This window comes from Haliotis rufescens, unplaced genomic scaffold, assembly GCF_023055435.1.
Source record: "Haliotis rufescens isolate VD_foot unplaced genomic scaffold, xgHalRufe1.0.p SCAF_2, whole genome shotgun sequence".
NCBI classification, from domain to species: domain Eukaryota; kingdom Metazoa; phylum Mollusca; class Gastropoda; order Lepetellida; family Haliotidae; genus Haliotis; species Haliotis rufescens.
This window is the reverse complement of record NW_025963890.1, coordinates 40,991,688-41,063,391: the sequence shown is the minus strand read 5'-3', so window position 1 is coordinate 41,063,391 and position 71,704 is coordinate 40,991,688. Positions and strand designations below refer to the sequence as shown.

The 71,704-nt window shown below is 40.1% G+C and overlaps 7 protein-coding genes across 7 annotated transcripts; 5 read left to right on the top strand and 2 right to left on the bottom strand.

Annotated features, from left to right (window-relative positions):
- The first annotated feature begins 8,265 nt into the window (after positions 1-8,265).
- LOC124114465 lies at positions 8,266-11,981 on the top strand. The gene is made up of 2 exons (XM_046475033.2): positions 8,266-10,672; positions 10,774-11,981. The coding sequence occupies exons 1-2, from the start codon at positions 8,266-8,268 to the stop codon at positions 11,979-11,981; spliced, it is 3,615 nt and encodes a 1,204-aa protein (XP_046330989.2).
- Positions 11,982-15,199: 3,218 nt separating this feature from the next.
- LOC124114464 (angiopoietin-2-like) lies at positions 15,200-23,710 on the top strand. The gene is made up of 4 exons (XM_046475032.2): positions 15,200-15,328; positions 16,774-16,902; positions 18,179-18,293; positions 22,672-23,710. Exons 1-4 carry the CDS (start codon positions 15,200-15,202, stop codon positions 23,304-23,306), a joined length of 1,008 nt encoding a protein of 335 aa, XP_046330988.2. The 3' UTR covers positions 23,307-23,710.
- Positions 23,711-34,672: 10,962 nt separating this feature from the next.
- Positions 34,673-42,699, top strand: LOC124114463 (tenascin-R-like). Its single transcript, XM_046475030.2, has 3 exons — positions 34,673-35,005; positions 39,761-39,875; positions 41,430-42,699. The coding sequence occupies exons 1-3, from the start codon at positions 34,673-34,675 to the stop codon at positions 42,065-42,067; spliced, it is 1,086 nt and encodes a 361-aa protein (XP_046330986.2). The 3' UTR covers positions 42,068-42,699.
- Positions 42,700-47,510: 4,811 nt separating this feature from the next.
- Positions 47,511-54,512, top strand: LOC125381937 (fibrinogen C domain-containing protein 1-A-like). Its single transcript, XM_048399307.1, has 4 exons — positions 47,511-47,579; positions 47,688-47,840; positions 52,679-52,793; positions 53,866-54,512. The coding sequence occupies exons 1-4, from the start codon at positions 47,511-47,513 to the stop codon at positions 54,510-54,512; spliced, it is 984 nt and encodes a 327-aa protein (XP_048255264.1).
- A 2,916-nt stretch (positions 54,513-57,428) lies between these two features.
- Positions 57,429-59,341, top strand: LOC125381936 (uncharacterized protein KIAA1958-like). Its single transcript, XM_048399306.1, has 2 exons — positions 57,429-58,558; positions 59,215-59,341. The coding sequence occupies exons 1-2, from the start codon at positions 57,429-57,431 to the stop codon at positions 59,339-59,341; spliced, it is 1,257 nt and encodes a 418-aa protein (XP_048255263.1).
- Positions 59,342-63,311: 3,970 nt separating this feature from the next.
- On the bottom strand, positions 63,312-65,363 carry LOC124114491. The gene is made up of 2 exons (XM_046475082.2): positions 65,233-65,363; positions 63,312-64,050 (listed from the first exon to the last, which is right to left on the bottom strand). The coding sequence occupies exons 1-2, from the start codon at positions 65,242-65,244 to the stop codon at positions 63,409-63,411; spliced, it is 654 nt and encodes a 217-aa protein (XP_046331038.2). The 5' UTR covers positions 65,245-65,363; the 3' UTR covers positions 63,312-63,408.
- Positions 65,364-69,209: 3,846 nt separating this feature from the next.
- LOC125382073 lies at positions 69,210-71,412 on the bottom strand. The gene is made up of 2 exons (XM_048399987.1): positions 71,336-71,412; positions 69,210-70,492 (listed from the first exon to the last, which is right to left on the bottom strand). Exon 2 carries the CDS (start codon positions 70,397-70,399, stop codon positions 69,845-69,847), a length of 555 nt encoding a protein of 184 aa, XP_048255944.1. The 5' UTR covers positions 70,400-70,492; positions 71,336-71,412; the 3' UTR covers positions 69,210-69,844.
- Between the last annotated feature and the right edge of the window lie 292 nt (positions 71,413-71,704).

Below are 71,704 nucleotides of genomic sequence, written 5' to 3'. Positions count from 1 at the left end.
GTGCTATCTCCGATATATCATATAAAACACTGCTAACTGTCACGGACTCAGTGTTCAAACAATTCCTCGTCTTAGATATACACCAACCCCAAATGGGTTAAACAGTTGTCAGCATATGAAATTAAATCACCCCAGGACAATCTTTAGTCGCAATGGCTAAAACCATGAAAATAATTTAGATGAACATTCTGGGGGTAAAAACGTCCGATATATGAAACCTCGCCATCAATCTGGCATTTGCATTCTTGACATGTTCTAACAAGACACTAAGTTCAACCTTTGCAACCAGAGAACAGAGTACAGTCAGCGCTGGTTGATACAGATCATAAGCCACGATCATGGCTGACGTACGTGATCTCGAGAAGATGAACCTACTGGTATTTTTTTTCCAATTTAGAGTGTCGAACGTAGATTCGATACCTGTTAAATTAATTCGAAAAAGAACTCGGAAGGATAGCCTGTAAATTGAACACTGGGATTATCAACATTCCATGATGACACAATGACAAAACATAGACGAACTCTTTGATTATGTCTGAAATGATCAGTGATTTGTCATCGGTTAAGCCTTTTTTCTGTAGGAGTAGGTTGAAAGGGCAAATTCAGTGAAAGTATTTGTTCGTCAAGTTGTCCGCATAAACAAATATTTCTACAGTATATGTAGGAACCGAAACACGTTATTAAGCAACGTTTAAAATACGTATGACCAGTATCTGAAATGGTCGAACGCGCGGGTTTGCGAAAGAAATGCTTCTGAATAAATTCTTTCGAGGTATCGAGTCATCAGCAAGACCATGGTCTAACGTTGATTGAGCAAGACCATGGTCTAACGTTGATTCAGCAAGACCATGGTCTAACGTTCATTCAATCAGTGACCAATCAGAAATCAGAATTCTAAAATGTCATGGCAGAATAATATATCTATAGTCAATAGTCATAATGATATACGTTGAAGTTAATAAAGGTTGATATTATTGAAAATGTTGATGTAAGAGAACTAATATATATAAGGAAGGGAATATATGGATGTCAACTTCTTTATTATGAGGACAGTATGGAAGCCAGTACTTAAGTATCATAGATAAGTAATAGATAATGGACACTTGGCAAACGGGAGGCCGGCGGTAATTAGCACTGATTGGTGAAAGAATGGACATAGCAAAGGGCAAATTGAAGCCAGCCAGTTTATTAGCACCGACAAAGATCAAAGCAGTAAGAGGGGCGGTCGGGTAGCCTAGTGGTTAAAGCGTTCGCTCGTCACGCCGAAGACCCGTGATCGATTCCCGCCATGGGTACAATGTGTGAAGCCCATTTCTGGTGTCCCCGGCCGTGATATTGCTGGAATATTGCTAAAAGCGGCGTAAAACCATACTCACTCACTCACTCAAAGCAGTAAGTCCCAACCACTAGGCAGATAGGTTCCCTGGTCACGTATATATATATATATATGTATATGTATATATATATATATGTATATATATATATATATATGTACGTTGATATAAAAGCGATATAATATAAAAAATGATATAATAGTGAAATTTGTAATGTGCTTCTAATATAGTGGCAGCAAGGATATAAGTAGGCGAAGGTGCATTGATTGTTGCTTTACATTTACCATAAGTTCTGCGTGACATGACCGTCGCGATAAGAGAACTTGCATTCAAGAGAGTATCTAAGACCGTGAAATAAAGGCGAAAAAACCCTTCCATAATAAGAAATCTCCGCTAACAGCAGAGTCCATTGTACCATTTAGACTATATCTTAAGTATGTGTTTATGAATCACTATCAAACAGTCGCTCCCATCACAAACATACAAAGGCAAGTCAAGTGTACACCTGAGGTGAGGTGGTATAGGGGTTTATGGTGGTATGGTGGGTCGCGCCCAAGATTATTGCACTTATATAGCGACGTGCATGCACGTGTGTATGTGTGTGTGTGTGTGTGTGTGTGTGTGTGTGTGTGTGTGTGTGTGGCTGCTTTTACTAGTCCGGACTGATGCCGATTCATAGTGCTAGCCCACTGAGATACCATGCCCCAGTTTAACATGAATACCCCACTCAGACACAGAGTCGACCAGTCCTTGTTTTAGCCCCTTAATGCCCCCCTAATGCCCAGCGCCACTTTGGTGTAACGCGGTGACGCGGCCGGGGATCGAACCACGGACTTTCCGCTTTCCTGCACTTATGATTTAGCGACGTGCATGCACATTTGTGTGTGTGTGTGTGTGTGTGTGTGTGTGTGTGTGTGTGTGTGTGTGTGTGTGTGTGTGTGTGTGTGTGTGTCCGGACTGATGCCGATTCATAGTGCTAGCCCACTGAGATACCATGCCGCAGTGAATACCCCACTCAGACACAGTATACTGACTCCGAGCCGACCAGTCCTTGTTTTAGACCCTGAATGTCCCCAGCGCCAGTTAGGGTAACAAGAAGTAACATTTTTTATAGTCTTTTGGTATGACGCGGTCGGGGATCGAACCCCGTACCGTCCGCTCTCCGGGTGGACGCTCTACCACTAGACGTGTACACCTAAACGAACATAGGACATTAAACGTACAAGTCAAACAAGCACGGAGTACACATCAATTTTGGAAATGTCCTTCATAGGTCTACCATGAAACGTTTTGAAATTCTGTAATTGAGTTTACTCAGTAAGGATCTGACGAGACACAATATCGCATCAATCCACCCTTGTCACAATCAAACTGAATCAACAACGCGGCATCACATAGACCTCAAGCTGCTTACAAAAACCAACCAGTTCAAATCAAATGATAAAGCACAAAGTTGATGAATAGTATCATAAAATCGTTACATTTTAAATCATTAAAAAGCTGATCAACTATCTGATTCATTTAAGTCGTTTTGATTAAGGTCATTAAGGCAAAGGTAGAATATACTGTGCAATGATGAATAGGAAATGCATCAATCTGTTTACTACTGTCCAGTTCAACAAAGTCAACATGAACATAAACGGATATATGTTTTGTGCACCTTGTTTATAATGATGAGGCAATTAACCATGTCACGGAGAAAACACTTTACTGGCACTAATTGAAATCTTATAAACTCAAATCGATTAGGAACACAAAATTATTTATAAAGTGTAAGATGAAAGTCTTAAAACACCACTCTACACTTTGTAATGAGGTGAGGTGACGTGAAATAAGGTTTAACGTCTCGTCCAAGATTATTGCACTTGTATAGCGACGTGCATGCACGTGTGTGGCTACTTGTGCTAGTCCGGACTGATGCCGATTTATAGTTCTAGCTCACTGAGATACCATGCCGCAGTTTAACATGAATACCCCACTCAGACACAGTATACTGACTCCGAGATCACAAGTCCTTGTTTTAGCCCCTTAATGCCAAGCGCCAGACAGGGTAACAACAGGTGCCATCTTTTAACGTCTTTTGGTATGACGCGGCCGGAGATCGAACCCCGGACCTTCCGCTCTCCGGGCGGACGCTCTACCACTAGACCACGGAGGCGGTCCGCTTTATAATGAACAAAAAGAGATCAAACAGTTAGTTCCTGTAGGACCTCTTTTAATGTCTTAAACGAGGTTATGAGGTGGAGGTGATCCCCATGAATTTATTACTCATTCTTGAAGACATCACCCGTTCTATAACAATATGCCTTTATTAAACAGTGTTAAATAACATACGACGCGGGCGGTACTATTTTTGACATCAGCTGGTCATTCGAACGATGGCGTCGGAAGCACTGTGCAACTTCCTCTGCAAGGTTTACTCTACACCGAAACGGATACTAGAGACTACCATTTTCCACACAACACCTGACTGTAGTATTGCCTATCACAAGACTGTCGAACAAATAGGTTTGAAATAGAGGTGAGGTGAAATTGGGTTAACGTCGCGTCCAAGATTATTGCGCTTATATAGCGACGTTCATGTAAGCGTGTGTGGTTGCTTGTGTGCGTGTGATGCCGATTTATAGTGCTAGCCCTCTGAGATACCATATCGCAGTTTAACATGAACACCCCACTAAGACACAGTATATACTCCGAGCCGACCAGTCCTTGTTCTGTGCTATGTGCGTCTCACCTCGAGACTTCCGGTGAGCATTGTTGACAGTGGTTTCTGCGAGATCCAACTGCTGGATCCAGGTCGATACTTTGCGTTTTAAGTGACAAGTAGCAAGTTGGTCAGCATGCAACAGGAGAACAGCCTACGACCTGGAATCTTCACGGGACTTTTAGACCAGAATACGGGAGAGTTGTGTGTGAAGTTGCTTATGAAGAGACTCATACGCCAACAAAACATGATATTAGTTATAATTAAGGATAAAATGAGAGACCCGTGAAGATCCGAGGTAGAATAGGTCTTCAGAAACCCATGCTTGCTGTAAAAAGCGACTATGCTTGTCGTAAAAGGCGACTAACGGCATCGGGTGGTTGATGCATGTCATCGATCCCAGTATATACGTTGAGGTTAAGAAGGTGGCGAGGTTGTAAGGTGAAATAGGGTTTAACGTCGCGTTCAAGATTATTACACGTATATAGCAACGTGCATGCACGTGTGTGTGTGTGTGTGTGTGTGTGTGTGTGTGTGTGTGTGTGTGTGTGTGTGTGTGTGTGTGTGTCTGCTTGACCTTGTCCGGACTAATGCTGATTACATAGGGCAGGGTAACACAAAGTATCATCTTTTAACGTCTTTTGGTATGACGCGGCCGGGAAACGAACCCCCGACCTTCCGCTCTCCGGGCAGACGTTCTACCACTAGACCACGGAAGCGGTTATCATACATTCGTTGAGGTTAACAAACGTTACTATAAATGTATACGTTGTCATTAACAAATATCGCTATTAATATATTAATTGAAGTAATAGCGTTATTAAAATATATCACTCACTCGCAATCAAGAGAGTATTTAATACAGTGAAAAAGTAGCGTCAAAACCCTCTGTAATAATAAGTACTCTCCTCAAAGCAGAATCCATTGAACGATTCCGACTAAATATGATATAATTATGTATATTCCGACTAAGTATGTGTTTATGAATAATTATCAAATAGTGATGACACTAGGCGTTGTCGAAAAGGTCAACGTATGCCGCCCCACCAGCGGCACCCGTAACAAACACATGCAAAGGCAAGACAAGTGTTTACCTGAACAAACACAGGAACATGGGGTACAAGTCAAAATAGGGAATCGCATCGGACATCATTTTGGAAACTGAAGCGTCAATTATAAACATGAAACATTTTAAAACGCCGTTTCAGGAACGTCGGCACATTTTTTAGGAACAGTACAGTTATTTCTTTACCAGAATATTTATGAGTCAGGAAAATTCTATTGGAAACAATACCGCCAGGATAAACAAAGCCCCTCTGAATTTTGCATCAACCCCCTAAAGACCGTTTATGTCTGACTGAATGGCAACACTGTACGAATAGTAAACTTTTAATTGCCTGTGTAAGTGTCAAAATTGTTAAGTTATTATTTGCAAAGTTCAGAATCATATTTCCTTTGTTTGTTATCAAAGTATTAAAATATAAATCATATTTCGTTTTTGGCAAGTATTAATTCATATTTCATTTCTTCTCCATTCAAATTTATGTTTACTCATCATAATATGCCAAGGGGCATAACTGCTTAGTATCGTGTATTATCTTCCATGTGGCCCTAAAAGCATGCAGCATGCATGTGAGAATGAAAGAAATGAGAAAAGGTTTTAAGGATAAAAGAGTCTAAAAACAATGGTGAGTTTGCCAAATTTTGTCATATATATTATTTTATCATTATCTACCTGTGTATAAATGTTTTAGAGCAGTTATTTAGTCATAAAGTGTTTTTCATCGTTTGTTTACATTTTGCATAGTATTTCATGTCACTGAAAGGTAGTCAATTTTATTAGGTTAATTCAATTATAATGTCATTATGATTATTTGCATTAATGCATCATTTGATCAAAATAGTAATTATTGTTTATTTATTTGTATTTCAGTCAATCTGAAAATAATGAGATTCTAGTTAAGAAAAGAAAGACATTTATCTAAATGGAAACAAAAAGAATGTAAAGAAAAGAAAGAATGCAAAACATGAAAGAATAAAGAAATCATCATTTGAGAAAGAAAGACTTCAAGTTATTACAGCATTGACATTGTTTAGACAAAGGTATGGAAGGAAAAGAAAAGGATAATGTTTTGAAACAAAGACTAAGGAAGATGACAGAAAAGGGTTTGCAGTATGCTAAGCAAACTAAATATAAGAAAATTAAGAGTTTATATAAACAATTGTTGGATGATTTTGATAAACTTTATGCCAAATCTCATGTTGAAACTTTCACTTCTGAAGAGATAGAGGAGAATAGATGTAGTCATGGAAGCTGGTTGAAATTCTACGAAACACTTTGCATCACTGTTGGATGAAATTGAACTTAGTCCTTTTATTGAAGAATGTGAATCACAAGACTCTGTTCTGCTGACATGTAAATCAAAGTTAGAAGCATTCTTTCTCAAACACATCCATGAACCAAGTGAAACAGAGAAAAAGAATGTTAAAGATTCACTGAATGACAAAAGTGAAGATGAACAGAAACCAGAAGTTAAACAAACTGATAAGAAAGATATAAGTAGACAAGGTTCAGTCAGCCTGAAAAGTGCTTGTATATTTAAAGAAGAATCAGCCTCCTCTAAAGGCAGTCATTCATCACTAACAAGTCATGTTTCATCAGCCCATCTGAAAGAAAAACAAAAGCAAGTTGAATTAGAGACAAAGATGAAAGCATTGAAAGAGAAACAGAAAATAGACTTAGCAAAGATGGAATTGAAAATGAAGGAAGAAGAGTTAGAACTGAAAACAGAAATGGAGATTTCTCAAGCAAAGTCTAAAGTGCTTCAAGATTATTTCTCTGACAGAGGTAGTGTGAAATCAGAACGTTCACTACAACCGCACGATCCATATGTCCCTGTTCCTGTGAATGAAGATGTAAATGAACATTTCAACACTGAACGTAAACGGTACTTACCTGATAACATAAACTTACCTCTTCAAGAAGACTTCAATCAACACTTATCTCCACAAACTACTGCAGCAAGCGGTGAGAATCTTATTCAGTGTGTTGTGCAACAGCTCCGAAAGCCGCCTCCTGAAATCATGAAGTTCTCTGGGGATCCTATTGAATATCAAAGATTCAAGCGTCAGTTCAAGGTGAAGATTGTTGTCAACTCAGAAACAGAAGATGAGAAGATGTCATATCTAGAACAGTTCACATTGGGTGAAGCGCTGAAAATTGTCAAGGGATATAGTTACCTGGAGGCCAGTCAAGGGTATCAAAAGGCATGGCAGGAACTTGATGAACGATACGGCAATGAAGACGCTATTGCATCTGCTCTCGTCAAGAAAGCATTGGGATGGCCTAATGTAAAAGTAGACAACCCTAAATCCATGGATGAATATGCCATCTTCCTACAAGAATGTGAGAATGCAGTAAGCTCCATCACAGCAGTAAAGATCCTGGAGTATCCTGACAACATCAGAAGGCTCGTTATGAAACTCCCTTTCCATTGCCATGAGAAGTGGAGGAATATTGTCATATCTATCAGGGATTCAGGAGGAACTGTAGCATTCCATAACCTGGTCAAGTTTGTGAAGAGAGAAGCAAGAAAAGCAACAGATCCAATGTATGGAAAAGATGCTCTGAGGAATGATGACAGAACAAAGACACAGCCAAAGAGAAACGCAGGAATTGCTTCACAATCATCATTCAAGCCTTCCTTCAGCACAGACATGGTAGAGAATACAACTCAGAACACCCAGTCAAGCAAACCTGAAGGTCAGCAGATCTTGTGTATATACTGTAACAGCAATTCTCATAAGTTGCAGATTTGTGATCAGATTGTTAAGAAGACTTTGAAGGATAGACTGGCATTTCTTCAGAAAAGGGGATTGTGTTTTCGATGTTTGTGTTATGGTCACTTGAGCAAGTCCTGTGAGAAGACGGTAACCTGCTTCAGATGTAACAGAAATCATCAGGGAATCCTGCATGTTGTGTATGAAACTGAAAGAAAGCTGGTTGGTGCATGTACCGAACAAGATGGAACATGTGAAGCTATGGAGGCCGGGGCCATGGAATGTACTCTTGCTATTATTCCGGTGAAAGTGTCATACAGTAACGGAGTCAAGGTTGAGTCAACATATGCCTTCCTTGATCCAGGCAGTACTGTCTCATTTTGTTCCGAATCGCTTTTGAAGAAACTTGGATGCAGTGGGAAAAGTATGGATATTACTATTGATACAATGGGGAAGCCCTACACCACTTCAGTGCAAGCAGTGAATGGCTTACAAGTGCACGACCTTGACCTCAGGAACACGATCGCACTACCTACCGTTTACTCCAAGGAACACATACCAGTTTTGAAGAAACACATACCTGTTTCATCTGACGTTCAAAAATGGTCTCACCTTAATGATATATATCTGCCTGAGATTGATGCAAGTGTAGATATCCTCATCGGGGGAAATGTACCAGACTCCTATGCACCACTAGAGATTCGTACCGGTCCTGATGGAAGTCCTCATGCAACAAGAACCAAGCTTGGATGGATACTTTGGAATGTCCTCAGACTTGCAAAAGAAAACAGATTTCCATCAATGAGAACAGACATAACAGTAAAAGCAATGGAAGATCTACAGAACATTAATACTATGATGAAAGACAGCATGAACTATGACTTTCCAGAGAAAGCAGCAGAAGAAAGAAAAGAAATGTCACAAGAGGACAAAGAATTTATGAAGATTGTGACAAACTCTATTCATAAAGAAGATGGACACTATGTTGTCAATCTGCCCTTTCGAGACAAGGATGTCATCATGCCTGACAACAGTGAACAAGCCTTACAGCGTTTGAGAGGACTCAAGAAGAAATTTACAATGAACCCTCAAATACATAAAGACTATAAGAAGTTCATGGAAGACATCCTCAGCAAAGAATATGCTGAAATTGTTCCTCAAGATGAACTGAAAGGTAAACCAGGCAAAGTATGGTTTATCCCACACCACGGGGTGTACCATCCACGCAAGCAAGGGAAAATAAGAGTTGTCTTTGACTGTTCAGCAACATTCCAAGGTGTTTCCCTAAATAGTAGTTTGCTTCAAGGACCCAATCTATGCAACAGCCTCCTCGGTGTTCTAATGAGATATAGACAGGAGAACATTGCCTTCATGGGTGATATCGAATCCATGTACTATCGAGTCAGAGTGCCAAAAGAAGACAATGACTTCCTTCGCTTCTACTGGTGGCCGGACGGAGATTGTAGAAAAGAACCTAAAGTGTATCGGATGTTAGTCCATATCTTTGGAGCTGTATCTTCTGCAAGGGACAGTCAGGATAAGTTTGTCCCAGAAATTATAGAAAAGTTGACTGACAACGTCTATGTAGATGATTGTCTGGCATCCGAATTGAATGAAGAAAAGGCAGTATCAACTGTAAAAGAACTTACCAGTTTGTGCAGTGAAGGCAGCTTCAGGCTTACCAAGTGGATCTCCAACAGCTCTACAGTAATGAAATCAATCCCACCTCAAGAAAGAGCAAAGGATGTTAAAGACTTGAACTTGGACTGTGAAGACCTTCCATCTGAAAGAGCGTTAGGTGTCTACTGGTTTGTGCAATCAGACACCCTTGGATTCAAGATAAAGAGCAAGATGAAACCAGACACTAAACGTGGCATCCTGTCTGTGGTTAGCAGTGTGTATGACCCTCTTGGACTCATGGCTCCTTTCATACTCATTTCAAAACAGCTGCTCCAAAACCTGCATAAAGAACAAAAAGATTGGGATGAAGATGTTGATTCAAAGACACAGAAGATATGGCATCAATGGCTGAAAGATCTTACCTTGTTAGAAGATATCCACATTCCAAGATGCTACAAGCCTATGGAGTTTGGACTTGTAACATCATGTCAACTTCACCTTTTTGCAGACGCGAGCAATGTAGGATATGGAGTCGTCGGTTACATCAGATTTGTGAATGAAGATGAGGAGATCCATTGTGCTCTGGTAATGTCTAAATCAAGGGTTGCTCCCTTAAAGAAAATAACCATACCACGCATGGAACTCACTGCTGCTACTCTAGCTGTACGCATGTCATCCCTTATTCTTCAAGAACTTCAGGTCAAAGTAGACACAACTTTCTTCTGGACGGACAGCATGTCAGTGTTGAGATGTATCTTTAACACCAATGCCAGGTTCAAAACCTTTGTAGCAAACCGGATTGCTGTGATAAGAGACTGTTCTGATATTGATCAATGGAGGTATGTGTCATCTAAAGAGAACCCAGCAGACTATGCTTCAAGAGGCATCAAGCTTGATAATGAGCACCATATTCAGCATTGGACGGGAGGACCAAGATTCCTATGGCAGCACCACAAGTACTGGCCGAAGCAATACAGCAACCAAGAACCTCAAGAAGATGATCTTGAACTTAAGGAATGTGTTCATGCAACCATCATGGAGAAGGATAGCTTCCTAGACATTCTAATTAACCACTTCTCAAGTTGGACAAAGTTAAGAAGAGCAGTAGCATGGATCATGTTAACTATCAGATGTTTGCGCCAGAGAGTCAACAAGTCTCAATCCACCAAGAAAGTGAACTACACCATGAATGTTCAAGTCCTTGAAGATGCAGAAAAGCTCCTAGTCCAACACTGTCAGACACAACATTTCTCGAAAGAACAACGATGTCCAAGCAATCTTCTGCAACAGTTGATAAATCAAGCCCTCTCTACAAGTTGGATCCATTTCTTCAAGATGACGTCATTCATGTTGGAGGACGCCTCAAGAATGCAGAGATTTCCTTCAGCGAAAAGCACCCAATCATTCTTCCCAAGAAATCTCGTGTAACACGCTTGATCATTGAAGAGACTCATAAGATTGTTGGACATCTAGGAAAGAACTCCATCTTGTCACATCTCAGACAATGGTACTGGGTGATTGGAGCAGGCTCACTGGTGAAGACAATAGTTTCAAAGTGTGTCACATGTCGTAAATATCACTCCTCTCCAGGACAACAAAAGATGTCTGATCTCCCAGATGAACGGATAACTCCTGACCTACCACCTTTCACCAATGTAGGTATGGACTTCTTTGGTCCTTTCAAAGTGATACGTGGACGTACCTCAGTAAAACGATATGGAGTTGTATTCACTTGCATGAATCTTCGTGCTATACATCTGGAAGTGGCTGCCACCCTAGACACAGACTCCTGTATCCATGCCATCAGAAGATTTGTCGCACGACGTGGACCACCCAAGTTCATCAAATCTGACAATGGTACTAACCTTGTCGGATGTCAGCGAGAGTTATGTGAAGCATTAAAGAACTTAAAAGAATCAAAGATTCACTCTGCCTTCGTTGACAAAGGGATTGAATGGAGCTTCAATCCACCTGCAGCCTCCCATTATGGTGGATTCTGGGAGCGGATGATTAGGACTGTACGGAAAGTGCTTCATTGTTTACTACAAGAGCAGAACATTAAGCTGGATGATGAGGCGTTGAACACTTTGTTTTGCGAAGTGGAATCTATCATCAATGGACGTCCTATCACTGATCTGTCATATGATGTGCATGATTTATCTGTGCTCACTCCTAACCATCTGTTATACCTACGTTCTGGTGAAAAGATGCCTCCCGGAACATTCAAGAAAGAGGACATCTATAGCCGTCGACGATGGAAGCAAGTACAATATCTTGCAGACATCTTCTGGAAAAGATGGAAGAAAGAATATCTACCTCTCCTGCAGCAAAAGCAAAAATGGAATCAGATCAAAAGAAACCTTCAGATTGGAGACATTGTGCTAATTATGGACAATACACCACGTAATGCGTGGGCTCTTGCAAGAGTAACAGAACTCTATCACGACAGGAAAAACCTTGTGCGAACTGTAAAAGTGAAGACTGCTTCTTCAGAATTTGTGCGACCTGTTGACAAACTGTGTCTCGTTATGGAAGACAATTAGTAGAGCTGTATACAAACATAACAGAACTTTCAAAGGGATGTGCTAAGTAAAAGTGTAAACACATGAATATTGACAATTAAGTGTTTATTTAGGAGTGTTTGTGGGTTATTGTTTCTTAGTTAAGATAATTGTTTCATTTCATCCTACAATTAGGAGGCCGGTGTGTAAGTGTCAAAATTGTTAAGTTATTATTTGCAAAGTTCAGAATCATATTTCCTTTGTTTGTTATCAAAGTATTAAAATATAAATCATATTTCGTTTTTGGCAAGTATTAATTCATATTTCATTTCTTCTCCATTCAAATTTATGTTTACTCATCATAATATGCCAAGGGGCATAACTGCTTAGTATCGTGTATTATCTTCCATGTGGCCCTAAAAGCATGCAGCATGCATGTGAGAATGAAAGAAATGAGAAAAGGTTTTAAGGATAAAAGAGTCTAAAAACAATGGTGAGTTTGCCAAATTTTGTCATATATATTATTTTATCATTATCTACCTGTGTATAAATGTTTTAGAGCAGTTATTTAGTCATAAAGTGTTTTTCATCGTTTGTTTACATTTTGCATAGTATTTCATGTCACTGAAAGGTAGTCAATTTTATTAGGTTAATTCAATTATAATGTCATTATGATTATTTGCATTAATGCATCATTTGATCAAAATAGTAATTATTGTTTATTTATTTGTATTTCAGTCAATCTGAAAATAATGAGATTCTAGTTAAGAAAAGAAAGACATTTATCTAAATGGAAACAAAAAGAATGTAAAGAAAAGAAAGAATGCAAAACATGAAAGAATAAAGAAATCATCATTTGAGAAAGAAAGACTTCAAGTTATTACAGCCTGTATTGAATATGTAATTGATTCTGCACAATAAGAATCTGAAGTGACACAATGTTGCATCAAACCAACCGAGACACAATCAATCAGATTTAATAACGCGGCATCACATGGACCTCAGGCTGTATTTATTGAACCAACTTGTTCAAATCCAATGGTAAAGTACAATGTTTATGAATAGTAACATGAAAGCATTGTATATAAATTTGCAAAAAGCTAATCAACGTTACAATTCATTACTTCTTGAACGTCTGTCAACTGGTGTGTAAAGTCCAACGAAAGAAAATTCGTCATGCACATTTTGAGATATACGCTTTGAAAAATATATCTTCACAGAATAAATTATTCAAAATGGTTTTGTAGATACTCTGATGAGGCTCTTGCTTCTTGTGTATAATAAAGCAATTTATCGGTTTACTGGCACTAATCGAAATCCCATAAGGTCATAGAGTGGGAATACTTTGCTTGTAAAACACTACAGCCAAACATGAGTGCGTGAGCATGCCCTTCATGATTGCTATCATCCGCAGTGTGATGGCCAAAGTGACGCATTATATTTAGTTGTTAGAAGGTTTAAGGTTTAGAAAAAGGGACCGATTAGCCGTATCTAAGTAGTTCGCCGAGGACTGAATTAATTCTTGGGTAATAGAGCTTATGTTTCCCATTGCCATAACAACGTAATAACAGTGAGTCATGTCTTGTCTCCATCTGTCCCAGCCTGCTTGATCCAAAGCCTGTTCGCCCTACATAAAAAGTGTGTTGTAGTTCCCACTGAATAACATAAGCATTATTTGTAAGCGTAACTTCTTTAATTGTTCGACCAAGGAACGTATTATAATTGACATAACAATAATTCCATATGTAAGGCCAATATGTTAACTGAGGAGAAAAAATGCCAAAACCATGCGTCAGTGCTATCAACTTGTGACTTAACTTTAAACCTGAAGACATGCTTATTCCTCTTTTGTACTGAATTCAAAAACACCATAAAAATCCGTGAAAAGAGATATATTGATGGTTCCAATGTACCAAATCCTTGTTTCAAAGATTACCTTTATTACAACCAAGGAAGAACTTTCTTCATATTCACAGAAAGTATTCGAGACAAGTGGCATTAATACGACTGCTAGTCAGAAAGGTCTAAGTCTAACTACCTTCCAACGTACTGTGGGCCATAACAAAGTGAACTAGTCAATGTAGTACGGATATGTAGGGATAAGAGCCCTAGCTATTCCACTGTTAAACGTTGGGCAGCTATGTTTAAGGATGGGAGAACAAGCCTTGATGATTACCCTAGGTCTGGACGGCCCTCAACTTCCATCAATGAGAATTCAATCAATGAAACTGAAAAATTATGCTATCAGTTAGACGTATTACCATTGCTGAACTTGAGGAAGACATTCTGTTTGAGGCCGTTAAATCTACAGGTAACTTTTACATGTTGTATGTTGCTATACCTTGAGCATTCGTCAAATTTAACTGAGTTATATCTAAGCCACTGAGGTTAATCTCAAGAATGCCATGTTGTTGCTATGATGTGTAAACATCTCTAGGTTTCGCAAGACAGCAAAATCTTTGGCTTTCATGAAACCAATTAGCGGTTAATTTGAAAATAGATGTATACGAACAGGGAGGAAAATAAAATTCCCAAAGGGCAATCACTCACAAATGAACAAAAGGAGTTTTTGATAATAATAAAACAAATAAAATATTATATTAATAATAACATATGATTTATATTCTCACTAAAACAGCTGTCAAAAGAAAACGAGTTTTTAATTATAAGAATAAAAAGATGATAATTATATTATATCAATAATAACATATCATTTAGATTCTCATTAAAACAGCTGTCATGTTTCTGATTAGGCCCACGTATCCTGAAATGTTTAATCTATGCCACAAAAAGTACACAGAAGTGCAAGATGGTACTCAGAAACAATTATAATTGAGTGAAGAGAAGAAAAACGTTAGAAGGGACAGTACCTTTGTTTTCATCGGAATAGTCGTGTATTGCCCGATACAGTGGAACGTACACATTAGCCAAAGGAAATAATAGCGGACGGGCTTGAATTGTCCGATCTTTGATAAGATAATGAATATATTGATTAATTCTATTGGAATTCATATGCAACTGTCCCTGACGTCTGAAAGTGTGCATTCTTTTATAATCGTCATGCGGCAGGAGGAAACAACAGTTCTCGACTGCTAGTGTCTGGGGACGGGTGTCTGTGAAGCATGTCTCTGGTTGTTCTCCTAGTTTGGGCAATATCGTCTTGTACAGCAACGGGATCGATAAAGGTGTCAAACTTCATAAAATTGTTCTCAAACACCAACCCTCCAGTGTTTCAGGATACGTCTTTTGCGTTTAGGTGCATGGCAAACTGTGCCTCGTCCTCATCTTGCGAAGCTACTAATGTTTTATTCGCTCAACGCCATTGCTCCTACTTCACTGGAGATGAATATGATAATCTGTCCGATTTTGAAGACGTCATGTTTAAAAAGGTAAGGTTTTGTCTTTATCATCATTAGTTACTTTGGGATGGGTTGATAATTATTTCGATTTGTTTGGTATGAAGAACACAACTGGTTTTCATGTCATATATACACTATACACTCAGAAACAAGTCTTGGCTACTTGTAGTATTAGTAACATTTATATGCTAATAGAATAAAGGAAACACGTTACGTCTCGAAGATAATCTAAATGGTTTAAGCTGGTCCCCTAGTGAGACATCCTCTAGCGAGATCTGTGGTATCGATGGGTCCCCAGTAGCCTATGTTTGTTCTTAAATACCATAATAATAATAATAATAATAATAATAATAATAATAATAATACTAATACTAAAAAAGGTTGAGTACCACCCGATTCTTCAGATTACTATAGTTAATGATGGCATGACGTAAACTATAGTAATATGTAAGAATTGGGTGTTTTTGAGTAGTTTATTTAATACGTATGTCTTTTTATGGATGGATTCAGTTAACTGAGGTTGGAATATCACAGATGTTTGTGTTGAAATCAATAAATATAAGCGACAAAATCCTTTCCATAACAATAAGAATTCTCTGCTAAAATCGGAGCTGATTGTCCGATTCCGACTATATCATAGTCATGTGTTTATGAATCGCTATCGAAAAGTGATGGTACCTAGGAACATGAGAATAGGGAATTGGATCCGACATAAGTTTGGTCAGCGATGCGAGAAATTTGTAAATTTCCACCACATGTCTACCATAAAAAGTTTTCAAAGCTTTACTTTGTTGTAACCCTGATCAAACAGCTTTTGAGAAAGAGTCCAATGATGCAGTTTTAAATCCTCGTCGGTGAGCATGCTCGATGGTGCCTTAAAAGTTGTAAAATGTAGACATCAAAGGCTTGAGCTGCTGGAATATTGCCCAACAGAAAGGAAAAGTTGATTATTGGAAAGTTGAGGTCCACCCTTTTGTCATCCAGTCTTGTGGAGTGTGGAGTGTGTTTGGTCACTCTGGATCTTTACGCATAGATCTAAATATGCTCAACTGCAAAAGAAACGCAAGTCAAGATGTTTTGTTTGAAAAAATGCAGAAAATAGTAGTTTGTGAAAAGAAATGTATACATACGTAAATAGACGCACAGAAGAAACACTGTTCATTATTTACATAATTCTTTTTTGAGCATGTCGCAGGAACGCAGTCGTTTCGTCTCGTCTGACGTTTTTTACACGTCTAGCGCAAATCACATTTTCCATTTTCAGTTTTTGCGTGCATTTTCTCCCTTGTCCATCCTTTGTAAGCCACTATATAACAAAACCACCAAGCATTTCTCACTCGACTTTGAAAAAGGACAGGCAACATAGTTCGATTAACTGTACTCCAGAGAGGCGTTGCCATTGGGATGCTACAGGCCGGATTAACGTCAACTGCAGTGGCGATACACTTTGGATGTCATGTGTCTACCATCACCAGATTGGTCGCAAAGCAGCAACAGATATGCAGTGTCCACGACCGGTCTCGTTCTGGACGGCAGAGGGTCACTACTCCAGAGTACTACTGACCGACAGCGACGAGGAGCACAGCCAGCTGCAACCATTCAAGGTCCACGTCATCCCTTGTCAACCGAGACAATTCGTCGTCGTCTAAGAACGGCGGGAATCAGATGTCGTCGTCATGACGTCGGGCCCATACTGACACAACGTCACCGCCAACTACGTCTGCAGTGGGCACAACAACACCTGCGTTGGCGACGTCAACAGTTGTCTTCTCTTCTCAGACGAATCAGGGTTCTACGTTTCTCACGCCGTTTGCCGCATAAGCGTGTGGAGACGACGCAATGAACGTTACGCTAACCGCTGTGTCTTACAGGTCGACCGGTGGGGAGGAGGAAGCATCATGGTGTGGGGAGTTATCATCACAGGACCCCTCTAAACGTGTTCCGTCAGTGCGTAACACGCTGTCGTGTACAGGGATGATGTTCTTCTTTATCACGTCAGACCTCTCTTCCTGGGTCAACCTCAACTCCAGGTCTTTCAGCAGAACAGCGCTCGCCTACAAACAGCACAGGTCGCTACGGACTTCATCAGATTGAATAACATTCCTATGATGCCCTGGCCGTCTTTGCACCAGCCATGGCGCCAATTGAACATGTCTGGGACGAGATTGGGAGACGTCTTCAGGTAGCAAGGCAGCCACATATATTTCAGGAACTGGAAGCCATTTTGGTGCGGGAATGGCACGGGATGCCTCAAGCCTTCTTCCAAAGACTTGTTGACTCAATGAGTGAGTGAGTGAGTTGAAATTATAAGTCACATCGGCAATATTTCAGCCATATCATGACTATCAAGGGTTAAATCTTATAAATACAATTTAACTTATATAAAAACCTGCCAACGAAGGACAGTAAAATTACAAGACTTATCACAGAAAAAGGTTTTAAAACTAGTACTGAATTATATAAAAGGATAACACTTATACCTAACAATAACATGATAAAAACGGGCTATAGATCTCCAGCCACTGAAGGTAGACCACCATACTGGGGACCATGGGGACTTACAGTACCTTTGCTACCTGCATGGATGTTGAGTCAATGAGATGGTGATGTCACGCTATTGATGGACAAGACTGACACTTGTCATTTGTCTGTTTGGGATGTACCAATTTTCAATAACACAAACTGTTGTCATCAAGCAAACGCCCATTTCATATCAAATGTTTTCTCTGTTACCATTCCTTACTATTATCTACAAATCTTTTGTGTTCTTAACGTTATCCGCATTGCATGTACAACTTGCGTTTCTTTTGTGGTTGAGTTGAAACAGATGAGTAGGTTTCAAAAGTCTCTTTTATTTCCAGTTCATGCTTTTTTTTGCAGACCTACCCACCACCCCCCGAGTGTCAGAATGGTGGCGTCTGGTCAGACACTACCAAAACGTCATGCGACTGCACTGGCAGCTTTGCTGGGACATATTGTGAACGCTACTGGGATGGTATGTATACTACTACCACCACTACCTATGCCTACTACCATGACAACTACTACTGCCACCAAGAAAACAACTGTTACCACCATGACAACTACTACTACTACCATGACTACTACTACTGCCACCATGATACCTACTACTGCCACCATGACTACTACTACTGCCGCCATGACAACTACTGCTACCACCATGACAACTACTACTACCACCATGACTATTACTACTGCCACCATGACTACTACTGCTGCCACCATGATTACTAAATGCTTCCCCCAGGACTGCTATTCCCACCACAACTGCCACCATGACTACTACTACTGCCACCATGACTTCTGTTACCACCAATAATGCCACCATGACTACTGTTACCACCAATAATGCCACCATGACTACTTCTACTGCCACCATGACTACTACTACTGCTGCCACCATGACTACTACTACTGCCACCATGACTACCGTTAGTGCCACCATGACTACTGTTACCACCACTACTGCCACCATGACTACTGTTACCACCACTACTGCCACCATGACTACCACTACTGCCACCATGACTAATACTACTGCCACCATGATTACTAATGCTGCTCCCATGACTGCTATTCCCACCACAACTGCCACCATGACTACTACTACTGCCACAATGACTATTGTTAGTGCCACCATGACTACTGTTACCACCACTACAGCCACCATGACTACTTCTACTGCCACCATGACTACCGTTAGTGCCACCATGACTACTGTTACCACCACAACTGCCACCATGACTACTACTACTGCCACAATGACTACTGTTAGTGCCACCATGACTACTGTTACCACCACTACTGCCACCATGACTACTGTTAGTGCCACCATGACTACTGTTACCACCACTACTGCCACCATGACTACTGTTACCACCACTACTGCCACCATGACTACCACTATTGCAACCATGACTACTACTACTGCCACCATGACTACTGTTAGTGCCACCATGACTACTGTTACCACCACTACTGCCACCATGACTACTGTTACCACCACTACTGCCACCATGACTACTGTTACCACCACTACTGTCACCATGACTACCACTATTGCCACCATGACTACTACTACTGCCAACATGACTACTACTACTGCCACCACGACTACTGTTACCACCACTACTGCCACCATGACTACCACTACTGCCATCATGACTACCACTACTGCCACCATGACTACCACTACTGCCATCATGACTACTACTACTGCTACCATGACTACCACTATTGCCACCATGACTACTACTACTGCCAACATGACTACTACTACTGCCACCACGACTACTACTACTGCCACCACGACTACTACTACTGCCACCATGACTACTACTACTGCCACCACGACTACTACTACTGCCACCATGACTTCTACTACTGCCACCATGACTACCACTACAGCCACCATGACTACTACTACTGCCACCACGACTACTACTACTGGCACCATGACTACTACTACTGCCACCATGACTACTACTACTGCCACCACGACTACTACTACTGCCACCACGACTACTACTACTGCCACCATGACTTCTACTACTGCCACCATGACTACTACTACTGCCACCATGACTACTACTACTGCCACCATGACTTCTACTACTGCCACCACGACTACTGTTACCACCACTACTGCCACCATGACTACCACTACTGCCATCATGACTACTACTACTGCCACCATGACTACTACTACTGCCACCATGACTTCTACTACTGCCACCACGACTACTGTTACCACCACTACTGCCACCACGACTACTACTACTGCCACCACGACTACTACTACTGCCACCATGACTACTACTACTGCCACCATGACTACTACTACTGCCATCATGACTACTGTTACCACCACTACTGCCACCATGACTACCACTACTGCCACCATGACTACTACTACTGCCACCATGACTACTACTACTGCCACCATGACTTCTACTACTGCCACCACGACTACTACTACTGCCACCACGACTACTACTACTGCCACCATGACTACTTCTACTGCCACCATGACTACTACTACTGCCACCACGACTACTACTACTGCCACCATGACTTCTACTACTGCCACCATGACTACCACTACTGCCACCACGACTACTACTACTGCCACCATGACTACTACTACTGCCACCATGACTTCTACTACTGCCACCACGACTACTGTTACCACCACTACTGCCTCCATGACTACCTCTACTGCCTCCATGACTACTACTACTGCCACCATGACTACTACTACTGCCACCATGACTTCTACTACTGCCACCACGACTACTACTACTGCCACCATGACTACCACTACTGCCATCATGACTACTACTACTGCCACCACGACTACTACTACTGCCACCATGACTAGTATTCCCACCACTACGAATGTCTTCTTGTTTCTTCACAGTTATCCTTGAGCTTGATCATCTAGGTCCCTTTGTTTGTGATTTCAACATTCTCGGCTTTTGTATTGACGGTATTCTAGAAGGACCTCCTGTTATATATCAAAAGGAGACCTAATGATGGTCAGCACATATTATTTCATTTCGTTGCTTCATATATGGTTAAATGAAATAGTGACTGTCAAATGGTACACGCCTTCCCTAGGCAAGAGAGTTTACTGATTGTTAAAGTCCAGTTTTCACCCTTGCCGAACTAGGCTAGAAATTCCAGGCTCGATCGCAGTGCCGCCAGTGGCGATTACGGGTTATGTCCCTCCCATTTACCAATCAGATTCCATCTCTCATATCACTTGCATTTGCTTCAAACAAAATGGCGGCACCCAGCCAATGCCTATATCAACATCCATATTGTAATAAAACGGATCTTACTTTGCTAAGTGCGCACCTTGATAAAAAAAACTGAAAAATTTGAAAATTATCTGTTGACGCTAACAGTACACATGTTTTGCAAATCCTGCAATCGACCGAAAGCTGCACGTCAGTTTACTAATCGGATGTCCATTTCGTTAGGCGATTTTGATTGGACAATGCATAGACTCGTTAATCCAGCCAAAATATAACTCCATAATTTCAGCCTAGTTCGGCAAGGGTTCAAACTGGACGTTTAACGTCAGTTGTCTCCCTGGCCTCGGGAAGATGAATAGGAAGGCCAACAAAGCAATGTTGCACACAGGATCAATCAAGATAATGCGCAAATGTACTGTTCCAAGGTTAAAGTCTTCTTCAAATATCCCCTAAATGTCCCTTCTGCACATGTTCCCGTGTCCGACTTTACCTTTATGAAAGATATCTGACTAGCTTGAAGTAGGAGCAATCCCACCTAATTGTCAAAATAAAGAAGTTGTTATCCATAACTTGTGTCTACTTTGCAATCCCCCTAAGGCCCGAAAGAGTGAACATATCTAAGAACTAGCCACTCGGTAAAACCTATCATGTATTCGTGTCAAAACAACGATGCATCACCATTCGTTTTGGAAAAGAAAGGAATACATTGTACAACGTACATTCCATTTGGCAAAACAAACCTTATTTACAGTTAAATTGAAAGTAACCATTCTACATATCTATCTTCATTCAAAGTAACAAAATATCCTACTCACAAAGGCCTTCTCCCGAGGTAGGTGTCATGGCAGTATCAAGATCGGCTCTGTTTATAACCAGCCTCTTGCATCCAAGAAGTCCGAGGACGAGAATGGATAGACTGTACTGGTTGATAATTAAACGAGGCCCCTGTTGCTGACGTTCAATATGACATCGACTGATTTGATACCCCGTGGTATGAGTTAGTTTATTGGTTTGATACCTCCTCGTTGACTAGGGGGCATGGATGGCCCTGTCGTCTAACTCGCCACAATTCGCTGTGCAGAGTTGCCTACCTCCTGCACCCCAGAAAGTGTGATTGTGGGTTCGAATCCAGGTTCGTCCCGATTAGGTTTCTTGGTTTGTCAGCACCATACCCGTGCTCGTGGGTTTCGCCTGCATCATTTCGGGCTTTCCTCTCACATCAAGCTGACACGCAGTGATAAGATAAGTGACATAAAACCAATTTAACTCACTTACTTCGTTGAAAAGCGTGAGTTAGTATGGTTTAATGCCACTTTGAACAGCATTTCTGCTTGATCAGGGTGTGTGAGATTGATGCTGGAGGAAAGCTGAAAGTGATGTAGGCAGTACACATTAAACATTTTGGCGAAACAAACTAGCAATGGTATGCTGACGAACCATGAAACATGTTTAGGTTGAATTGGGTTGTGAATCCAAAAAGGTTTATGTCCCGCATAAGGGACGCACCTCAACACAGCGAATTGGTCCCTCTTGTCTTGAGTTCAAAAGAAGTCCCCCTTTCATTGTGTGATTTAATGCTTGCGTTGTTGTCAGATTGTTCTGAGGGATTCAAGATGGGTATAACAGCAGGTGGAGTACACACCATTCAGCCAAGACCTTTTGCAACACCTTTCCAAGTCTACTGTGATATGAGGTTCGGTGGACGCACGTATGTCCAAAAGCAGTCATTGGGCATCGACTTTTATCGGACCTGGCAGGAGTACAGAGACGGGTTCGGGACTCCTGGAGGAGATTTCTGGTTGGGTTTGGAAAAGATGAAAGCCATCAGTGACAAGACACCAGGCAGACTTATAATCAATATGTTGTATAAAAAGGGTCAACCGACCTGGGGACAGATAATTTGCCACTCTTTCAAACTCACAGACGAGTTAGATGGTTTCCGGCTTAACTTCTCTCACACTGCAGCATCAAAGAATCCAATCAACGATGTCATTACTGATCTGAGAGGAGCCAGGTTCAGCACTAAAGACAGAGACCATGATGAAGACCCTGCTGGAAGCTGCTCCCAGAAACATCACTCTGGTTGGTGGTTCAGAAGCTGCACCTTGTGTAACCCTAACGGTCAGCTTAAACCGATCCCCAACATAGCCACTAATCCTGATGACATTTTCTGGGATGGAGATAAAAGGGGTGTTAAAGAGACATATATTGCTCTAAGCGGGTACTAGATCATACGAAATACTTCGTGACATGTAAAGTATCCAAAGAGACAATAGTTGTTTTACCCCAACACAAAAACCTTCCGCCTAGAGCATACATGTGCACGTCCACGTCCTTGTATTTACAATCCCCGAGCAATGTTCCAACCATGTCATGAAAGGTAACCCTAAGAAAGGACTTAATGAAGGTCCCAGGTCCTGCCGTGATGGGGGGATGTCTTCATGAGTACTTCGAGACTTATCTGAAGAGACAATAGATGTTTTCCGTAACGCGATACCTTCCGTCAAGAGCATACACTAGTTAATGGATTAACTGCATAAGCAACGTTCCAATCATGTCACGAAAGAGAAACCTAGGAAAGGATTTCCCACAGTGCATGAAGGCTTGGGACAGGACCCAGGTCCTGGCGTGACGAGGGGATATTCCACCACAGGACTTCGTGTCCCAAAGTGTCCTAATGGATATGTACGACCTGCACTGATAATAAACGTTAGCAAAAAAAACTAATTAGTTTTTGGTGTAACCTATTATGTGGTTCAAACTAATAGAATTTAGAAAACATATTTCACATCGCTATTTTGAAATTATACAATGTTCTCGAAAATAACTATTATATGGTATATCTGACAAAAACTTTCTTTGTAATGTACACAGCAATCAAATGCGTGTCCTGTTACTGGGAAGCTGAAAAAGTGTTTGCATTACAGGAAAATGCAGAAGCAGCCGGAGTAATAACAACATCACTTTGAGTTTAGAAAAACATGCCTAAATCTTTGAAACAGAAACTTCCCTGCTAATAGCTACCTTTATAACAAACAAGTATGAAATACTCATATCATCAAGGGATGCAACTCTGCACAGCGAATCACGGCGCCTCAGACGACTGGGCCACCCGTGCCCCACAATCGTCCTAGAACCTGCATGGCATATAATCACTTGTGATCTCTCGATAATGGACAGTGTTTCCCTTTCGACAATTACTTCGGAGTGATCCCAAATATCGTGAAAAATGCATAATGTATTGGTACTATAATTTCAAATTATTTCAATGGATCTTATCCTTTCGTGGCATAGTTATTGGAAACACACATATTATCAAAATTCCTACGAGCGACAAAAACCCACCGATTGTCCCAACAGGTCTTGCTGAATTGCATATTTCTTAAACACAAAATATTGCATTCTGTTCAAACGAATCCTTATGAAGTAAGATACATTGCTGGGTCCAACAAATAACCTTACTCCATGGCACTTACGTTTTGAACGATAATGTTGTGAGAAGCGGGTGCTGCCGGTAGAGCGGGTAATGATTACCCTTTTTGCAAACACCTGGTGGCATCACGTATAATCCATTCATATAATTGTAATCACTATTACACCTTTAACATTCAATACATTTCGGCATATTCGATACGTTGTGGTTTTGTTTAAGCTAGAAGCTCATATGAATGAGATTGTCTTACATCCTATGTGGAGACTCGTCAGAAGTGAATGCAAAAAAAAGATACCATACAAATAAACCAAAAAAAGGGTTTAATCTCTGAATAAGGTGTACTTATATATGTACATTTTTACCTTTGTATCACTAAACAAAAATACATTTGAGTATAAATCCATGTTTTGGCAAGGTAACAGACTGATGTAATATTGCCCCTCGTTAGTTAGACACTGTACTGTAATTCCATTTTATTCATTACGATTCAGAGACTTGAAATTGATCAGTTGCATAATCAATCCGTTTGTGACTCCTGTCTGTGAGAGGGCTCGGGTTTAAATAATTTAACACGTCAATGCCGGAGATAATCACCATGGTTACTTTATTGCCAAACGAAGATATTAAATGTACAGAATACACATTACCAGATGTATACTCTACGATTGTGGGAACCTATGAATCAAGAGTTGATTAGTTAAACATAAATAGTAATTATGCATACAAATTAGGATTATCCTGGCCTATATACAAAATAATAGTGAGAATATCTGGTCACGAAAAATGTTGTTTTAAGATGCCATTGGTTACTTGATTCTCTTAACACGATCTAGTTACATAAATTCATATACATTCGTCAAATCAAAGAAAATGTATTCATCAATATAAATTGTGTCAGATCTTTGCATCTGTTAAATCAAAATAAAAGCTCCAGAAATATTGTCTACAACAACAAATTGAGCATAACTCTCAAACCATTCAATTTCTCTTTGCGCGCAGTTGATGTGAGCAGACAAGTGCTGGAGCCTTTTGGTGATCAGGACAGTTTTTTTGCGTCACGAGGTGTTATTGATTGTTAGTTTATCTCTGATGACTGCTTACAGAATGTCGTTTGCTGTGGCTTGGTTTTTGATTTGTGGTATGCGGAATCGTAAAAAATATAGTGACCTCCCTTTGTTGTGGTTGTAAGCTACTACTAGTCCAGTAATTAAAAGGTCCAGGTTCAACAAAATTGACGGAAAAGGTTTATTGCTGGATTTTGGTGCCTTGACACCTATGCATTAAAATAAAAAATAGTTTACCAAAATCGGACATGGGGAACCATCCGAAAATAGGTCAAATCCAAGATGGCCGCCAACAAAAGTAATAATAGTCATAAACGTGGAACCAATAACAATAAAAACATTTATGGTGAGTCTATCTATCTATATTAGCTTGCCAGGATAAATGCAAAGGAATGTATATTTAACAATTTTGAAAGGAAAATTCACATGGAAATTTAAAATAATGCTTCAAAATGACGAAAAAGTACATAAATTTGTTAATATATGTAATTCTTGCAGAACATGAACCAATTTATTAAAATGTTGACTTTTTACATATAAAATTATACAGTTTATTGTCTTCACATAAATAATCAAGTTAGAAACAAATATAATTGAAAAAACCCAAAGTATCCCCTTCTTCAAAATGGCGGCCGAGCAAACAATGTTTTAAAGATAGACCTCAAGAACATAAAGGTATGATTAAGCTATTTTTCTTTTATAGCTAAAATGAAATCTTGTATAATATATAGTTGATTGGCTCTAGAGAGAAATAACTGATGAAAATATGAACAAATATAAATATAAAATTTGAAACAGAGCCATTAACATCAACATTTGTTTCAAGGAAAATCAAGGGAGATAATCCAAAGTCCGGGAAGCAGTTATTTTTCTCAAATGGTATTAGCTTCTCAGAAACTTTGATTAAAAGTTAATTCTGAAGATATATTCAAGACATTTAGCACAAAAATCATTTGCTATAATCGGAAAAGCAACATTTGTATCTGTACACATGTCAACCATATTTCTATCAACTGTTACTATTCGCAGGTGACTATTCCCAACTGAAGGTGTCCTATGTAGATTACAGATGACTACTTGTTTGCTATGTACGGAACAAGTTAACCTGGACAAACCCCAGGATTATGTGAAGTTGACAGCAAAATGCTGCTGTAGCATTAATAACGCAAACAGACTGCACAAATTAGATGCACCAGACATCATATACAACTGTAGCCTGTTGGTACACAGACAGTGTCGAAGTATGCATATAAATCCAAAAGCAATCAAAGTAGCTGAAAACTCTTCGATCATATGTTTAAGCCTTAAATTTTAAAACTCATTGTTTTCTATGTGGTACTTGTATTGACCAGGATGTTGTATACAAACATCCATATAGAAGTGTACTTCAGCCGTGCGATGGCTCTTGAGTTCCAGGAAGTTACTCAACATATGTCCGCAACATACTGTGTCAACAGGCAAGATGATTGGGCCAAGATGGTACAGTCAAGTATCGTGCCCATATACGATCTACCAGCTGAAGAAGCTAGCCATCACCATGCTTGTGATAAGACTTTTCGGAGAGGGACAAGTATACCTGCAGTTTATATTGAACATGAAGAGGCTCCACCAAAGAAACGGAGACTTGGTCGACTGAAGTGTATGTCCTAGATGACAGCATTTGAGATTGCCATTGATTACTTGGAAGAGAATGATGATGAAACGATTCCTTTGGACAATTTGCATCACATTATGAAGTCAATGAGTGCACTGAGTGATGATCAACTACACACTACATCTCAGCTGAAAAGGGAATTCATGAATCCCTTTAGGAACAAGGTATTCATAACTACAATCAGACAACAACCTAACATTGCAACTCTCACGGCACATGAAAATGTTGCAAAGGTGGACAAATCCGACATGGACAGTTTGATTAAAGTTGAGGGGGAATACATTCATACGCAGGTAGAGAGCATGTCAAAGTATGTTGATGTGTATCTCGACAATGAGCAGATGGCATTGATTGACACCAATCTTGATTACCTCACACATACATTACGCATCTTCCTTCAAGCTATCATCAAGAGCTGAAACAGTAAACTCCATACTGCGTCATTGGGTGAGGCAATCATGCATTCGACATGTCCCCATCATTTCTGCCTCCTCGACAAGTTTGACAAAGTATCACACTATAACACAAATATGGTCATCGTAATTTAGTGGATATGATAAGCCAACTCGGTTTCAGCTCCTCGTAAATTTAGAAAATTCTCGGTGACCACTCATGGTGTTCACCTAATCAGAGACACTGCAGATACATTCGTGCAATACCAGGCTGGTTATATAGATCATGCCAGCAAAAGGTTTGATGGCACTGGCTCAATCCATACCATGGGCGAGATGGTGAAACGGAGGGCACTAAGAGTTAAGGTGGATTTGGATGATGTTAACAAAATCAACAGTGTCAAACTATTCTCACAAAGAAATCCAAAGGCAGTGCTGTCGAACATTATCTATCCACCAATTGGTGACTTCTGTCTTGATGAAAAGAATAGCAAACTAGATATTTTGTGGAGTGCGCCACTTCTGTGTGTGTCGACCACTGTGTTCCGGTTGCATGCAGTTGCTCCATTCTGACATTCTATACCCCAGGAAGAGCTCTGAGATATTTTTGTCGATTATCAACATGACACCAAGTGACGAATCCTGTATCAGATCAACGCTGGAGTATATTTCCAAACATGCCAGACGACATGGAATCACACCGGTTATTACAATCGACCAGCAACTTTGGTGAATTGCATACATGATCATCGAATCACGGCCAGCTGAGAGCCCCTTGCGCCAAATAGCCCTGGGGGGATTCAATACTGAGATGAGTTTTGTGGGTACATTTGGGAATCTGATGGCTGGATCTGGGTTAAAGGAGATCATCACTCAAGTATATTCAGAGGGTAGTACAGATCAGATGTTGGCCGGCAAATCAGTGGCACAAGCTGTGCGGGCTCATTTCTTGAGGAACCACTTCTGCAATGCTCTTATCATGTTTGATGGTTATTGTGGTGTTTTTCGACCAAGGATGAGACCCATCAGAGAAGAACTGGAAGTGAGATTGGAGTGGATGTGGATTTCACCACAGACATGATTCTGAAAATGAAGAAAAAGCCCTTTTGGCAAATGAAAGGAACAAACAGAAATTCATCACTCTGTTGGGGTCAAAAATGGGTGGGGGGTTTTCAGATTAAACACTCATCCGGAGATGCTGACTATGACATTGCAATGTCGGCCTGTACATTGGCTCAAACACAGCCTGTGGTAGTGGTAGGGAATGACACCGACCTTCTCATCCTGTTGCAATATCACTTCAGACCCGATACCATGAGGCCATCTATCTTCAGACAAGTACAAAGATCATTGACATATTCATCATAAAGATGATCCTTGATCCTAATCTCAGCCATTCTTTGCTCTTTGTACATGCATTGTCAGGGAGTGACACAACATCGAGGCCATATGGCATAGGGATGGTCTCAGGAATATTCGAAGGTTTTCATCGTGACAGGTGGAAACCATGCAGAAATCGAGCAGGCTGGTAATCAGGCACTTGCACTCCTCTACGGCTGTATGCCTGGCTTGGATTTGAATTCTGAACGTGTGACAATTGAAAATAATCAGATACAATTGCACTGGAAAGTGTGATGAAAACACATGCTCATGCAGAAAAAAATTATCTACAATGTACCTCAGCATGTGGACAATGCAAAGGGATGACATGTTCAAATGGACCAAGTCATGACTTTTCTGACATTACTGAATAATCGTCTCTTCATGTCCAGTATATGAGTGTGAATATAAAGACTGTCTTGAACTTTAGACATTTAAATTGATAGTTAGTTTGAATTGTAAACTGTAGTATTGCAGGGTTATTCCCTCTTTATAAGCCTGTGTTAAGTATTTTGTTGTCCGATATGTAACAATTGCATTTTTTTCACTTTTCGGGCAGCCGTAATTTATTTCTGTGTAAGATTTCACTTCAAAATTGTTAAATATATATTCCCCTGTCTTGATCCTATGAAGTTGATTATAAATAGAGTCATCATCCTTGTCTAGATTTTGATTGATTCTTTTTTTTACTTTTTCGATTTTCGTTTGTATTGATGACGGCCATCTTGGATTTGACCTATTTTGGGTGTTTCCCCAAGTCAAATTTTGGTAAACTATTTTTTTTTTTAAAGTAGACCTATCAAGGCAGTGAAATGCGTTAAAAAACCTTTTCCGTCAATTTTGTTGAACCTTCATGAAAAATAAACCTTAATTACCGGACTACTACCCAGCGCGGGACGCTTTCGTTATCATCCGGTGAACGGGCTATCGACGTGAGGAGCGTGTTTACAGTCACCGGGCCACTTCCGGGACTACGTCATTCGCATTTAACTTTCGCGTTTCAACTTGGGAATCATCTCGTTACACTGGCAACAAATTCAATAGGTAGTTTTGTTTCTAATGACAAGCTCATAAACACTTAATTATTTCGCCTTGAAACTTTAGTACTGAGTGCAGTAAAACTAAAAGAACTTTCAATATTTCTTAATAATGTTTTTTGTATGCACATTATACACCATATATCGTTTCAGGTATTGTAATTTTGTTTTATAATATGTGCATGTCAATAACTTTAAAAAAGTACCATTACCAATTCACATGGCTGGAACCAACAGACGCTTTAACGACCAGGATACTCCACGAGAAATACACTAAACCACGAAGCTCTTTCTTCATCAAATGTACAGCTTCAGCTAACCATGTAATAGGTACTACAGAGGATATTGATTTGTTCTCACACAAGCTCAGGAAAGATCCAAGATTCTGAAAATTTCAAATGAAATCCCTGGAAACAACAAGCCTTCAAAGTGTCAATCTACACTCCCTTTACACGGATTCGAAAGCAGATTTGTATACTGCATAAATATTTGCTGAGGGTAAACGTCGACGTCTTTGAAAAAAGTACGTCCATCTGTATGCATGGATGGTCACACATTTTCAAATGGTTGAACGACCTATGCTCCATAACACTTGGTGAGATATCTTTCAGACGAAGTCATTTGATGGGCTCACATGCGTCAACAACTAAATGTATAGTTTATAAGTCAAGTTAATACCACGGCACGAAACAATTCACTTGCGTGGTGTTATAATACCACCATTCCCAGTGAGCCTATTAATGTTTTTACAAAGAACTAGTGAAATAGTTACTCTGAGATATGTAAGAAAAGGTCTCATACCGTCTCAGAATAGGTCTTCTGCAACCCATGCTTGCCGTAAAAGGTGACTATGCTTGTCGTAAAAGGCGACTAACGGGATCGGGTGGTCAGGCTAGCTGACTTGGTTGATGCATGTCATCGATCCCAATTGCGTGGATCGATGTTCATGATGTCAATCACTGGATTGTCTGGTCCAGACTCGATTAATTACAGACAACCGTCATATAGCTGGAATATTGCTGAGTGCGGCGTTCAACAACAAACCAACAACAAGAACAACAACGTCTCAGTATCAGTTCACAGAATATTAAATGCAGTCAATCACATACTTTGTCATTCCAAACAACACCAAAATGCCACACACACACACACTCACTCACTCACCGGTCGACATACAGGATTCATCTTTTAAGCTTACTTGTTCAGATTTCTACTCGGAGTTACGATATAAGGAACAGTCGAACCACTGTGAATGCTGTAGTCAACTCATGAAATGAATCATGATCATATCTCTACAGAATTTGTTTGTTGTTTGCACTCAGCAATATTCCAGCCATATGACGGCGGTCTGTAAATAATCGAGTGGACCAGACAATCCAGTGATTGACGTCATGCAACTAAGTCAGCGAGCCTGACCGCCCGATCCCATGAGTCGCCTCTTACGATAAGCAGAGTCGCCTTTCACAGTAAGCATAGGTTGCTAAAGAACCTGTTCTAACCCGGATCTCACCGGTTCTCTACAGTACAAGTTCAAGTAAATATTCAGAAGTAGATGCTAAAAGGATACGAATCTTTTAGAAAGTCTCTAATTGGCATCTGGAAGACCAAACTCTGGGGCAGTGATGACTCATAAGACACAACTGCCGGGGGCTAATTTGATATCACGTGAACAGACTTTTCTGATGTTTGTAAACAATGGAAACCATTCAGTGCAATTTTTCTTATTGTTTCGCATAACTGCCTATACGTCTTGAAATTAATTAAGCACACCTTGATTTTTCAACCATGTGTGTCTAACAACATGGTATCTGTCCAGTCTGAAATGTGATTGGGAAAAATACATGCCATCAGGACGATAAGGCTCTGGACCGTCGAAAAAATTACTGATTGCAAAGTTCAATGACTCTGGCCCCGCCTTCATGCCTTAAAATCAACTCTTAAGTTTGGTTGTTGTTGAACGCCGCACTCAGCAATATTCCAGCCATATGACGGCGGTCTGTAAATAATCGAGTCTGGACCGGACAATCCAGTGATGGTATCATGAGCATCGATCCACACATATGGGATACGATGACATGCATCAACCAAGTCAGCGAGCGTGATCCTATAAGAACACTCTTTAACTTACATGTTCAAAGTTAAAATCAATCCAGCCACTTTCAGAGCCTTTCTTTTGAAGGCATGCGACAACAACACGACTTGTTATGATGTTGCTAATATAAAGGTTCAGGAAAACAATTCATGCAGACTGAGTCCAAAGATAATTTATTTAACACCACCATGAGACACACCTTTTGATCATTTGAGGAAGGCTTTGTTGGTGGCTGCACTCAACGACAGGTACCCGTGGACTTGAAGAAAAGAAACACTAGCAGTATAAGAGTTAGTGGCAAACACAACCTCTGTGTAATGTGTCTCCGCAGAGTTCTCGTTTTGTCAAGATGAATATATATGGAAAGCTCGACAATGAATTCGTTGTTAGAAAAAGTTAAAAATGTCACCAATCCCCACGAGCCGCCGGAGCAGTCCTTTAGTCCTTTGTTGTTCAATGTGTGGCTGTATGTGTGGGCTCCAATGCATGTGAAGCCGCCACCAATGTTCTTTTCTCAGGACGGCCATGCACATCTAACCCTTGGGGCCAGTTTGATGAAACGGTATCGAATTTGTTGAGGCCATGCATAGCAGATGAGATCTTGTACCTTTTTCTGCTTATATATTACCAGGGGCGGTCGGGTAGCCTAGTGGTTAAAGCGTTGGCTCGTCACGCCGAAGACCCGGGTTCGATTCCCGACATGGGTACAATGTGTGAAGCCCATTTCTGGTGTCCCCCGCCGTGATATTGCTGGAATATTGCTAAAAGCGGCGTAAAACCATACTCACTCACTCACTATATATTACCAACATTACATACAAAAAACTTGCTCATTTATATACAATTCGTTATAGTTACATTAACTTTTCGCTTGGTTTCAAACAAGCGCATTAAGACATGACTGAAGCCGAGTCGCTCGTCATCTAATGGCAAAGAAACAATGTCAATTTCCGTTAAATCAATCCTATTTTAGGGTAAATATGCAATATGCTGCTACTGCATTCATTATGTCGCAATGTGGCGTGCATTTGTAATAGGTGATTCTTCGGGATCTATAAGAGACGGGTCTTGAACGTTGCCTAGAGCACAATTTGTTTCCAAGCTTTGGGCACGAGATCCCGCATCAGCCCCGTTAGTCGCCTCTTACGACAAGCATAGGTTGCTGAAGACCTGTTCTAACCCCGATCTTCACGGGTAGAATGCTGCTGTTGCAGTGTACACGTGATGTTTTGGTTTGGTTTGTTGTTTAACGCCGCACTCGGCAATATTCCAGCTATATGACGGCGGTCTGTAAATAATCGAGTTTGGACCAGACAATCCAGTGAATAATATCATGAGCATCGATCCACGCAATTCTGATCGATGACATGCATCAACCAAGTCAACGAGCCTGACCACCCGATCCCGTTAGTCGCCTTTTACGACAAGCATAGTCGCCTTTTACGGCAAGCATGGGTTGCTGAAGATCTATTCTAGCCCGGATCTTCACGGGTCTATTTACAGATGGCCGTCATATCGCTTGAATATTGCAGAGTGCGGCGATAAACAACAAACAAACAAACTTAAGACTTGATTTTAAGGCATGAAAGCGGGCCTGACTCATTGAACGTTGCAATCAGTAACTTTTTCGTCGCCCACGAGCCTTATCGTCCAGAGACTGGACACGAATGATACTATGTTGTTAGACACACATGGTCGAACAATCAGGATGTGTTTAATTAGTTTCCGACCCGTGAAGATTCCGGGGTAGAATAGGTCTTCAGCAACCCATGCTTGTCGTAAAAGGTGACTAACGGGATCGGGTGGTCAGGCTAGCTGACATGGTTGATGCATGTCATCGATCCCAATTGCGTGGATCGATGCTCATGATATTAATCACTGGATTGTTTGGTCCAGACTCGATTTTTTACAGACCGCCGTCATATAGCTGGAATATTGCTGAGTGCGGCGTTAAACAACAAACAAACAAATAATTAGTTTCCAGGCGTATATGCAGTTATGTGAAACAATATGTAAAGCATATCAACGGCATCCTCGGTTCAGCATTGTCATTTGGTTGTTCATCCCTTGTACCGTTAATAATATACCTTAGCTAATTACTTAGCGAACGAGGATTGTTGTAGATATCTCTCCCTGACGGATTTTCTATATATCAACTTCATCAAATAAGTAATGACAAATGAAACCCCATGAAACATGGAAAGAGCAATCACATACTATTAAGTCTTCCTAGCCCTACCAGGCATTGTTTGTTTTTGGCATCTGCGAGGATGGGAGAACGCCTTGAGCAAATCCATAAAACAATTCCCGGCTATCCGGTTTGCACATAAGCGTTGATGAAAATCGATCGGATACTCCTTGGTGGTGCAGTTTACTTGTCACGCCATAGCTGAAAGGATTTATCTCCATGACACATTGTTAAAATACCATTGTTACCATTTATCAATTTTTTAACACACACAATCCCAAAACACATGATCCTAAAAATTACAAAAGGTAACAGCATATCGATCGTGCAAGCACAGCCTCGTCCTGAGGTGCAATGGTTATAAATGAACTTATGCCGCAAATGAGTTTTGTGGGAGGGTCGACGTCAGTCGTCAGCGACATGGATAGGAGCATTCTCCTGGCAGCTTCTTTATCGGTTTGCACGGCAGCACTTTCGATAAGTGAGTCGAAATTTGTTAAGCAGTTTTCTGAAACTAATCCTCCAGTGTTTCAGAACAAATCGTTTGCCTTCAGCTGCGTTGGGAGATGTGCCTCCTCAAGCACCTGCCGAGCCACCAATGTTCTTTTTGCCCAGAAAAAATGCACCTATTACACCTTTGAAGATTTAGAAAATCTGTCTGGCTTTGATGATGTCCTGTATCGCAAGGTAAGTATTCATTAACTCTGAGTGATTGAGTTACAAATTTACGTACACATATAAAATATATATCAATGAGCAAACACAAGTTACCCTGCATTTCCACAACTTTCACTCGTTCACAGTACTGGAACTGCGTTCAATCGTTGGGTGGATCCTTGAAGATCCGGGGTAGAATAGGTCTTCAGCAACTATGCTTGTCGTTAGGTGCGATCGGGTGGTCAGGCTCGCTGACTTGGTTAATGCATGTCATCGTATCCCAATTGCGTGGATTGATGCTCATGATATCAATCACTGGAGAGTCTGGTTCAGACTAGATTATTTTCAGACCGCCGTCATATAACTGGAATATTGCTGAGTGCGGCGTTAAACAACAAATAAAATCCCCCAAAGCTCTCCATTTTCACTCAACAGTTTTGGATGATGTGAGTAAATGAATCTTTGTTTTTGAAATAGTAGTTGCCTTCATGTTGACCATAGTTAAAGAGTTCTTGATATCCCGAAGGACCACCCGAGGACTATAAGGCTAACTTGAGGCATGGTACTTTTGGGTTTACCTTGACACGTAGGAGGAAAACGGGTAGTAATGTTATCAGAATAAAAGCGCATTGGTGAAAAAATGAATTTCAGAGCCTTTGGACAATGCGATGCTTTACTTTTAAACACTTCTAGCTTGTTTTCACGTTTCTGGAATATTTCATAGTATACGTCCTGTAACCAACAACGTTATAACATTTGTTGAAATGTTGAATGGGATTTGATCAGAATATTAAATACTGATGGTTTGAGGAATATGAGAATTTAGAAAAAAATAGACATAAAATGATGATATATTTAGAAATTTGGAAAACAAGCGAGGCTTTGTTTCTCACTCTTTCTTCTGCAATAGTTTCTTCTGTGGTAGTTTCTTCTGTGGTAGTTTCTTCTGTGTCTTTTCCTACAAGCAGAATACATCTAGTCGCAGCAGCAGCCAGTAGAGATAAAATACATTGCTGAATTAAACATGATTAAAATGGTCATTAATATTCTTTTGGTTTTGAAAACCTACATCATGTGTACAATATTTAATTAATGACCAGATGTGTCCAACATGCATCTGTATGAATAATGGGGCATCCAACAAGTGTGTTTTGACCGTCGCAAAAATACTCTGTTTGATTTTTAGCTGTTCATGTCCCTGAAATAGAAAAATAGATTTACAGAAGGACTGTCACAGATATTAAAAAATAACCAAGGATCATAATCAGGGTTCGTCTAGATCGGGGATACAACTCTCTGCAGCCCAGAGTGCTGCCACAGACGACTTGGCCACCAGAGCCCCATGGGTAGCGAGACTTAGGTGAGGTGAAATGGGGTTAACGTCGCGTCTAAGTTTATTGCACTTATATAGCGACGTGATGCTTGTACTAGTCCGGACTGGTCCCGATTTTATAGTACTAACCCACTGAGATACTATGTCGCAGTTTAACATGAATACCCCACTCAGACACAGTATTTGGAGCCGACCAGTCCTTGTTTTAGCCCCTTAAATGCCGAGCGCCAGACAGGGTGACAACAAGTACCATCTTTTAACATCCTTTGGTATGACGCGGCCGAGGATCGAACCCCGGACCTTCCGCTCTCTAGGCGGACGCTCTACCACTAGACCACGGAGGCGGTCAGCGGGACTTAGCATTGCATTTAGGAGTATAGATGAAATCACTTCGTTTATTGATAAATACCATTCGTAACGATAATTATTTGAGTGTGTATCACTGTGTATCAAAAATGAAAACGATATTTTTAAGAAAGTTAAACCCAATAACCCTTACAAAATGCTTACTCTTGTTAACAGACGAGACGTTTGTAAAGAATAAACGCACACAAATCGGTATTATAACTTCCGCTGCCATATTCCATGCATTGATACATTCTGAACATCCATCTACAGCCACTACACATTCAAGTCGTTTGTTTTGTCCCAGGTGCACGAGAAAAAAGCATCATTTACCTTTTTGGCCTGAATGTACGAATGTGATATTTTAGCGAGTGAGTGAGTGAGTTGTGTTTAACGCCGCTTTTAACAGTATTCTAGTTACATCACTGGGTAAGCTTAATGTGGGAGGAAAGCCCGAAGTGATGCAGGTCTCAGACGTTTACTACTTCGGTGAAACCCACGAGCACGGGCATAGTGCTGACAAACCTAGAAACACAATCGGGGCGAACCGGGATTCGAACCCACAATCATAGGTTTCTGGCGTGTCCAAGGGACGCAACTCTGCACAGCTAATCGCGGCTCCTTAGACGACTGGGCCACCCGTGTCCCCTATGTGATATTTTAGGAACACCATCACAATACGCCAAGTACATTGGGCATAAATGATCATCTTGGATTATTCAAGTCTACAGGAGATGGGAACTGGTATTAGATCAAACGTTGTCTGAACTGGACTAAACTTTCTTACACTCAGGCCGCTATTGTGTGTCAAGAGGAGAATATTTCAATCAATTCAATCATTTGTTTCATATCTTCCAGGGATGGTCTGTCATATGGGGCTGAGAGCACGAAGAATGAAGTAATACGTTGTGCACTTCGGCATGCATTTATCAAATACACGGCGGGACAAGCCGATGGAACTCTGAATGTTTTACAAATTGCAACGCCATCTGGCGCTCGTTATCGTCAACGTTGTGCCTTAGCAGCTTAGTGTCTTATTTGGGCACTGAACGTCTTTGTACACATTGATCTTTCTTTACACATTTGTTCCATCTTTTAACGTATTTAGGGCGGTCGGATAGCCTAGTGGTTAAAGCGTTCGCTCATCACGCCGAAGACCCGGGTTCGCTTCCCGACATGGGTACAATGTGCGAAGCCAATTTCTGGTGTCCCCCCGCCGTGATATTGCTGGAATATTGCTATAAAGCACCATGAAATCAAACTCACTCACTCTTGACATGAGACGTCTTTTGTTTGCGAGTTGTTAATTGGTATTGTTTTCAATGGTATTAGTATTAATATTTATTTTCTATTCATTATTCTTATGTAAATAATGTCCTTTCATTAGACCATTCATTCTTTATTCGTAGCATTTGACTATTATCGCGTACTTTTGTCCTCGATTTCAGCCTTGGAGTTTTTTTACCGAATGACTGCCCAAAATTTGTCCAAGACATTTTACTTAAGCTGATCGATGATCTAATATAATTCAAATATTCAAATATCCCATTCCCTTCCACTGATTTACTCACCTGAAGTAGCAACAGAAGAGATCAATGACACCGCCTCATCTGTTTTATATTTAGATAATTTACTGTTACACACAGAACATATGTTATGATTGTTTGATTACGTTGCTGCATTTTGAAGTGACGTCACTGTTTGTGAACGATCACGATATATGATCTGGATTGTGACAATAACCAGTAAGTCTTAGAAATGGTCCTACTGTCAAATATGCAATATGCCATGGCAATTAACCTGTCGTATGTGATGTATGGTATAGTTCATACTGTCCCTCACTGTCACGGTGATAATGGTGAGTGAGTGAGTGAGTATGGTTTTACGCCGCTTTTAGCAATATTCCAGCACTATCTCGGCGGGGGACACCAGAAATGGGCGTCACACAATGTACCCATGTCGGGAATCGAACCCGGGTCTTCGGTGTGACGAGCGAACGCTTTAACCATTAGGCTACCCGACCGCCCCCAATGACAAACGAAGAACTGCAATAGAAGAGAAGAATCTCCCGATAATGGTGTGTGATATAAACCTCGGTTTGTATTAAAGATCCTAATAAAATGTGTACATAGAACTAAATATGTAAGGGGTACCCGGAAGTAATTACCACCAACTCCAAAAACAGTCATTAGTTAGATTAACACTGGTTGCCTCAGGGTGAAAGGTTTTCTCTCCTATATAGCAAGCATATCGAGACTGAATGCCAATATTTCCAAACTAAAACTGTGGTGAGGCTAACAGCTCTTGGACAATTTTCCGGGTTGCCATTGTTTCTTCCAAAGTATGTCCTTACCTGTCGAGTGTGAGTGATCAGTTCAGTTTAACCCCAAAAGAGCTAGAGTACATCATTCAGTTTGGTGCCGGAGGAAAAACGACTGTGACAAAAGTGAAACTCCAAACCTCGACCATGGTGTTATCAGATCATAAACGGGCCTAATTTGGGATATGAACCTACTTCGGGATATAAGGCGGTGCCTTAGACAGTCGGCTCACATGCATCTCCCCGAGGCAAGAGAGTTAACTGACTTTAAAAGTCCAGTTTCCACCATTGCCGAACTAGGCTGGAATTCCTGGGCTATTTCGTAGCGCCACCAGTGGCTCTTAAGAGTTATGTCCTTTCTATGCCTCTCCTATTGACCAATCAGATTCAACCTCTCGTATCACTTGCATTTGCTTCAAACAAAACGGTGGCGCCCAGTCAAGACGATCTGATTGATAATCAAGATCTATAATTGTGATAAAACGAGTCTTACATCGCGAAGTGCATCAAATCACGTGAGCACCTTGATTAAAAGCATGAAAAGATTAAGAAAATATCTGTTGACAACGAGTTAGCGGTGCACATGCTTTGCAAATCCTGCAGTCGAACGAAATCTGCATGACACTTTTACTCCATAATACCGGCCTAGTTCGGCAAGGCTGGAAACTGGACTCTTATAGTCAGTTAACTCTCTTGCCTCGGGAAGATGGGTCACATGTGTTCCATTAGGTGTCTCGATTTCGTTGTCGATGTATACATGTATAATGGGTATGCTTGTCTGTTGCAGACATATCCTCCAATACCCGAATGTCAGAATGGAGGCATCTGGTCAGACACTACCAAAACATCCTGTGACTGTCCTGGCAGCTTTACTGGAACATATTGTGAACGCTACTGGGATGGTATGTACTCATACAATCTTTGTTGTGTTTGTTATAAACAAATGGACCACAGTAATACTGACGTTACATGGAGGTGTATGTACTTGATAAAACTGACGTTGGTGAAAAGAAGTATCTGCATTCTAATCTATAAGCATAGTCGTTCAGAAGCAGTCTAAATAAGGCGTGGCTCAATTTTTAATTGTTAAAGTCTTATTTGTGGCAAGCGTAGATCCGACACGATAAAAGTATGAAAGTATAATAAAAAATTTCCCGAGGAGCTCACTTCAATTGCAAACATATTGTACTTATGTGTGGGTTGAGTTTAACACCGCTGTGGACATTAGTCCACTAACGTCACGACGTGTCAGTTTAATGTTGGAAGAAAGCCCGAAGTGATGCTGTTGTGATTAGGAGAGCAAGAGACAAGAGCGCACATTCTTTCAAATTATATATACATTGAAATACAACAAAAGGCATTCTTGTCAATAGATATGAAGATTCGTTTGATAATTTTTTTTATCATATGATGGGTAGGTTTCTCGGCAGGATAAAGCCAACGGATAAAAACGATATCCGTTTGGGTCATATGCGCATAGAGATGCAAATATCAAAGGTCAAGTAGGGACTACTTTCAGTGTTTATAAACACACATGGCGTCGTCATTCGGCGATCGAGTCAGAATTAACCATGGGGAATCTGGATAAACTAAAGGGATAATTCTATCATTATCAAAAGAACAGTCTAATATACTGAAAATCAGTGTCTAACTGTGACGTAGCTAAGGCATTTTATAAGTTTTGGCAACTTTGGAGATATAAATTTCGAAACAAATTTGCGAGGGCACTAGGCCTGACCAAGCGGTATCAGTAGCCATATCTGTGCTTAAAATCTTTTCCACAAATTAAAATAGTTGGATTTGGCCGAAATATGTTTGATTTGTTACCTTGTTTCGTTTCGTCGCTGTGTGTACGTCTGACTGCACTTAACGTTATGACAGGACAGACCGACTGTCATCAACGTCTGAACGTGGCCGTGACGTCTCATAGACTAGGGTAAGAGTAGCTTCCCTTTGGCAAAGGGCAGCTACTCTAGCTGACAGACCTATGGATTGCCGCGAAAGGCAAGTAAAAACAATTGTTGTTTTGCGTATATGTTGCTTCGCCTCTGTATAAGAAACAGATTTTAGTTGGAACTATATTGGCTACTGTCACTGTCCGACTGAAACATCACTTACCCTGTGACGTAATAAATATTAATGCGCGCATTCCAGGAAAACTCGCAATGTTAAGGTAATGTTTGTGAGTGAGGAGAGGCGATTTTCAAGCAGAGAATTGAAGAATGACATTATATGATGAAGAGGTTATCACGCTTGTGTGTTTGGGGATGGTAAATATCCTGTATTAGGAATAAACACTATGTATTTAGCTCGCCAAGTCTCGCTAAATACAATGTTTATTCCTAATGCAGGATATTTACCATCCCCCAAAACACTTGCGTGATAACCTCTATGTATTCATATTGATTCATACCTTTTCACGTAAAGTTTGATAACCTGAACTTCTGGGATTGTAGATTGTTCCGAGGGATTCAGAATGAACATAACAGAACATGGAGTTTATACCATTCAGCCAAGGCCTTATGAAACACCTTTCCAAGTGCACTGTAGAATGATGTTCGGTGGACGTACATCTGTCCAGAAGCAGTTGTCTGGCATCGACTTCTACAGGACCTGGCAGGAGTACAGAGACGGATTCGGGACTCCTGGGGGAGATCACTGGTTGGGTTTGGAGAAGATGAAAGCCATCAGTGATAAGACCCCAAGCAAATTGATTCTGAGGTTGACATATGAACAGTCTCCAACATGGAGACAGATTATTTACAACTATTTTAATCTGTCAGACGAGCTAGATGGTTTCACGTTTGATTTTATTGGTACTAAAGTACCACAGGAGAATAATGCATTCAGCGAGGCCATGACTGATCTGAGAGGAGCCAGGTTCAGCACCAAGGACAGAGACAATGATGAAGACCCTACTGGAAACTGCTCCCAGAAACATCACTCTGGTTGGTGGTTCAGAAACTGCACCTTGTGTAACCCTAACGGTCAGCTTAAGCCAATTCCCAACACAGCAAGTGATCCTGATGACGTTTTCTGCGGTGGAGATACAAGGGGTGTGAAAGAGACGTCTATTTCCATAGGTGCACACTAATTCTTATATCATTACATCCGCATTTTTTTCTAATATTTGCGTAGAATACATTTTTAAAAATTCTATCTTTCGAACCCTTCAAGATTGCTCACGAATAACAGAAAGATCATGAGTGAGTGAAGCTAAACGTTTCTTTTACTAATAAACCAACATTATAACCGGAAACACCAGAAATGTGCTTCACACATGTTCCTCTGTGGGAATCGAACATGGAACTGTATATTTCTAACTGGGCCTATGATGTACCTTGAGATATAGGACATTGCTGTTAAATATGTTGATACGCTATTTCTAAAGTCGATGTTTATCAAACATATATTAATCAATGATTTTTGTCCTCGTGATCAAAACCAAGCGGGGTCACTGACACTATCAATGACGCATACTCGTATACAACACTCGTTTTTTCAGAAATTGAAATATTTAAAACAAATTAATTCAATGCAATGTCAAGTCACCAATATCATAACTCAATGCATGTTATCGTATATTAATTAACTTTAAGCGTGTTGAGATAGCATGCGTAAGTACCTGTCTCAGGTAGAAAATTATAACGGGTGTATATCTAATAGAGAATCTCACCCGAGTGTCTTTTGATATCAAATATATCAACACGAGTTGATAAAAGTGGAAAAATTCCGAGGCTTGCCGAGGATTTTTGCCACTTTTATCAACGAGTGTTGATATATTTGATATCAAAAGACACGAGGGTGAGATTTTATTTATCATCCAACATCATTCTTTCAACTTTTTCAATTTGTAGACAGTAATTAGCAGTGTCTTCAGTGTAAAAAGTACTGAAAACAGCTTCAGTAGCAGAGCCATTAGTGATGTCATTTGATTGTGACGTCATGGTAACCAGTGATGTCACAATGGTCTGCAAAGCATTGTGATGTAATTTCATTGCAGCGATATCTACAGTGTAGATATCGCTTGATCTCATCCAAGCGATATCTCCTGTGGGAGCCAGTTTTGGATGATAAAATACTTTATCATATTTTAGTAATATAACTTTCCGCGATTGGTGACAAATAGCGTCATTGGTGTCACAGACTGTTTGGATAACATTTCACCTCATTAGCGGAAAGTAAAGGAAATTATGTAGTTGAACTAAACATGTTACAACAGTTGGAGTTATCGGGTTTTTGTGACTCCCTCAGCAATGGACATCGCATTTAGTCGTCGTGTTTTTCTTGTGTCATGTCACAGTGTCTTTAGTTTCACAGTAAGACCAAATCCAATTCGTTGACCGTCCTGTTGAGATTTTATTCTCTTGCGCCAACACCTTTTTCAATCCCACCTGTTGCGTCACTGTCCTATTGCATCACAGTCGAAATCATTAATCAACCAAACATATGGATGTCCTTTGTCTGTTATTTTTGTTATTAAAGCACCAAATACAATATTTAAATTTTACACACATATGTGATTTTACCACTACGGTTAGGCCTATAGTGTGTGAGTACACATTGTGATAGACCCTGGCAGAATCAAATGTTAATGATAAATCATTAAATGATCATAAAAAAAGATCAAATGTTTACGATAAAACCATACAGAAAGCTTAAGATTCCTTCTATTTAAATAATGTTTTTAATACTTTTCATTCAATTGATTCAGTAATGACACTTTTCAATAAACACTTTGATTGTAATATAACATAGTGTTCTATTTTCGATACAATAACATTCTTTTATGTCCATTATAAACTTTTTTGGTTGAAAACTAATTCCTGAAATGTGTTTTGTTTCTTTCATATAGCTGATATTCTGGAATAATATAATGAACATTCTACTGGCTGATACCACAGCAAGGCCTCAACAAATCTTAGACACCACTTCTAATTATTCCAGTGATCAAAAACCTATGATCAGAGAATACATCAGAGAACTGATGCAAAAGAGGTGGATACCAAAGTATGTTTAGGCAAGATGAAAAATCAGTTATTGGCTACACTCATCATGACATAAAATTATGCTCCTGTCTATCACTCTCTTAAGGTAGAATATTTGTCATTTTTTCTTAACGACTACACTTGCATGCATACACTCGACAATTGCTGAAGGCAGTGTGTAAGTGGGGGAGGGGCATGCACAATGTCTTTAACCAAACATTTGATACATGCTACTGAACTTATGATGAAAATCGTTTTCCAGCAGCAAATTCGATCCAGTTCAAATAAATATATATCGCAATGCAAGAGTATAACCAGTCTAGATTGTGCACCGAAAAAGACCAATATTTGGCGTAAGTCCAGCTTAGGAATCGTTCAGTAGCAGTAAATGTTCTGAAGATCCCCATGGTCCCTGACCCGTGAAGATCCGGGGTGGAATAGGTCTTCAACAACCCATGCCTGCCGTAAAAGGCGACTGTGCTTGTCGTAAAAGGCGACTAACGGGATCGGGTGGTCAGACTCGCTGACTTGGTTGATGCATGTCATCGATTTCAATTGCGTGGATCAATGATCATGATGTCAACCACTGGATTGTCTAGTCCAGACTCGATCATTTACAGACCGCCGTCATATAGCTGGAATATTGCCGAGTGCGGCGTTAAACAACGAAACAACCAAACCAACCAACCTCATGGTCCCTTGTGTGTTGTCGTTGGTTACTTGCGATTGATAGTCCGAATTGTGTCGTTGTTTATAATTTTACGTCTTTAGTATTAGCCACCCTGTTTATATGATATGGCACTGGTTATTTTGCAGTCCATTGTTTAAATGCTCAAATGTGGCTGAAAATATTAAACTTTCTCACTTCTGTGGATCGATCCACCGACCTTCCACTCCCTGAGAAGACACTCTATTTACTTGAACACCTTGGTGAACGAACGCACGAGCACGATTCTGACAAACGAACAACCAGAGGACCCTGAATATAGAAACAAATAGGCCACACAACATTGGTTCCTATAACTACTCTGACAATCTCACCAGATAGTATCTGCTTGTCTGATGGGTTTTGTTTGTTTGTTTTGTTGTTTAACGCCGCACTCAGCAATATTCCAGCTATATGATGGCGGTCTTTCGACAATCCAGTGATTGACATCATGAGCATCGATCCACGCAATTGGGATAAAATGACATGCATCAACCAAGTCAGCGAGTCTGACCGTCCGATCCCGTTAGTCGCCTCTAACGACAAGCATAGTCGCCTTTTACGGCAAGCATGGGTTGCTGAAGACTTATTCGTACCCGGATCACGGGTCTGGTTGGTTTTGACACCTAATAGGACTCTAACTCACTGGCACAATGGTATTACCAGGATTTATTTGAGGCGAACCTAGCATAAGCAAGCGTCCAAACGATAGGTTTGTTTATTTGTTGTTTAACGCCGCGGTCTGTAAATAATCGATTCTGGACGACACGCTCCAGTGACTGAAATCATAAGCATCGATCTGTGCAATTGAGATACGATGTGATCAACCAAGTCATCGAGCCAGACCACCCGATCCCGTAAGTCGTCTCTTACGACAAGCATGGGTCGCTGAAGACCAACCTCTGAATCTTCACGCGATCCGGACGATAGTTCACTCAAATGGGGCAAACAATCCCTCAGCCCGGACACTCTCGCACATGACACCGCCTTTACTACATAAATAATCTCGCTGGGGCTACCTTTACTAAGTTCGCTGGGAAATTATATGTGTATTAAATGACAGATTTACAAAATGTTGTAAGTAAAGTTCCTGAAACCAAGCAGGTTTCCGGTAAGGTTATTCGACCATGGATAAGACCAAGACTGTTTTTTCTCTTGCATTGACGTTTCATATAGTATGTGCAACTGTTGAAACAAGTTTAGGCATAAAGAATAAATTAACTTTAAAGGCTTTTGATTATGTCAATCGAGCAAAGAAATGTTAAAATGTTGGGGGCTTTTAGTGTATACCAATCAGTTAAAGCATTCGTTAGCTCTAGAGCAGAAAGAAGTAGCGATGCTATTTATATAGAGTAAATGCACACATATACTTGTGTATGTTCTATAATTAAAACATTGACCTCAATATCTTTTCGCCTTTATTGGGGTTTACACGTGAAAGCGGTGTGCACACGTTGTTTACATCGAAAACATATTGAATAAATGCGACAACCCTTTCCGTATTCAGAAGAATTATCTGACAAAAGCAGAGTTGATTGTACGATTCCGACTATATCACGAGAAAAGTTTGTTCGCAGAAACAGGGAGCGTTTCCTGCCCCACCATTGTCACCCGTCAGAAACACATGCAAAGGCAAGTCTTTTGTTCACATGAAAAACTGAAAAACAACAACACGGGAACATATGGCAGAGTCAAAATAGGGAATTTCATCGGTCATCATTCTTGTCTATGATGCGTCAGATTTGGAAATGTCTTCCAAATGTTAACAATGACACTTTTTGAAATCTTTATTCACATAAGGTGAGGTGAAATGGGGTTTAACGTCGCGTCCAAGGTTATTGCACTTATATAGCGACGTGCATGTACGTGTGTGTGTTTGTGTGGCTGCTTGTACTAGTCCGGACTGATGCCGATTTATAGTGCTAGCTCACTGAGGTACCATGCCGCAGTTTAACATGAATACCCCACTCAGACACAGTATACTGACTCCGAGCCGACCAGTCCTTGTTTTGGCCCCTTAATGCCGAGCGCCAGACAGGGTAACAACAAGTACCATCTTTTAACGTCTTTTGGTATGACGCGGCCGGTGATCGAACCCCGGACGCTCTCCGGGCGGACGCTCTACCACTAGACCACGGAGACGGTCTTATTTACATAAAGAATTACATCAACATATGAATTGCACAGACTCCTAGTTCAATCATTAATGCACAAACAACTGTAGACAACAATAGGAAATCTGCTACATCGTTCAGCTCAATAAGGCAACGTAAGTCCCGCCCTTTCTACTATCAACCAATCAGGGAACACTTGCCAAGTAGTGGGCGCCATCTTATTTTGGTTCGTCTTGTGGAAACACAGACACAAGAAATTGTAAGCCAATCCAATGACATTAATCACATCCAAAATATTTATATACACAACTTTTATTACAGAAGTATGACAAAGAACGTTTTAATGGAAAACGTGACATAATAATTACATCCTATTAAGTTAGTATTGCTTATCATTGATCGTTGTCGGCATCTACGAGGACAGGAGAAACCCCTAAGAAGCAATGATGGTTCTTATCACCTATTCCGCTCACAGATGCGTGTTGATGAAATCGATTGATGTCGTTCTTTGGTTGCGTAGTTTCCTTTTAGTCATCTTTATTATTATTATTATTATATTAATCTTTATGTTAATTGTAAACATACTATAGTTACCATTTTTCATATTGTCATACCCGGAATACAAAAACACACTTTCGAATATGTTCAAAAGCACTTGTGATGATTGTGATGATTACGGCTACAGATGACAAAGGGAAATCAGTTATGCAAGTTTAGCCTCGATCTGAGATGCAATGGTCCTTCATTAACTTGTGTCACAAGTGGAAGCTTCAGATGAGGTTATCATCAGAGATGGATGTAAGCATTCTCCTGGCAGCTTCTTTATCGGTTTGCACGGCAACATTTTCGATAAGCGAGTCGAAATTTGTTAAGCAGTTTTCTGAAACTAATCCTCCAGTGTTTCAGGACAAATCGTTTGCCTTCGGCTGCGTTGGGAGATGTTCCTCCTCAAGCACCTGCCGAGCCACCAATGTTCTTTTTGCCCAGAGAAAATGCACCTATTACACCTTTGAAGATTTAGAAAATCTGTCTGGCTTTGATGATGTCCTGTATCGCAAGGTGAGTATTCATTAACTCTGAGTGATTGAGTTACAATTTTACGTACACATATCAAATATATACCAATGCGTGTACTAACACAAGTTATTCTGCACGCACGTCAACAACTTATATTCCTTCATTGGACTGAAGCTAGACTCAATCGCATGGGGCTTAATATGAACCCATTTTCAGGACCTCAAACGCCACTGTGCTTTTGGAAAGGTCGGGCATATATCACATGTCCAAAAATACACAATTTTATATGTTTGATTTATCCCAAATTGTTTTTAAGTTGAATACCCTGTTTCTCTGTAAACGTTGTTTAAGGGGGATAATTGCTATGTATAATTGTTCTGTATGTGGCAAATGCAATGTTATTAAGTCGACAATATTATAAGCAAGATTAAAATAAAACTGATATAGTGGCGTGTAACATTACTGGAATGTTTAATTAGTGCTCAACGTTGTTAGCGGGCGTACGTACTCTCATTGCAATGGTATTGACATTTAAGCGATTGAGGCTTCTGTTACTTTGTTTGGCACGGTGCTTGGTATGTGAGTAGATATTATAGTGAAAAGCACAGAGCGGATCAGCAGTCGGAGGTGATTTCACTGGCGGTGACTGTTGTAGTATAATCACTTTAGATTGTTGAAATAGATTTATGCTGAGCTTAGATGGGTTTGTACGAGATGCCGTGATGTCTTTGGTTTACTCACATGCTGTTGTGCACATAGCAGATTAGCCAACATATTAGCTCAGACGATGAAAGCTATATTATAATTACTTAAAAGTGTTGGATTTGGTTTGTGCTAAGCTGTCGGTTTAAGTGTGTGGTATACATTGCATGTGAATAGTCATCATGGTGGAATTTCGCTTATTATTAACTATATTAAAAGCAAGTTCGGCTCAGCTTAACATCGTTTGCAAAGTGAACACACTACGACAGTAAATGTATTGTACAACAGACGCAAGAAAATATAACAAATGTTATAAATACAAATTATTAACAAGGGAGATATGAATACTAATACCTGTACATAGTAACTTTACAGTGAGTGAGTGAGTGAGTTGGGTTTAGCGCCGCTTTTAACATTATTCCAGTTATATCGCGGCGTGTCAGCTTAATGTGGGAGGAAAGCCCGAAGTGATGCAGGTCTAAGACGTTTACCACTTCGGTGAAACCCACGAGCACGGGTATGGTGCTGACAAACCTAGAAACATAATCGGGGTGAACCGGGATTCGAACCCACAATCATAGGTTTCTGGCGTGTCCAGGGGACGCAACTCTGCACAGCGAATCGCGGCGCCTCAGACGACTGGGCCACCCGTGCCCCCTAGTAACTTTACAGATCAAGAAATCAACACATTGAAGTATTTAGATTTTTTATATATTGTTTTACTTATGTCATTATTGTTTTATGTTTTCTTATCTACACTTCCACAAGGCACAAGACTTGCTTAAATTTAAAACAAATATTCATTCACTACAGTGAGATACTCTGGTTATTGAGCAAAGAAGAATCCAGTACCAATCAAAGTGAACAGTATGCAATCAAAAACATTAAATCTGACCCAATGTTATACAAAGCAATCGTATAATACGTCACAACTGATAGTTTTAAACAATCAGGCCGTTTGTCAATAATAATGACGATATCAGTGGTATTTGAAGATAAAAATAGAACTTCATACTTATACTCATACAAAATGAACTATTGTATTTGCACAGTAGTTGAGTTCATGCTTTCATTGGCAGCTTCAAGATACTGAATAAGATATAAACTGCTTAACAAACTTTTATAATTCGAGATGTAAGTTCATCAGTAACTGTGTTCAAATCCCCCGATGAGAATAATAAATCACTATCAATATTCAGCATGTCAGTATTAAACTGAATTGTGTTTGCACATTACCATGAGCGTGATTGATAAATTACACAGCGTCAGGTGTTCAAAGTGTTTTAAGGTAGAAATTATGCAAAACGCATATTTATCAAATTTCTCTTTGCTAGAACATTCTATTGTGGATTTTCAAAAATAACTTCGTTCTCTCTGCTGTTAAGAATATTTAAACAACCAGTACTATAATGGGACACTTATTACATGTTATTTGCGCACCCGGATGTTCAAAATCACAATAAAAATGCTAGTATCCAATAATTCTGTTCAAGGGGCGGTCGGGTAGCCTAGTGGTTAAAGCGTTCGCTCGTCACGCCGAAGACCCGGGTTCGATTCCCGACATGGGTACAATGTGTGAAGGCCATTTCTGGTGTCCCCCGCCGTGATATTGCTGGAATATTGTTAAAAGCGACGTAAAACCATTCTCACTCACTGAAATACTAAATAGACGAGGACCAAGCATAAGCCAGCTCTACAGACACTGGTTCTCACAAACGCAGCAAGGTACCTTATGCTGATAATTGAAAACAGTATTGTCAACCTTATCTTATGCTACTTTAACAATTTATCATATACTTAGCAGTGGGATATTCTGTTCTATCCAGTGAAATAAAGTTTTGATGCACCTGTCTCATTCTTGGAAGGTAATATAATGCAGGCACCGCCTGTAACGTATGATTCCATTTGAAATAATCTTTCTCACTTTGGTTATTAAAAGCTGCAGGGTGGAATGTTAATTAAGTTTGTGGAGAATATTGTGTCACTGTGAATCTTCATGCATAGATCTAAATATGAAACATCGGCCTATTATATTCCTAGTTCTGGTTGGTAGACCAGTGAACGGGGGTTTGCTTTTTGACCATTATTGAAAGGTCTATCACATCATCGATAGACCTGCTTTGTAATTAAACGTCTTTGCCAAATTCCCTTTTTTAGATCTTGCAAATCCGGTCAAAACTCCGATTCATTTACATAAGAAATTATCAAGAATGGGCGCACTTCTTGCCTCAATGTCTTCGCTCCAAAATTCACATAAATGTTCCTAACGAAGAAGCCAAGCAATTCATATATTGTTTTCTCAGAAATTTGACAAATGTGAAGATACAAATGTAACTTTATCTCGTCACCACGTTTAATTTTTTTTGGCCTGTGGGATATAGTGGTGTACAAAGATGAACATGGCTCTTTTCTGAGATTGCTAAACATTCGTTGGTATTCCATATGGCATTAATTCCACATGTCTCAAATACGTTTTTGTGAATGTAAAGAAAGTCCTACATTGGTTGTGTTAAGCATTATGGTTAGTCTTTGAGACAGTTATTTGATGGTATATTTGCCGAAATATGATTTTTCATGGTACACTATAGAGCAGAAACAATACATACATGGGGGTTTCTAAATAACCTCAGTCGCATATCACTCAGAATTGTATTAAATTATTTGATTCCATTGTTGTATAATACATGAACGATACCTAATCAGTTCAACAAGACCATATTGGAAATCAATAAGTTAGTAACCCTGAAAATTGAAGGTTTTGCTGTAATTCCCAAACGTCGCCGGCAGTGGGTATTCTCAAAGGCTCTTGACATCTGAGGTTAATTCCTTGGCCCCGAACAATTTATTTTGCTTGACACGTTCAAAGACTCACCACAGAAAAAGAAACACTAGACAGATTACATTTTCCAAATTGGATTGGCTGAAAACATTTTACGAGTTTGAACAATGAATATATTGTCACATGATTTCATATATTTCAGTAATATTTGACATTAAAGTGTTCAATATCTATTGTCCTATTTTCATGTCATTCACGGAGTCACATTTCATTTGTTTGTTGACGTCACTGAAGTTTGATATGACGTCATTGTTCTTGAACTATGGCGTTACTTGATATCCGATATTTAATGTTAGGAGTATGCGATGGACATCTTTTCGAGAATATATATATCTGACCTTTTTGCAAAAGAGGTTTCAAAAGATATTCTTCACTTTTATATTCAGTTGTAAACGTGACATAATATTTACATTTTGGTGATAATTATAGTGCTGAGTTCCATTTATGTATACTGAACAACAAAAGTTCCTGTGACATTGCATAAAAGTCAACTTTTGCATGGAATGCATGCTTTTCTGTAGCAGTTGCTTTTTTGTGTCTTGATTCCATACATGTACTACAATATTGAAAACCAAACTTGACTTGTTTGAAAAATACACTAAAATATTGGTGTCACGGGAACTTTTGTTGTTGAGTATATATACACATCATTAAGTCTTTGAGTGACTGTGATAAAATATTCATGGTATTCTTCGTTCTGACTGTTTTGTACATAGACACAGCCAAGTTCATTAATATTTTTCTTAACAGATGAGACCCAGTTCATGCTTTTAGAACTATCAGAATGTAACATCATTTCATAATATTTTCTTGGATATCTAAGCAAAGGCATATACAATAATTTTACCCAATATAACCTATGAACCTTTATAACCTAGCCTTAACCAGTGCGTGTATAAACAGTGATCTACCATACACAACTGCATTTGGTGTGTTAAACTCCCAGAAATATTTTACAAGCAAAGACGTGTACTTACGTAAAGTCTGACTTTGTCATACCTCATATATCAGCACCATACAACAAAATAAGAATATGTTTTGTATTCAAAATCTTTAAAAGATAGATGAAGGTTTAAATCACTGATGTTTTTGAGATTTCTTTGCTCGATAACACTTGGACATGATATTTTATTTTAGATAGACACCCAGATATTTGTATTTAGTAACAACATCTCATACTTTGTCTTTATAAAACCACTACGAGTTATTCAGCTAAAGGTGACACTTTGGGGAGATCCACAAGCATCAGGCATGGTGTTAGATCATAAACAGACTGAATTATGGATTCGTCACCTGTCGCAAAACATACATATGTAATGGATATGCGTCGTTGTTGCAGACTTACCCGCCATCCCCCGTGTGTCAGAATGGAGGCACCTGGTCAGATACTACCAAAACATCCTGTGACTGTCCTGTCAGCTTTACTGGTACATATTGTGAACGCTACTGGGATGGTATGTACTCAGATAATAATAGTCCTGTATGTATATGAAACTGAATGTAAATAAAAAAAACAAAAAAACTACGGTTATAACGAACACGCTTATAACGAACTGACGGAGTTAAGTTTTGGTCCAGGCCATTGTATATGTTGTATGTATGCTTATAACGAACTACGGTTATAACGAATTAAAATCAGTGGTCCCTTTGAGTTCGTTATAACTGTAGTGTACTGTACTACTGAAAAAGATTACCCGATTCTTTCATATTACTATAGATGTCATACCAGGTCAACTATTATAACATAAAAGCATTAGGTGATCCTAACTCTTAAGTAGTACATATAGGTTCATATAACACAATGATCGTATAACATGTCTGTACCACCGGTCATTCTTTCGTTGCAAAACATATCGAACTTGTGTACAAAATTAACACGCAATCAACTTAACATCTTATGTTCATAGATTTTATCCCTTTAGAAACTATTTTATTGTTCCAAGAATTGAAGATTAATACAGTAGTCCTTCAAAAACATATTCCAGATAGCATGGAATGGCACATTAAACTCTTTGAAAATTTAAAGGGTTGGAAACAGACATTGTCCTATTTCAAACCAAAACAGTCGCAACACACAATCAGATTAAAACATAACATGTATTAACAGAGAGGTAAGAATCAAATGATGAGAATATTGTACAGGTGACCAATTTGTGTAAGGGTTATTTTTGTCAACCTTTTTTACAGCAATAAACTTCTCCATTCAATATATCTTCAATAAATGTTGAATAATTTGTTTTAGATAACTTGTCTTACAATAGATGTATAACACTGCATATAAAATAAATATAAAAGATTGTCAATGTATACAAAATATCTTGTCCGTTTACAGACACGGGATGCTACCCAAGGAAACAACAATGTTTGTAAATGTGATTTTGCGTTTGGCGGTATGTTTGAAGAAATGCGTATTTGATAACATTGACTTCCTCAAAATGCTCCCTCTAATCGAGGGTGTATTTTACTTACAGTAAGCACTTTCATATGGATTCATCAATATATTTTGTTTGTAATGATTGGTCGCAGATTGTTCTGAGGGATTCAAGATGGGTATATCATCAGATGGAGTTTATACCATTCAACCAAGACCGTATGGAACCCCTTTCCAAGTCCACTGTAAAATGAAGTACGGTGGACGCACATCTGTCCAGAAGCAGGTGTCTGGCGACATCGACTTCTACAGGACCTGGCAGGAGTACAGAGACGGGTTCGGGACTCCTGGGGGAGATCACTGGTTGGGTTTGGAAAAGATGAAAGCCATCAGTGACAAGACCCCAAGCAAAATGATTCTAAGGTTAACCTATAAAACGGACAAATCTCCAACATGGAAAAATATTATTTACAACTATTTTAATCTGTCAGACGAGCTAAATGGTTTCCGGTTTGATTTTATTAGCACTAAAGTACCATCACAGAAGAATGCATTCAGCGAGGCCATGACTGATCTGAAAGGAGCCAGGTTCAGCACCAAGGACAGAGACAATGATGAAGACCCTGCTGGAAGCTGCTCCCAGACACATCACTCTGGTTGGTGGTTCAGAAACTGCACCTTGTGTAACCCTAACGGTCAGCTTAAGCCAATTCCCAACACAGCCAGTGATCCTGATGACGTTTTCTGCGGTGGAGATACAAGGGGTGTGAAAGAGACGTCTATTTCTATAGGTGCACACTAATCTCCACATCACCATATCCGCAATTTTTGTTCATCATTCGCTTATAATACATGTCTATTAATTTTAGTGGATACCAATTCTGATAACCCATGATAACACCATGTGTTCGGAGAATGCATTGTCTAAAAACAGAGACATTCAAGGTAATGAATAATATGTTTACTGGTGATTAATGGTTAATAAAAAAGAGACATGCAGACTAGTCTTGCAGTATCATTATCCTGTGGCATTTGAGCAATTAAGTGAATATGCGTGTGGTTAAAACTTGTTTACTTGAATCCGACTAAACCTTGAGATATTCAACGTTGAAGTTGCATTGAGGATATTGAACATTGTTAGTGGCGGGTGCCTTAGGTGGGGCAGAATACGCTCACCCACCTTTTCGCGAACACCTGGTATCATCACTATTTGATGGTGATTCTCTAAGAACACGTTCAAAGTCAGAATATCGTAAATCGACTCGCTTGTGTCACATTTAGATCAATATTTCACATTAATCTTTTGTGCTGGCTGTCGAAAACCAGTCCTGCCTACATTGTACTTAACACGAAGCATTAAATTGGACCAAAAAAAAACGATTTTCGTGTGAACACATCGTTTAGGCAGTAGATGAAGGTTGAATATTTCATCACAAGCAATTAAACCGATATTCAAATCACCAATATTCCAACTCGACCCGTGCTTAGAGCATTGTCAGTGTTGAACATTCATAAATATACTTACATTGTGCAAACCCGTTAAATATTTCAACACGAGCAATTATATCGAACTTTATTCACTAATGTTCCAACACTACGCATCCTTTGAGCATTGTCGATGTTGAACAGGCACCTACGCAGACTAATTATCGTTTAGCGTGTGGAAATTGCATTCGTAAAGACCTACGTTGTGAAAACGGAATGGGTTTATTTCTTTACAGTTTATGTGAAATAAGTTATCTGAAGCGTTTAGAAATCTTCTTTCAGAACGTGTAAACAACATCTATAAATATGTTACATTCTCCCGGCGACGAAAACTCCTGATCTGATTTGAATTAGCATATGACTCGTCTTGGCAGTAGGAATGATACCGTTAACAGTATTGGTATTCTCTTGATAGCACAATTTGATGCGTGGTTGATTTACCTAGCAGGTGACATTCTGTTTACGTAACAAAAGAATTGGGGGCATAGCGGGAGTAAACAAGAAGAAAATATAGTGTCATCGGGATTTGGATTGATCTCTGCAACATAGGCTAAATTGCAGTTAACAGTATTTGTATTATGTTTGATAGCACAATTTGATTCGTCGTCCCTAGCAACGGACAATCTGTTTACTGGGTATCTCCACTTCAATACGTAATACGTAAAAAGTGTGTGCATCTATTGAAAAAGCCAAAGATAATATTTGAAGACATATTTAATGAACAAAAATCCTTTGTCATGTGCCACACAATGCCAACAAACACCATGTTATCAATAATCAATCAGATCACTGGTCAAGTACTCGAAAGTATCTGACCAAAAAAGAAACTAAAAAAAACAACTTCATTGTACAAAACACCTTCAGTATGAAATACATGATGTGATCACAGCCTTGCACCGCCGTCTCATGCTCCAATTAAGTGTCTTGATGGTTGCCAAGGGAAGAATGCACTACTCTTCAGCAAGGGCATTGCCGAGTTTCTGTGTTAGGCTACGTTTGAATTCTGAAATATTTCTCGATTCATCAGTGAAACGTAATGAAGTCCAGTCCTGGTCTGTCCAATTGACGTGATATAGACCATCAGCCTAATCCAAACGTACCTGCCTGCGAATGCATGCCTTCCGAGACCAGCCTCACGGAGGCGATTACGCACTGAGTAGAAGAGTTAACGGCACCGGTGGTCTGCAGGTCATTTCTGAGTGTGGTGGCAGTAGTCACGAAGTGATGACATTTTGCTGCAATCAGGAGAAACCGTCTTCAAACGTCTGGTATCGATAACATGCACTGCTAATAACACGTTGGCTGACACCAAAGACATTTTGCAACGTAACGTGTTGCCCCAGTTTTAAGCATTCCTATGCATCTGCCTAATTCTTCGGTCGCTGAGGGGACATAAGAGTATCCAGTTGTTGCAATCCTATGATAACGACGTGCAACGATTCTGTTTCAATATATCCCCAAGCACCTGGTGGACATTGTGCCCATGACTGCATGCCTCTGTCCTTTCATCGTGAAATTAAGATACTACAGAGGTTACCCAATCATTGTGTACCGGGATAGTTCAATCTTTATTTGTTGGATAATATGTTTATGCCATGAAAACTCCTAGGATGTTACGTTAATGGCGGACGTTGGGTCATGGTGCCCATTGGTATATTGTAAATATAAGCAGGTACATGTTATAGTGGGTGTGAGAGAAGGAATACCTTTGAGCATAAATCCAGAATACGGCTGCCTGAAAATAGTCGAATCTGAGATCAACAAACCAAGAGGAAGTTTAACGAAACCACGCCATCGGCGCATGGTCACACACAATCTCCAAAGTCACAAACCCTAACCACCCAGTCCTCTTGTAACAATCATGACATGCTAGGGACATATTCGTCCGCAGCAAAAAGCTCTTGGAACGATTGACATCAAAGTCAATCACGAGTGTGAGGAAGGCGAGGCTCAGTCTCTTCATGTCACAATATGGGAGCCGGGACAGGCCAAAGACGCATATTTATTCATTGGATACTATTATGTATAGGAGAATGTCCGAAATCTCGCCATTATTTTCGCACGTGAAGCTTGTTCGAGGCCGTTAGGCCGAGAACAAGTTTCACGTGCGAAAATAATGGCGAGATTGAGGACTTTCTCCTACTTAAAACAAAGTTCGATCAAGTTGATGCCTCAAACTAATCTTCAAGTGATATCCACGTGCCAAACTAACGGAGGTGTGTTCTAGTTGTACATGGTCATGAACGACGTTCGACTCGGCAGGGTTGTCAGCATTAGTGCGAATGATTCCGACAACGATTTATTTGTCACACAAAATAGTTTCACGAACACTTTTGAGGTGGACGTTAATTCAGATTTTGAAACTCTACTAAATTTGGATTCAAATGAACTTCCAAACTTTGGTAAATGTGAGTTGATTGATCTCGAAGGGTTTTCCTCAGGTTCCGACACTGATCTGTACAAAGCAAGCCAAGCAATTGAATCTAACCTTCTTGATATGCTACCTTGTAACACTCGCTCGCCATTAACTTCATCAGAAATACCTCAATCACGTGGCGCTTCTGAACAAAGCATAGATTCAAGTTCAGCAAGGTTTGCCAAGCAAACATCTGATATTGACATTAAGAAGTTGTGTGATTCAGCATACTCATCAAATACTGAAAACAAGAGTATGTGGGCAGTTCGCTTGTTTCAAGGGTGGGTGAAGGAACGACGTAAGAGGGGCAGAACAGAGGACATGGTATTGAACCCTGACATTGTGTCACTGGCTCAGGAGGAAAGGGAGTTAAATAAAACATTGATGTATTTTATGATTGAGGTCAGAAATCAGAAGGGCGAGGAATATCGCGGAAATACTCTTTGTGAAATTGTCTCATCCCTACAATATTATATCAGAAGAAACGGCAGTCAACTGATTTTTTTCGAATCTCCGATGTTTCAAGGATTAAGGTCCGTGCTAGATGCGAGAATGAAATATTTGGCAAGACAGGGAATCGGGATAGTGAAAAGGCAGGCTGAAGTGATCAGTGTGGACCAGGAAGACATGTTGTGGGAGAAGGGGATGCTGGGGGAGGGTACCCCCCAACAGCTATTAGATACAATGGTGTATTTAATTGGCCTCAATTGTGCTCTGAGGGCTGGTGATGAGCACCGATATCTTAGAACGGGCCCGAATTCACAGTTCGAAATAACAGTAGGTGCTGATGGGTTGAAAGGTCTAAAATACATGGAAGATGTGTCCAAAACAAACAGAGGTGGGTTGAAACATCGACAGTGTGAACGAAAATGCGTCAAAGTGGGCCAGAACTTGGAACGTCCAGAGAGGTGCCTTGTTCGGCTTTATGAAAAGTACATGTCACTCAGGTAAGTTATCAATGAATTTGACAGTATGTCAGTGATATCAGTGAAGTAATTTTTAAGAGTATATTGGCAAGTTGATTTAACTGTCTTGGAATTTTCAACTCAAGTGTTCATAACACGTCACCTATTATTATGACTTCATTACAATTTAGTGACGCAATTTCCGGGGTAGAATGGGTCCTCGGTATACCCTGGCTGTCCTAAAAGGCGACACAATAGGAGTGGGGGAAGTGGTCATGTTATGTGTTCTGGTTGTTGTCGAGCCTTCGTAGATCGTTGCTCATGCCGTCAGCCACTGGCTGTCTGGTCCAGAACTGCTCTATATTTTTTCCCCATTTACATTTATTAATAGGCCGCCGCGATATAACTGAAATATTGCTGAAAGTGGCATGACCAACCAATTATATTTGATCCCAATGGTGTACACGTGACTTAACAAAGTTGAAGCAATACATATTTCAGCATCGATGGTAAACGTGAACAATATTTCACTATGATGTCATACTATATTGGGACGTCATTAAGTTTAATGACGTTAACAAAATGAACTTCACGCCCCTGTGCGCGGGACATTGTCATTACTGGCTTTTACTTGATCGTGTTTAGACATTGAAAATACATGTGTATATATAAAAAAAATAATTTAATGTTATTTTCAGACCTAAAGACGGAAAATGCAACGCATTTTACTTGAGGCCCTTGAAATTTGTGAGAGAAAATACATGGTATCCTGACATTCCGGATTGGATTACATCCTTTAAGAGGCACTATCGGAAGACTGTGTAAAGTGGCAGGTTTTAGTGGTTTTTATTCCAACCACTCCTTGAGGGCCACCACTGCAACACGTCTGTATGACTCTGGCCTAGACGAACATCTTATCGCTGAGAGGACAGGGCACAAGTCTGTGGCAATACGAAGCTACAAGGTATAGTTTGTTGATACATTTGCGCTGGTTTGTATTATATGCTTGTCCGCAAAATACTACTAGTGTTATTAATACGCTCTCATGTTATCGAACGGAAAGCTCAGTTGTGTGGGGGTCACTTTGAAAATGAAAACTTTTTCGTATATGTGTGACATCTAAAACATGACAATGAAAAATCTAGTATTTAGTTGAAGTATAAGGGGGGCGGTCGGGTAGCCTAGTGGTTAAATCGTTCGCTCGTCACGCCGAAGGCCCGGGTTCGATTCCCGACATGGGTACAATGTGTGAAGCCCATTTCTGGTGTCTCCCGCCGTGATATTGCTGGAATATTGCTAAAAGCGGCGTAAAACCATACGCACTCACTCACTTAAGTATAAGGGGTGGTCGTTAATGAAAGGAAAATGTTTTGGATGGGGCCAAATATGGATGAATATCGTTCATTACACGGATTAAACAAACCAGACCATTTCCATAACTGAAATGCATTAATTTATCATTTAAACGTAGAGGACATCTGCGGAGATGGAAGCCCGTGTTGACAACATCATTCAGAGGAAATCAAGTAAACCTGCATCCCCAACTGAGTCGACAGTAATCAGATCTACGTCAACGGCATCAACTGCATCAACTTTGACCAGTACCAAAGAGACTGATGATGACACAGCTTCGAGGAATGGACGCGATCTTAAATTGGTTCTCAGGGATGGCGTTGTTTTGTCTCTAACATTCTGAGAATAAACGTTGGGTCAACAGTGACATAATCTTGTTATATTTTGTTGAAGTTAGTGAAGAGTATAGGACGCATTTCCTGTATCTTCTCCCGAGCATGTATCACAAAATAATTTTGCAAAAATCATGCTGGACTATGGGAGGGCGACCGCTCTTGTTTAACTATGGGAGGGGAACCTTTCAAGGAAGACTATGGGACGATTTAGTACCCATACTCAAACTATTGGAGTGTCAGCAAAATGACTGCGTCCACCCAACTGTCATTAAAGTTCACGTAACTTTGTTTTAAAGAAGACCTATACTTCCAAGCAACATATGAGAAATAGCATAAAAAATTCTCTATAGTTCTGCAAGATACGTTGTCCCCAGGTTTTGGAAAGACCTTCCAACGCGAAATTGTAGTAGTCTACATCAGAGCAATGTATATAGAACAGCAGTAAACATAGTCTGACACTTTGCGGAAACATTTGACCGTATTTCAGGGATACCATCCAACTTTCTATGCCACTTCTCAGAAAACCTTTTGACATAAGCTATTCTCAGATAAATGTGTGAGTGAGTTGGATTTAACGCCGCTTTAAACATTATTCCAGTTATTTCACGGCGTGTCAGCTTAATGTGGGAGGAAAGCCCGAAGTGATGCAGGTCTAAGACGTTTACCACTTGAAACCCACGAGCACGGGTATGGTGCTGACAAACCTCGAAACATAATCGGGGCGAACAAGGATTCGAACCCACAATCATAGGTTTCTGGCGTGCCCAAGGGACGCAACTCTGCAAAGCGAATCGCGGCGCCTCAGACGACTGGGCCACCCGTGCCCCCTCAGATAAATGAACGAGCTTTTGTTAAATAAAGTCACATGAGTAGAGCCATGCATACAATATGACCAACACATGGAAATGTTCCCCTTATGACCTAAAATGCAGTTGGGAGGTGTTCCAGCATACTCATAAATAGGGGCACTACTCGTCAGTGCCAAAGGGTTAAACTCCGCGAGCATAATGGAAGCATATAAACTTGAATAGAAAGGAACCCTTTGGTTCAATAAACCGTCATAAGCAATGGACGTAACATTTAAAATAAAAAATATAGTTATAACATTATTCATCATAGAATATATAGGGAGAAAATTATATAGGATATCTTTGTCAATATATTCAGATCTCATTGTTTGTAAAGATTAGCCGATATTTATATGTTATGACTTCATTATATCAATATATATTCAAATACACCAGAACTAAACATAAAACGTCAACGCAGGAAAATAATCATTCTTGATTATCTACCGAAACATTCCATTTGGCGTTAAAGGCAAAGTAATAACAGCTAAGGGAAGCAACTCTGCACGGTGAGTTGCCCACTTCGACGTCTGTGCTTTGTCAACCTCAAGTACACTAGCTTAGTATATCACATACTCTCTGCAAGATACCCCTGGAACTGGGTACCAGTTTGTACGACAGCGTCGGTGCCCTGATGAAAGTTTAGAGACCGCAGTCGCTGCCCAGGTGTGCATGCAGAAGCTGGTTATGTAACAGGTGGTTTGATCCCATTTTCAGTCCTCTGGTTCTAGTTCTTTGCTTTATTTATTGTGCTGCTTGTTACAAGTAATGCCAACGTTCCGATGTCAATTTCTGGTCTCTTAGATTAAGAGTTTCAAAGTTTATAAATTTTCACATATTTACTTTTTTTCATAACCGTAAAGTACGGTTATAACGAACCCAAAGGGACTACTAATTTTAGTTCGTTTTAACCGTAGTTCGTTATAAGCATATATACAGCAAATAGTCGGGACCAAAAAAGGAGTTCGTTATATCCATCAGTTCGTTAAAAGCGTGTTCGTTATAACCGTAGTTTACAGTGACAGTGTAAAGTTATTTTAACCAACGATATAGGTATCAAATGAAAACACGATCAGCTAGCTATCCAATGATATATAACATAAGAAAATAAATTAATCTTTATTTCGTTATTATATGAACCTGTATATTTGTCACATAGGACAGAGGTTAATACCCACTGGTGGAACAAACAACATAAAACAGTTACGACTTTTGTAGCCTTTTATATAGAGTGTGATCGTGCATGTTTCAACAAAATGCAGCACATTTCATAGTTTTCTGAAGCCGATTAACGTCCCCAAAACAATGCTAGTGGTTATCCTTTTACAAATCGACCTCCCAAAGAGCTTGTCGGGAGGAGGTGGCCCAGTTGATAATGTGCCAGCTCTGTACCCACTGAGTTTAAGTCCCGGCATTTGACCCATAAGCTAACCAGTTAAACAAGAACTGCAGAATCAACACTCAATAATTCCCAATACCGCACATTTATATCAAAATGCGAATCAACAATATTGAAATTTTCGAATTGTCTGTTTACATGTGCATTGGAATTAGTTCTTGTAGAGTGAATGCAGATGAGTCACATTCCTTTTAGATAAGCACACCATATTATGTGTATTTGTTCTCAATCTTTTATCTTTACATGATCGAGACTTGTATTGTTAGTTGGTTAAGTTGTAACTAAAACCATTTTGATCCCATAGGTAACTGAGAGAAAATAATATAAGGGAAACTAACTTTAATTGGATTTCCACCGTCATTAAATACACTTATTATTTTTAGAGCAAAGGCGATGAAGGGCGCAAGGGCAAGAAAAATAAGACTCTCGATAAGCAAAAAATGTCATTTGTTCTGTGACAGGTTAACTCTTGTCTTGCATCAATATCTTGTGTTGGTAAAACGTAAATATACACCGATCAAATGAATGCGTCGTAACAATAATTGGTCTTGTGAGATTTGATCCGTATCTAGACGAAAGTTTAGATCAGCAAGTAACAGAACTTTCCATCCATACCACAGCTGATCCACACTCCATTTTGAAATTAGTTGTCGGATTAGACCCGTGAAGATCCAGGGTAGAATAGGTCTTCAGCAACCCATGCTTGCCGTAAAAGGCGACTATGCTTGTCGAAAAAAGGCGACTAACGGGATCGGGCGGTCAGGCTCCCTGACTTGGTTGATGCATGTCATCTATCCCAATTGCGTGGATCGATGCTCATGATATTAATCACTGGATTGTCTGGTCCAGACTCGATTATTTACAGACCGCCGTCATATAGCTGGAATATTGCTGAGTGCGGCGTTAAACAACAAACCAACCATCCAAACCAAGTAGTCGGATTAGTACCAACGACTGTCACCTGCCAATCTTAAATCGCATGGCTGCTTGACAAGTACAATTTACACATCCCGTCTCACAATAGTCCGTGAAGATGTTCATTTTTTCCAGGTCGTTTGCAAGAAGATTCAAAAGAACAGTAGGGTGCGCGTATTCATCACGTGTCACGTGGAGGCGAATAATGTCATTCATACCAGGATCATGAAGTAACAGCGTTCTTCTTCTCGGATACTCAACACAATTGTGGGATGACCCGACGTAAATGTAAAAGTATTTTGAGGTGCGATCGCCTATTTGTCTTTTCACCTCTACCCAGTATCTTTGATAATTTGGCAGCTTCTTTTTCCATATATCATAGATCACTTTGTTAAAATCTTCGGTGATAGGTGCCTTCAGTTCCTGTAATCCAAAGTACTCCGCATATTCATTAACCTCTGATGCTCTTTCGGGTGGAGGCATTTTCCCGAATCTCAGAAAGTTGAGGACGTGAACAAACACATCCCCATCTACATCGATGAAGTAGCGGCCATCTTTGTCCTTGGCTATCGGATGTCTTCCACTAAACATGGCGGCCAACATGGAGTCCGGGTACTTGGTGAGGGTGGACAGGGAGGTTGTCAGATGTCGACCACCCACATTTAAGTCAACTACAGCAGGAAACTGAAATGTGGAACAATATAATTATATGGTTATCGCCATCCTGTTGAACATGAATTCACACACGAACAATCTTCTTTCCGTGAAAACGGACAAGATGAGACACAAATCACAAAAGTGTGCAATATTTATGTAATATTATTATATGTCGGAATGTTTATGTTGGTCTAACACTTGGCCATTACCACTTGGTTGCTACTTACAATGCGGATTTTAAATTTACCTTCCCATCTGAGTGTTTACATTCACTTCATTGTTCAAAGGTCACTGTAACGGCATACAAACCATTTGGTCCTTGTAAAGTACATAGATCCTTTATTGTGAAAAACGGGATTGGAAACTGGTGGAAGACAAGATGATATTGGTTTAAAACTAATGTGACAGTACAATGAAAGGGTTAGCTATTGTCAATTTGAAATGAAGTGAGGGTATCGCATGGGTACAATCAACATCATTATTGCAGTATGAGTATTTGACTTTTTTATTGCATAGCAATTTGGTCTTCACTTGTGATTAATGAATTTTCGTTTAAGGTGTATATAATTATTATGTGGTGTACGTGTGTGTGTGCGTGTGTGCTTGCGTGTGCGTGCGTGCTTGCGTGTGCCTGTACTACTTTGGGCGAATGCCGGTTTGTTATTGCTAACGCATTGGGGAATCATACCGCAGTTTAACATGGATACCACACACAGACACGTTATACTGGCTTCGACTTAACCGAACGACAGGCAGTGTAACAACAAATACCGTCTTTTAACGCCTTTGGTGTCACGCCAAGGGATATATTTACCCACCCTCCACACCCTTTACATCAATCGTTATGTTAGTCGAGAAAGCTGGATAGTCAAGACGACTTCTAAGCAAAGAAGCACATCCGCTTTCGGTTTGATTTCGGGGAAGTATGTAGGTCAGTTAGGCTATGCTCTCTGTCCTGACTCTATGTCCACTGTTAATTGACAAAGTTGAACTACTTTTATTTATTACACACTTACCTGTTTTACATATCTGATAGTTAATGATCAATATGCTGTTCATATTACAAATATGTACCTGAACCACCACACAATGTAACAGGACATACTCCTCGCGCTACAGGTGTTTTGGAGCGGAGATCGCGCGATATACTATGTTAAGGCTGCATTGTCATCAGGAAAAAATGAATTAATTAATGCTAGTAATACTTACACTTGAAGACATATTGCGAAGCACCAGATGCTAGATTGATAACAGTGTCCTTGATAATTATAACAGTGTTTGCTGTAATGTCCTTGTACCGACCTGTTCCGTGAGAGATAACGTATGTTGTCACGTGTAGTTTTAAGCTGCACACTGTTCAAAGGTCAATGCAAGTCACGTGACACAACGCAAGTTGACAGCTCAATCGTACAGCTGTTTTCTATCCGTTTCAAATTGTTTTAATTCCTTACAATGGCAGATTGAAACATCAGGCCATACATTCGTTGTTGCAGCATCAGTCGGGGGTATACATACATATACAGCTGCTGTTGTCAAAAGGTGTAAGGTACAGTGGGGTTGTACGTCGTGATTATGTCACATATATAGAGACTTACATGCACGTGGGAGGAGGGGGGGTGGTGGGGATGGGGTGGGGGGATGGGGTGGTGGGGGTGGGGGTGATGGGGGGGGGGGGGGGGGGTGCTTGTGCTTGTTCACTAAATACCCCACACAGACATATTATACTGACTCCTTTTTTCTTCTCCTTAATGTCGAACTCCGGGCAAGGTAACAACAAGTATTTTGGTAGGACGCGTCAGGGAATCAAACCATTGACCACTATACCATGGAGTCGGTTATTTGGAAAGGAGAGGGACATTTTGTGATAATAATCTAACATACAAGTTTGACTGCGGATAATCGCGAAGAAATCTGGAAGTCATGTCTATGTTGTTGAACATGTCAGCAAAAAAGCTGGTAATAATTGTGTAAATGTATACTTAAAATGTCTGATTACCTGTAAAAATCGAAACGTATACAGGGCGATTTCTTCATCGAATGTGATTGGAGTGTTCATCCCTGATGAGGGGGCACGGGTGGCCAAGTCGTCTCAGGCGCCGCGATTCGCTGTGCAGAGTTGCGTCCGTTGGGCACGCCAGAAACCTATGATTGTGGGTTCTAATCCCGGTTCGCCCCGATTATGTTTCTAGGTTTGTCAGCACCATACCTGTGCTCACTCACTCACTCACTCATCCCTGATGACTAACACACAGTACGTAATGTCACAAGCACACACCACCACCGATTTGTGGCAATCTTCAGCTAGCCGGCAAAATAAAAGAGAAACAGGAAGACGTATTTGGTTTCTTTAGAAAGCTTTGAGACCCTAGTTTTCCAAAACGGTGTTTAGAAAGGGACAGGGAATAAGTTCGTATGGCGCGTGACCATACCACTACTACCACGGTGATATTCACCAGGTTTGTTGCTAGCCTAAGATTGGCCGATATTTATATTTTATGACTTAATTCCATCACTATATAAACAAATACACCAGACCTAATATAAAACGGCAACGCTAGAGAATAATCATTCTCGATTATCTACCGAAACAGATTCCATTTAGCGTAAAAGGCAAAATAGTGGTGAAAATAATATTTATGATAACCAAAAATCAGTTATCACACCAGGTGTTCGCAAAAAGGGAAAGCATGTCATGCGACGAAATGCGTCAACAGGCTAGACTATGATGTTCTTTTAGCAGATTTCTTATGATTATGGAAAGCGTTTTTTTAATATCACTCCTTCACCGGTGAATATTCCGGGGTAGAATAGGTCTTCAGCAACCCATACTTGCCGTTAAAGGCGACTATGCTTGTCGTAAAAGGCGACTAACGGGATCGGGTGGTCAGGCTCGCTGACTTGGTTGATGCATGTCATTGATCCCAATTGCGTGGATCAATGTTCATGATATTAATCACTGGATTGTCTGGTCCAGACTCGATTTTTTACAGACCGCCGTCATATAGCTGGAATATTGCTGAGTACTGCGTTAAACAACCAACCAACCAACCAACCAACCAACCAACCTTCACCCGATACTAAATTTGTAACATTGTAGCCGTGTGGCATCACTACCGGAGACATTTCTTTTCACAGTGTTACACGTATGCCTTTGCAGTATAAGTCTGCACCGAATCACAGTCAAATACTGATTTGCGTTAATTCATGGCTGGTGTTCACGCTTCTCACACTGGATGGTCTTCATGATCAAATGTTTGATCTTATATTCGGAATCCTGTTCCTATGCTATAGTCGGAATCGTTCAAAGGGTTCTGGTTTGGGCAGAGACTTTTTTATAGTTATGGAAACGGTTCTGTCCCTTTGATTATACGAGTATGCTGTCGAGTTTGGATTTCGATCACTCATCTCGTCTAAATATGACAGCCGAGGGATGGATTGTTGCCGACCTGTGCTTCTTTTTCACCCTGCACATGTTATTATTAGATCAATTTCACACAAATGTGAGCATGTTATTGTATAACATTTTCAACAATAACAACACAACTTACATATGACACTATTCGAGATATTTCACAGCTTTCTATACTATTTTAACGCAATATAAATAATTAACATATTTGCAGTTTTTGACGTTCCGGCACCATCTATTATCAGAGCAAATATGGTCCCAGACAATTTCTCTTCATAAGGATTGTTTTGAGACAGGCTTCAGATTTAGATACGTTAACATGTCAACCATTTTTTCATTAATTTGGAAAGCAGTGCAGTACGTTCAGTGAGTCATTTAGACAAGTGACGGCATGATGCTTTTGATGATTTAATAATAGAACAACATTGACGACTTATGCGATCATTTTAATTTGAATCAATCAATTTGAATTAATCAAATTAAGAGTCACTGTCAAGGTATTCAACATTTTTCAATTTAGTACCATTTTTTCAGAAAGACCATCTGTGAAGATGTACATGTACTTATTATCATGGGAAAGTATTCATGATTTCTACTGTGTACTGTGAACACGGTGCCAACACTATGTGACGCATGGTTCAAGCTGTTCTGAGCGGATGAACATTGGCCAGACAAATGGCTGTGTCACGGAAATAATCCAGTTCGTCCCTGTATGCATTTTCTTCTGAATCAACTCGATTATGTTCTGTGTAAAAAATACACAATAATTATCGTGGTGAATAAACTAGTACTATCGTGGGTACTGTTCTGTGGCAGTGTTCCTTTACTAAGTTCGAAATTCCATGCACCCCTCTAATGGCACATATCATCCTATTATCCCAGTCCCAATACTGTACTCAAGAAATTGAGTGAGTGAGTGAGTGAGTATGGTTTTACGCCGCTTTTAGCAATATCCCAGCAATATCACGGCGGGGGACACCAGAAATGGGCTTCATACAATGTACCCATGTCGGGAATAGAACCCGGGTCTTCGGCGTGACAAGCGAACGCTTTAACCACTAGGCTACCCGACCGCCCCTCTCAAGAAATTGTATTGTATGCAGCAAAACGCTGAAGCTTTTCGTAACCAATAATATACCATAACATTTTGCACTGAAATGAGAGTAGAAAGGCTAAACAAGAATACTAAACAACAAACATACGTTATCCCCTTCATCTGCCAGAGGGGCACATGAGGCACAAAATATTGAAACACTGTCCCTATAGCAGCATTGGCCCAGACTATATTATTTATCATATTAACACAGACAACACATTGCACTATTCTAGTTGGGTTTCAAATACTAATTGAATTTGCACTTAATGAGTTCTGGAAAGTGTACGAGTATTAAATTTTTATATATTTTTGTTTCCAATTCTTAAAATGAATAATGTCTTTAAATCATATAGCAACGCAGAAGGATAATTAGCGAAGCGAAGCAATTACACAACATTGTCGTATCTATTTAATCTATACGGGTACAAACTCACTTTCTATATATATTGACTATAGGACGTGGCATTGCAGTGCGAGTCTTGTGTACAAGTCACATTGACAAAAACCGGGTTGAATTTCCATTCTGGTATCAACAGATTCGAGGGTTTTCTCCGACCTAAACCATATTATTGTTGATAAATAATTTCACTATGATTTTGCATAATGACCTATAGTTGCGTCAGGGTATTCCTGGCTCAGAATCAACAGTAAGAACAACAGTGTGGCAAAATTATGCTGGTTTAATCATAGGGTACAATATGTGAGGCAAATGCTTTATTTACAACGCTGTGATACGTATGTAATATTGGGAAAAGCAGCCTCAAATCTAAATTACTCATAATTAACATGAAGAAATCGTATACAATTGTCACAACTGTCACCCACAACTGTTTTTTTTGTTTCAAGTAAGAGTCAGTGAGTGAACGGTATTCCTGTTACATCATGGTGTGTCAGATTAATGTGGGAGGAAAGCCCGAAGTGATGCAGTTCGTTTCCGGTGAGAACCTGTACTGAGCTTTGAATAATATTACTGTTCGTGTAAGTTTCTAGAAACGTCAGCAGTCGATTGATGTACACGGTAGATCTACATCGTCCAGGATTATCTCAAGATGTATCTGCATGCTACTCTGCAGTCACAAGAAGATTCTGGTCTGTATGCCTCCTCGGTTTAACGCCGCTTTGAACAGTATTCCAGTTACATCATGGTGTGTCAGACTAATGTGGGAGGAAAGCTCGACGTGATGCAGTTCGTTTCCGGTGGGAAACTGAATTGACCTTTGAATAATATTACTGTTCGTTACTGTTCGTGTTCGTGTTCTTGAAGTGTTACCAGACTGAGTGGATTCGTGTATACGGTAGATCTACATCGTCCAAGATTATCTCAAGATGTATCTGAATGCTACTCTGCACTCGCAGGAAGATTCCGGTCTGTATGCCTCCTCCCCTTCAAGAAAGACATTGATACGTCTCAGGTCATCGTTGAGGAACCTAATGAGAGTGCTTCTCAGGGTTTTCGAGGAGTAGAACGTGACACTGATAACAAGGTGGCCATGAGATATGCCTGCAACGTTACACCGAGAGAACATATGCTTAGAGAGATCCGAGAACTGGATGTAGAAATAGCCATTGTCAAAGTTACAGGTCAGCAATCCATCTCGAACTTGTCGAAGACAAGATTCGTAACCATCTATTTTGCCTTTCCATTTTTCTTTCAAGGATTTCACAAACACTGGCCCCCATTCTTGCTGCCTGTTGCATAATTCCCTTAATCCGAAATGTTCTGCATAGTTCTGCACCGCGAGCGCAGCTTCTGGCGGTGGAAGCGTCTGGAACCTCAGGAAGTTGAGGATGTGTAGAAACGTATCTCCATCTACATCAATGAAGAACCGGCCATCTTTGTCCTTAGTTATTGGGTATCTTCCACTGAACATGGCGGCCAACCTGGAGTCCGGGTACTTGCGGAGTGTAGAAAGGGACGTGGTCAGATGCCGTCCACCAACATTTAGATCTATGACTTCAGGAACCTGTATTAAATACAAAGATTTATATCATACATGGAAAAAATATATGATTATTTTCTCTCTGAATAACAACAGTATATAGGAAATAAGGTGGGAGGTGGGGCTGAATTGTCAAGACGAAAACGACTGACATAAGCATGTCTTGTCTATCTATGAAAATAATAGCAAGTATGTTTTTTCCATTACAATGCCCCAAACAGTTCCTTGTAATTTTAGCATCCAACCTGACTTCAATCTGCTTTCTTATACACACTGACAATAGTATAAATGGTTGCGTGCTGTCCATCCGATAGCCTTCATGTCAAGCCAAATGCTACAGATAGCGAGGTAAGATAGTTAGACACGACAGCGTAGGTTATCGATCCACGCAGTGAAAACCAATACCCTCTGCCACCCGACATGTCATCCGTGGTCGTCATGTAAAAATGTATACCAGTGTGTATATGCTCGGCATACGAGACACATAAGCAACACATAATAATGATGAACATTTCCTCATGAACATACATTTATCTGCATGTTATAATAGGTTAAAGTATTACCACAATGATGTGTTGTTATACATTGTGAGAAGCTGACTACCAGAAAAGTGCATTGCCTGCTAAATAAATGAGTCTCAGCAAATGTCCAAAGGTTTTAAGAAAAATCAAGCTATTATTCAGCCATATAGCGAAGACAAGAAGTTATAGAATTTGTGAATTATCTATGACTACAATGTACACCTGCAAAAGCCCCGCGGGGAATCCGGATATAATTTGGTCCCCAGTAACCTATAATTGTCGTGGGAGTCGACTGGGAGGGATTGAGTGGTCATACTGACTGACTGTTCACTGCATGTCATCTTACCCCAATGACGTGGCACGTTGCTCATACTATTAGCCACTCGTTCAAACAACAGACATGTATAGAAGGCAAGGTATACGTTACCTCCATATTATAGCTGAAATTGGATTAAGTCTAACGGACGTATGTTGTGTTGTCTGATGGCCTAGATTGTAGATACTGCACCGTTATCAACACGTCACTGATATCCTCGTTGGACTCGCCCTCAGACACTTCCTCTATACACTGATTGATACTACCACCCAGCCGTCAGGGTAATCATATATGGGTCACGAGATAAAGGTAACGTTTCACTGACGAGCGAAACAGGGATAGCCGACACTGATTTATCTCGCACAAGCACTTGAAATGTAAGGACGCCTCACTTTCTTT

What these genes read in the sequence shown, in the direction of transcription:
- LOC125381937 (XM_048399307.1), top strand. Translation starts at nt 47,511, where the DNA reads ATGCAATGGTCCTTCATTAACTTGTGTCACAAGTGGAAGCTTCAGATG. An exon ending in ATGATGTCCTGTATCGCAAG is followed by an intron (nt 47,841 to 52,678) that starts GTGAGTATTCAT and finishes TCGTTGTTGCAG; the next exon opens with ACTTACCCGCCATCCCCCGT. An exon ending in TTGTGAACGCTACTGGGATG is followed by an intron (nt 52,794 to 53,865) that starts GTATGTACTCAG and finishes GATTGGTCGCAG; the next exon opens with ATTGTTCTGAGGGATTCAAG.
- LOC125382073 (XM_048399987.1), bottom strand. Translation starts at nt 70,399, where the DNA reads ATGTTCAGTGGAAGATACCCAATAACTAAGGACAAAGATGGCCGGTTC.
- LOC124114464 (XM_046475032.2), top strand. Translation starts at nt 15,200, where the DNA reads ATGGCAAACTGTGCCTCGTCCTCATCTTGCGAAGCTACTAATGTTTTA. An exon ending in AAGACGTCATGTTTAAAAAG is followed by an intron (nt 15,329 to 16,773) that starts GTAAGGTTTTGT and finishes TACCATCACCAG; the next exon opens with ATTGGTCGCAAAGCAGCAAC. An exon ending in GCCAGCTGCAACCATTCAAG is followed by an intron (nt 16,903 to 18,178) that starts GTCCACGTCATC and finishes TTTTTTTTGCAG; the next exon opens with ACCTACCCACCACCCCCCGA.
- LOC124114463 (XM_046475030.2), top strand. Translation starts at nt 34,673, where the DNA reads ATGGTTATAAATGAACTTATGCCGCAAATGAGTTTTGTGGGAGGGTCG. An exon ending in ATGATGTCCTGTATCGCAAG is followed by an intron (nt 35,006 to 39,760) that starts GTAAGTATTCAT and finishes TGTCTGTTGCAG; the next exon opens with ACATATCCTCCAATACCCGA. An exon ending in TTGTGAACGCTACTGGGATG is followed by an intron (nt 39,876 to 41,429) that starts GTATGTACTCAT and finishes CTGGGATTGTAG; the next exon opens with ATTGTTCCGAGGGATTCAGA.
- LOC125381936 (XM_048399306.1), top strand. Translation starts at nt 57,429, where the DNA reads ATGGTCATGAACGACGTTCGACTCGGCAGGGTTGTCAGCATTAGTGCG. An exon ending in GAAAAGTACATGTCACTCAG is followed by an intron (nt 58,559 to 59,214) that starts GTAAGTTATCAA and finishes TGTTATTTTCAG; the next exon opens with ACCTAAAGACGGAAAATGCA.
- LOC124114465 (XM_046475033.2), top strand. Translation starts at nt 8,266, where the DNA reads ATGGGGAAGCCCTACACCACTTCAGTGCAAGCAGTGAATGGCTTACAA. An exon ending in AAAGCTCCTAGTCCAACACT is followed by an intron (nt 10,673 to 10,773) that starts GTCAGACACAAC and finishes CATTTCTTCAAG; the next exon opens with ATGACGTCATTCATGTTGGA.